The sequence below is a fragment of the Lactuca sativa genome, chromosome 9, assembly GCF_002870075.4.
Source record: "Lactuca sativa cultivar Salinas chromosome 9, Lsat_Salinas_v11, whole genome shotgun sequence".
Taxonomy (NCBI): Eukaryota; Viridiplantae; Streptophyta; class Magnoliopsida; order Asterales; family Asteraceae; genus Lactuca; species Lactuca sativa.
In genome coordinates, this window is record NC_056631.2 from 169,632,241 (window position 1) to 169,704,329 (window position 72,089).

The 72,089-nt window shown below is 35.2% G+C and overlaps 3 protein-coding genes and 1 pseudogene across 8 annotated transcripts; all 4 read right to left on the bottom strand.

Moving 5' to 3' along the window:
* Window positions 1-11,381: 11,381 nt before the first annotated feature.
* On the bottom strand, window positions 11,382-12,374 carry LOC111912699 (uncharacterized; annotated as a pseudogene).
* A 7,317-nt stretch (window positions 12,375-19,691) lies between these two features.
* On the bottom strand, window positions 19,692-23,044 carry LOC111912725 (putative anthocyanidin reductase). 4 transcript variants are annotated; one of them, XM_023908458.3, is made up of 6 exons: window positions 22,703-23,044; window positions 22,466-22,636; window positions 22,163-22,338; window positions 21,926-22,085; window positions 21,628-21,838; window positions 19,692-20,113 (listed from the first exon to the last, which is right to left on the bottom strand). In XM_023908458.3, the coding sequence occupies exons 1-6, from the start codon at window positions 22,854-22,856 to the stop codon at window positions 19,909-19,911; spliced, it is 1,077 nt and encodes a 358-aa protein (XP_023764226.1). In that variant the 5' UTR covers window positions 22,857-23,044; the 3' UTR covers window positions 19,692-19,908. The 4 variants fall into 4 exon arrangements, with proteins under 4 accessions (XP_023764226.1, XP_023764225.1, XP_023764224.1 ...); XM_023908457.3 differs by having other exon boundaries at window positions 22,163-22,380; window positions 22,466-22,630; window positions 22,703-23,035; XM_023908456.3 differs by having other exon boundaries at window positions 22,163-22,380; window positions 22,703-23,035.
* A 9,027-nt stretch (window positions 23,045-32,071) lies between these two features.
* Window positions 32,072-33,770, bottom strand: LOC111912724 (50S ribosomal protein L24, chloroplastic). Its single transcript, XM_023908455.2, has 4 exons — window positions 33,578-33,770; window positions 32,852-32,893; window positions 32,517-32,747; window positions 32,072-32,432 (listed from the first exon to the last, which is right to left on the bottom strand). The coding sequence occupies exons 1-4, from the start codon at window positions 33,677-33,679 to the stop codon at window positions 32,226-32,228; spliced, it is 582 nt and encodes a 193-aa protein (XP_023764223.1). The 5' UTR covers window positions 33,680-33,770; the 3' UTR covers window positions 32,072-32,225.
* A 966-nt stretch (window positions 33,771-34,736) lies between these two features.
* On the bottom strand, window positions 34,737-37,666 carry LOC111912723 (calcium/calmodulin-regulated receptor-like kinase 1). 3 transcript variants are annotated; one of them, XM_023908453.3, is made up of 8 exons: window positions 37,466-37,666; window positions 36,541-36,903; window positions 36,307-36,460; window positions 36,102-36,228; window positions 35,925-36,010; window positions 35,761-35,832; window positions 35,482-35,685; window positions 34,737-35,362 (listed from the first exon to the last, which is right to left on the bottom strand). In XM_023908453.3, the coding sequence occupies exons 2-8, from the start codon at window positions 36,852-36,854 to the stop codon at window positions 35,021-35,023; spliced, it is 1,299 nt and encodes a 432-aa protein (XP_023764221.1). In that variant the 5' UTR covers window positions 36,855-36,903; window positions 37,466-37,666; the 3' UTR covers window positions 34,737-35,020. The 3 variants fall into 3 exon arrangements, with proteins under 3 accessions (XP_023764221.1, XP_023764222.1, XP_042754155.1); XM_023908454.3 differs by lacking the exon at window positions 37,466-37,666 and adding an exon at window positions 37,166-37,309; XM_042898221.2 differs by lacking the exon at window positions 37,466-37,666 and adding an exon at window positions 37,058-37,133.
* Between the last annotated feature and the right edge of the window lie 34,423 nt (window positions 37,667-72,089).

The window sequence follows — 72,089 nt, forward strand, 5'->3', positions numbered from 1 at the left end:
AGATGGGAAAACTTACTTTAGCAATATATATATATATATATATATATATATATATATGTGTGTGTGTGTGTGTGTGTGTATGTGTGTGTGTGTGTGTTTTAATGCACTAAAGCATGGTTGGAAAAGTGGATGTAGAGGGATTATAAACTTGGATGAGTTTTTTTTAAGGAATGTGTACTGGTCAATTATTACGTGCTTTTGGGAGGGATGGAAACAATCATATCTACCTAATAGGTTTGGGATATGGTTTGTGTAGAAAATAAAGAGAATTAGAAATGTTTTCTAGAACATCTACAAGAAGATCTGCACCTTAACTCTAGGTATGGTAAGACATTGATGTCAGATCAACATAAGTTATGTTTGTGTTCATTATGTTATGCTTTAGGTGTTTCATTTATGATCTAGTTGTAAGTGTCCTTATGATGTAACTGCAGGAGTTAATTGAAGCAGTGGATGATTTATTCCCAGACATAGAACATAGGCAATGTGGAAAGCATGCCCTGTCCAACTTCAAGAAGAAATTTCCTGGAGCTAAATATGAAGCATTTTTTTGGAAGGCTTGTAAGGCATCAACTGAACCGCTTTTCAATACTGCAATGAAATAGATTCAAATGATTACCCCTGCTACATATGTGCATCTTATTGGAAGGAACCTACAGTCATGGTCCAAAACATTCTTTCAAACAGAAAGGGGTGTAATGTTGTTGAGAATGGGTTGTCTGAAAGCTTTAACAATGTTATCTTGGATGCTAAGAAGAAACCAATTATTACTATGTTGGAGGATATCAGCCTATATGTGATGCAGAGGATGTGTAGTTTGAGACAAAAAGGTAATGGATGGGGATGTTTTAATGTATGTCGAAACATAAGGCTTGCCATAAACGAATTAAAGATCCAACAAAGATTTGTTCTTCTTTGTCACTCTTTTTTAACCATAGTATCTCATAGCAACTGTGTTTATGTGTAGGTATTGACAAATTCTTCCTAATGGACTGAATACCTTTGAAACAAGAAACTTAGGAGAGTCATAAGGTGTTGATTTGGAAAAGAAAACATGCACTTATAGGGTATGGCAACTAAATGGGCATGATTGTGTTCATTTAGTGTCGTCCATTTCTTATGTAAACAGAAATGTTGAGGCATTTATTGATCCTTTATATTGTGTTGCAATCTATATATATATATATATATATATATATATATATATATATATATATATATATATATATATATATATATGAACACCTACAAGTACTCAATATGAAGTATGAATGAGAGTCCAATGTGACTCCCAACAGACTATATAGCATCATCGCTACCATTGAAAAGGAAGATGCCAGGGAGACCTACTAAAATGAGGAAGAGGGACAGTACATAAGTTAGTGGATCATGCATAATATCAAAGTCGGGAAAAAGGATTGTATGTGGCGTTTGTAAAAAGGCATGGCATAACAAGTCAACCTGTGATGCAGTGTCAAGGCCCCAAAATTGCTAGGTAAAAAAGAGGGAGGCTGAAGGTGAAGGTGAAAGTGGTTTGAAGAAGGGAAAAGGTCAATCTTAAGGGGGAAGTGGTGTGAAAAAGGGAAAGTGTGAAGGTGAAGGTGGAAGTGGAAATGGTGTCAAAAAGGGAAAATGTGAAGGTGGAGGTGTTGTGAATAAGAATAAGGGCCAACAACAAGGTATAGTCAAGTTAATGAAAAAGTCAGAGAGGATAATAAAGAAAAAGTTGGCAAAAAGGGTTAAGGGGAAAAACGGTGAAGGAGATACCTCATCCAAACCAATGGAATTAGATTAGAAGTTTTTTATTTATGGAGTATGTTTGTTAGGGTTAGATGTCTTTATTTCATGTTTGTTATGGTCTTATTAAGTTTGTTAGTGTGTCCTTAAAATACCAAGTAATGACATTTTCCCATATAACAATGTGTTATGTATGTTTTGCAGAATATGAATGAATGTTTGTATCTCGTAGTAAGAAAAATATAGCAACGCACTTTGACGTAACATGAATGTTTGTTTGTGATTGTAAAACAAATATAGCAAGGTACTTTGGCATAGCATGAATGTTTGTTTGTGGTTGTAAGATAAATATAGCAACATACTTTGACTGTACAAACAACAATACAAACCACATGACCAAATCAATCTAAACTTTAAAATATAGAAAGGTACAAATCATAGAAGCAAATCAATCAACAGTTAACAAAACAATTGGTCATACAACAACATTAGTAAATATTAACTGACATCATATGAAAACATTGGTTAATACAAACTAGATTTCATTTCCTTCATCAAAGTGACCTTACATACATTACCTATGAGGTTATCATGTTAACAACCGCCTCCCCCCCCCCCCCCCAAAAAAAAAATAAAGATGGTTCTAAAAACCCTAACACCGTCAAAAGTCGCCATTGATCCAAATAAACAACAAACATCTCCTACAACACATAACAACAAAACATATCCTAATACATACATATTATACTAGCAGATGGTGAAGTTAGACAAAAACAAACAATAACCTTCGACAACCCCAAAAAAGCTAAAATCGCCACCGTGTTACCTGCCTACATAACTAAACACACCAAAATCCCCACCTAGAGCATTTGACGCAACCATAAACCCCGATCATCGACACCACTACTACTCCAACAACAACCATCACAGTCACGATCTTATTCAAGTAACGTATTTCCTCCCTAAAGTCGCCTAGCTGATGTTGCATGTTATCTCTCATTTCCTCAATCTGCACTTGCGTTTCCATGGCATGAAGCTCGTTGTCAGTTGGTATGTCTAGGTCTGATATTGTAAAACCACCGTAGGATAATCTTTGTTATGAGGCTATCTTCTTAATTTATAGTAGCAAAAATGGGAAAAGATCAAAATCGGCTTAATACAGCAAATGATACGATTAGGGTAACAAAGTGGGTAGGGAAAACTCATTTAGGGTACCCTTCAATTTATAAGGGGGGAACACAGAGGATGACCTGAAAAACTTAGATTGGAATAATACTAGTTGATTCACGTTCCACTGTGGAGGCCATGTCACCAAAATATCCTTTAAACCATTTACAATCGGTAAAAGGACGTTATTAAGTGGTCATATGAGATTTAGTTCCCTTAATTTACAAAAAAAAAAAAGTTGGGTGACATATTAAAACAAACATGACAAGTTTGATGGGCTAATATGATATTTTCCAAATTCCCAAAGATATAGAGACCTAGCCTTCAACGTCCCTTGCACCGAAGCAATACTTAGACTTGTTTATTAGATAACATGTCTTGTGTTAGTATACGAATATGAACATAGTAAGGTCAATCCATACCTTTTAGCATGTTATTACTTTGTGCATAAGCATGTTTATCTACAAATAAGAGTATGGGGATATATATTAAAGAGTTCAGTTGTATAAAAGATTACGTGCTTATTGCAACTTGGTATTCAAGTTATAATCATCATCACTACTCTTTATAATCTTGATACTTTGTCCTCCAAGATAGCGACAGACCATTCTGAAGTGTATCAAAGCTTCATAATGCTATAGTAAATCTGAAACACTGCTTTTGCACTTCTATACCAAAACTTGGAGTCTCTATTTTTTATAAGAACATCTTTTAAAACTTGGCTCTCCTTTAATTTATTCCGAATCGTACCAAAACTTTGGATAGCTACATATAGTTCTAAAGCATATCTGTCACACCCCGAAACCGGAACGGTGGAATCATTCCGGGGTGGAGGATGTCATGCGTAGTATCACAACAATTGTATCATAGCAAGCATAGTAAACACAACCAGACATTGAATACATATATGAAAAAAATTTACATTGTCTTAATATATAGTTTTGTTCATTCTGAAGTGTATCAAAGCTTCATAATGCTATAGTAAATCTGAAACACTGCTTTTGCACTTCTATACCAAAACTTGGAGTCTCTATTTTTTATAAGAACATCTTTTAAAACTTGGCTCTCCTTTAATTTATTCCGAATCGTACCAAAACTTTGGATAGCTACATATAGTTCTAAAGCATATCTGTCACACCCCGAAACCGGAACGGTGGAATCATTCCGGGGTGGAGGATGTCATGCGTAGTATCACAACAATTGTATCATAGCAAGCATAGTAAACACAACCAGACATTGAATACATATATGAAAAAAATTTACATTGTCTTAATATATAGTTTTGTTCATATCAAATAGAAAGACGTGACTCTAATGCTCTGACTTCTCCAATCTCCTGAAAGTACTTGTCTACTAATTCCCTGAGAATACAAGCAGTTTTGAAAAGAGTATCAGCATAAAGCCGGTGAGTTCATAAGCATTTAGTTTTGGTGGAAAATGTTCTTTGATCCTTTTGAAAAGTGTTCCTCAAGAAAATACCATATTTTCTTATGAAAAGCATGTTTGAAAACCCATTCCTTCCATGACTTCCAGATTTATACAAGATATGTACAATCCGGGGTGTCATGGAATGAATATGAACATCCGTTAGTTACTTGTTAAACAATCCGTTTATGAAAGGCCGAGTTATCCTGGGAAAATCCTATATTTTCCATAAAAGTAGGTTGTTGGTTATCCGTTCTAAAATGAAGTGTACAGGTATCTACCATACTTATATCGTTAAACGTAGTTTCCTTGAAAAAACCCTGGTTACTCCCAGTGAGGTATATTAGCCTTATTACATAAATAAGACTAATAAGCGCTTGGTGAACTAAATCCTGCAGGTATTATTAATACCCTCTAGTAATCATATCGATTATTACTTTGAGGTTAGTTCACTTAATTCATTATTACAAAAGTAAATATCTGTTATCTAGGTTGTGAGTTTTATAACCATAACTGACTGGATATGGCCCGCAACAGCCGGTATCCTTAATGACTTTGTCACCCGTAGACCTGTCGGTCCGGCTATAGCTAGCAGCAAGGTGCGGGGTTGTTAGTCTCGTATAGATCTATACACAACAGTCACGCTCTCCCTACAAGAGATTCTGGTTACAAGTGCTAGTCCTACACTCTGATTCTGTGGGAGTGTTACCAAGGACGTGTCTTCAACTTATACTAATAAATTTACAAGTAATAATATTGAAAATCCTATTTATGATTTGCATGAATCCTTTATAAAATAATATATTTTACTTCATGATTCACAAGTTCATTACCCTAGTTTTGAAAATTGTTTCTACGAGTTGATTTCTTAATCGTTTGGTAAAAACTGTTTTCCATGTTAAAATCATACTAAAAATATTATTAACTTAAACAAAATAATATATTTTGAGCACAAGTTTCCTTGTACTTTTGCTTGTATTGCCCCCTGAAAACATGAAAACTCGGAAAAACGTAGGGGTATGAACTCATCATTTGACGTGTGATTCAAATGTAAGATCGTTAGGAATGTTGAGTGTCAAGTGCATCCTCGAGCACAAACGGACCCTAATTAACATATAACGATACATGTATGGACATAATTAGTGTATAATACAACTAATCATGATAAGTGACACCTACGGGACAAGGAAACACTTGGGACAAGTGTTACAATCACATATGATTGTATGAAGGGAGTGTAAGGCCACACAAAGGAGTGTGTGGTCAACTTTAAGGTGAATCAAGGCTCAAATCAATAAGTCTTTCAAGTATAGCAAGCTAAAAGGATGGAATACTTACACTTTTGAAGCCTTAGAAATGTTTGGGGGGGATAAAAGTAGAGAGAGAGAGAGGTGTGCAGTTGAGGAGAGGGGAAATGAAGTGAAAATGTGCCTCATCTATATATAGATAATGGGTGTGTGGCCACACACTCATGTGGGCGGCCATACACTCGGGTGTGCGGCCACACACTCATGTGTGCGGCCATACACTCGGGTGTAGGGCCAGACACTCATGTGTGCGGCCATACACCCGGGTGTGCGGCCACACACTCATGTATGCGGCCATACACTCGGGTGTATGGCCACACACTCATATGTGCGGCCATACACTCAGGTGTGCGGCCACACACTCATGTGTGTGGCCATACACTCGAGTGTGCGGCCACATACTCATGTGTCTGGCCACACACTCCTTTTGATGGAGTGTTTGCCTTTTTGCAACCCAAAATCTTAAACCAACGCATCCTTAAGTCAAACTTTGGTTGTACAAGGCTTTAGATCATCCAAACAGACTTAAAACAATGCTAAAAGATAGCTGCAACGAGTTTAACATTGATAGTATCGAATAGTTGAACAAGGTAGAAGTTTCGGGGTGTCACAATATCGAAGCTTCATAATGCTACAATAACCTTTTCCATTGTCATTTATATGCCATATCTCAACAATACCACACTTTGAGGATTACATGGTTAAACACTCTTCATCTACCACCCAGGAAATAATCCAAATCATATTTATCTTGCGTCTTTGACTCTAGTTATGAGGAAGACTATTTGAATCCATACAAAACTTTAACTTCTCTGTTGTTTTTTCCTTGATGAGCATATATGTGGGATTCTTCACACCAGTGATCTACTTTAAATTGAGCATACCTTTACTAGTCAGTTCTCTGAGAAAAATGGTATCTCATCTTGATGTGTTTCGTTCTTGAGTGAAACATTGGATTTCCCACAATGTGAATAGCACGTTGTTTATCACAATACAACATACAATCTTCTTGATCTAAGACCAATTCTGAAAGAAAGTTCCTCAACTAAATAAGCTTCTTACTAGATTTGGCTAAATTCATGTACTCTGCTTCTATAATTGAAAGAAAAACACTATCTTATAGTCTCGACATCCAACTAATTGCCATTTCTCTAACTTTAAATATGTAACTTATTGTGTTTTGACCTAAATCTACATAACCCCTCAAATCTGTTTCAACGAAACCTTCAATAGAAATATCATGCCTTTGGAAACATAAGGTAACCCCCTGAAATTCTCTTCAAATAGCAAAGTATCCATTTGACTGCTTCCTAATGCTCCTTCCATGGATTTGACATAAATTGATTGACCATTCCCACTGCATGAGTAATATCTGGTCTGGTACACACCATTGCGTACATCAAGATACCAACTTCCAAGATGTATGAGACTTTTACCATTTCTACTTTGTTAGCTTTGGTTGTTGGGGATTAACTCTTAAAGAGTTTCAAGTAAATCCCAAGGAACGTACTTTTGGATTTCACATTTTCCATGTTGAATTTCTCAAAAACCTTTTGAATGTATTTTTCTTCCGAAAATTTTACTATTCCCGAAGCTCTATCTCTTACTATCCTCATGACCAAGATCTATTTACAGCTTCTAAGCCCTTCATCTCGAACTCCTTGGATGACTATTTCTTCAACTTGCTTATTTCCTGAATGTCGGATCTAACTACACCATATCATTAACGTGAAGTAAGAGGATGATTAAGTTTCCACACCAAGGTTTCTTTGCGAGTCTTCAAAAAACCTTCTGGTTGTGTCATGTAAATGTCCTAATCAGGGTCACCATGTAGGAGCGTAGTATTCACATATAATTGTTCTAAGTGTAAGTCTTCTACATTAACAATTCTAAGAACATTTCGAATTGTTGTGATCTTTACATCTGGGGGGAAAAATCATGGTAGTCAACTCTTTTGTTATGTTGTTACCCTTTCACCACCAATATATCCTTGTATCATTTGATGCCATTGACTTTGTCATTGACTATGAATACCTATTTATTTTGTAATGCCTTTTTCTTTGATGGTAACTTTGACAAGAGTCCAAGTCTCGTTCTTGTCAAGTGAGCATATCTCATCTTCCATCACCTTCTTCCAATATAAGGATTCTTTTAGTTTTAAGGCTTCTGGATATAATTATGCTTCACCATTCTCAGTAAAAAATATGTAGCTTTCCAAAGGAACATATTGTACCGCATGGTGCCAAATTCAAGTGGCTCTCCAAAGAACATAAGGTGTTGGTTCGGTATTATCAGCTTCACAACTGTTATTTTTGGAATTATTGTTTGAGGCTTCACTACCATTGGATTCTCTCCCACCAACTACTTTAATTTCCCTCATATGTTTCAACATTTCTGGAAGACATCGCAAATTCTTTGTCTGGCATCCCTTCGAACACCACTTGTCTTCTAGTTTCAGACTAAGAATTTCCTATTCCCTTCGAAAATTACAAGGTTATCTTTATACAAAGCATTTTTGTTGAATGTTATACACAACTTTGAATGACCCTTCAACTATGGTTATTCCAAAAATGGTACCCTTTCTCATCCAACCCTTACACAATAAAGAAAAACTGCTTTGACGTTGCTTCAAGATTAATCTTTACTTTGATTTAAACATGATTTCATTCTTTTAAAATCTATTTGATCCAATAACAACATCGAATATAAGCACATATGACCTAAGTGATCATCACTAACAATGGTCCTAATCAGTATGGTTCTTTTCATTTCCCACAATTTAAGTCTAGGTGTGGACATCCTAAACCTAATTCGCTTAAATTATGACTCTAATACCAGTTGTAACAACCTGACTCTTCTCAATAAAATATTCTGGGAATTTATCAGAGTTTTACTATAAACATTCGAAAACCAGAGTTTTAAAAACAATTTACATCACATAATACATCTAGTTTAAAACATATCCTAACCGTAAATTAAAGCAATAAGGATATACCAAATAAAATCTACATCTAGTCCATGTCCTTTGTGCTACCATCTCCACTCGTACTATGGCTACAACCTGAACCTGCAACACATGACAAACAACAAACATCAGACAACAAGTCTGGCGAGTTATAAAACACTCTATTCTCGTATTCTCATACTCTTCCATTTTCTTTTCTCATTAAGAATCAAACGACCCAGTTACAAAAAACAACCACATCTATCATGTAGAGTGGCATCGTAGCTCTGACCTTACCGGTGTGCAATCATCCAGATTCATGCCCCCTTACTTAGATCCCTCATGGATCCTTTAGCAACATTTCTTTTATTTAATCCCTCACGGATTCCAATGATCCCTCATGGATCCACTACATATAATACCTCACAGATTATTATGATCCTTTTTGGCTCCACTACTCTTTTACTCGTTTTCTTCCTTACTCTCTCTCGCTCCCCCCCCCCCCATTCTCTCTTATATATATATATATATATATATATATATATATATATATATATATATATATATATATATATATAGAGAGAGAGAGAGAGAGAGAGATAGGTTCAAATGTTTTTGACAACTATTGTGTGACTGTGTGCACCAATAAGAATTCAGAAAATAATTAATTATTAAATAAATCATTTAAGGGTATTATAGTAATCTTGGCATATTTAAATATGGTAGATAATTAATATGTTCTTTATTATTCCTTTAAATATGGGATGTAGTCAAAATCTGTTGAAAAAACCCTAGCCGATCACGTCTACAGCGATTTATCCTCCCTCTCGTTTTCCCAGCATTGGTCCCTGCTATTCAGCGGGGTTTCGGAGGTTTTGGGCTACCGTAGAAGGGGAGATGTGCTAGAGGTTCGATCAGAGGGCAGGAGGGGTTCCGATGGGGCAAAGAAATCAACGATGAAGTCGAATCTTCATAGGCCTTGATCGATGGGAACAGAAGAAAAAGAAAGCGAGGGGAGGAGGTATCGATCTCCGATGAGTGACTAGACGAAGAACAAAGGGAAAAGCAGCGGGGTGGGGCTGTTGCTCCGATCAAAGTAGGTCAGGAGGTGGAGAGAATGTGGTGGTGGTCGCTGATTCTTCTTCTCTGGTGAAATCTAGGTATTTTTTTATTCATGTCTTATGATTATGGTTTTGGTTAATTATTTATATGTAAATTAGTTTATTTGTCAAGACAAGAAAAATAAAAAAACATTGCAAGATAGGATAAGTAAAATAACATGTTGTTAGAATATACTGATTTGAAGATTACATTCTGTTAGAATAGATTACATTTTTTTTAATGTTTACTACATTCTATCAAAATTTATACTTTGAAGATTACATTCTATTATAATAAGTTACAATTTTTTAATGTTTGCTATATTCTATCAGAATTACAACCCACATTGCCAATTTAAAATATTGTATGCATTCTGCCAAAATTTAAAATGACATATATATATTCTGTCAGAATAATGGTAGTGCAGTAATGGTAATTGCACTTTAGAGTTAATGATTCTTTTAGAGTTTGTGTTTGCCTTTTTTGTAATAGACTTGCTATGATATTTTTCCACAGAATGAACAGGTTCAGTAAAGTCATTCTTCAAGAATACGATATTTTTTTTAACCATTCTTAGTTTTTGTTGCATTTTTTTATAGGAATTGATTGAAGAATGGTTTGAAGACATGATAGGAAATGCTTGAAGAATGAATCAAAGATTGATCATACTCACATTTTAAGAATCTTGTTATGTTTTAAAGAATTACACTTGTTATTCTTTCAGAATTTTGTTATTTTTCAAGAATGTTCTTTGTATCACAATCATACAATGTAATTATTTGATATATTATTAGTGCAAGAAGACATGTATTATTTACAAAATGTTAGTGTTGATAATATGTTCTATAATTTTTTAAGCATGTTAATATATATAAATATTGAATATAATCATATTCTGCAAGAATAAAATCAAAAATATATTTACTAGTTTATGGCTGATTTTTATGTCATTCTAACAGAATGAAATCGGATATTATTAAAAATTATATTTGAATTAAATTTAAAAAATTCAGATTTTTAAAAATAAGGGTATTTAATTATCCCTTAAAATCTGGAAATTCCCTTTTTTAATATAGGTTAATTGACCAAAATACCCTTATGTTGAAATTTATGTGATTATATGATACATGTTACCCTATTTTAATATCAAAGACCCTCAGATCAAGATCATTGATTCTATTCCATCCGTTGGTCCAGATTTGTGCTTACAGGCACACAATAGATATCAAGAACATTTGAACCTAGCCCTATATATATATATATATATATATATATATATATATATATATATATATATATTAGTGCAATGAATTAATACCTATGCCATGATTTTTATAATTTTTTCAACTCATGCCTTTTGATCAATTAGTTTTTATTCATCTTTTTGCATCATACTTTATTCAAATCTTTAAATTCCTTAGGTAATTCGATTTACTTGTTGATCAAATGTGTAAATCTGATTTTATATGTTTTGATCTGTAAGCTTTTTAAAAAAAAAAAAATATTGTCTCGATCTTCATCATACTGTAAGATATCCGAATTCTATATTAAGAGTTTTCTTTCAGATATACATTGTTATAGACAACAACAGAAAAAGGGCTAAATGCTATTAATTTATTTGTTTATTATGACATCATACTTTCATTTCTTTATATTTATAGTATTTGGAAATATTGCTATAATTTGGTAGATTTTGCATATTATAAAGCCCGAATAGAACACAAAATTAAAGTTGGATACATTTGAATACCACTAATAATAGCACCAAATAACCCCAACATAGCCATGAGTTCAATTCTATCAACAATTTTCACAAAGAACTCATGCATAACTCAAAAGTGATCCATTAAGCAAAATCAAAAAATTGCCCTTTGACCAAAAAGGTTAATAGACAAGAAGATTACCTCACTAACATTGTTGACAGCATAAAGGGTAGCCCTTGCAACCACTAGAAAGTCGCCATTGATAAGGCTACTTCCGCTTTCTAAAATTAGACAAAAATACAAATTAGAAAAACACCAATTAATTATATAAATGTATTATTTGATAATTCTAATATACTCACGTGATCGATCCGCTGCATGAACATCTGAAAAGATAACAAGAGAAGACCATCAATACAAATGGAAACACCTGTAATTTTCTTGAATCTGTATTTTGTCTTTAGGAAAAGCCACGTCGACAAGATCACAGAAGCGATTGACCAACAATCGAGTAACATTATACTTGTTATAGATGTGTACTGATACGCCTTCACCACAATTTATGATAAAAAAAAGTCAACACTTTTTCGTTCTTTTTTGTATTAAGTCAAAAAGAAACATTATTCATAATCATATACTATAGCTTACCTAGATAATTTGCCTCTACATCCACAAATCCAAGAAGTAAATAGTAATACCATTTAGCCTGTAAAAGTATAAATAAAGGGGGATAAAAAGAATTATTACAACATATTTTGAAATAAACATGAATAAAGTCATAAACTATAAAATATAGATTGAAGATTAAAAAAAAAAAAAAAAAAAAAAAAAAAAAAAAAAAAAAAAAACCTTAAGCCCACTTTTCCTGTATATTAGTATTCCTCCATAAACAATTGCCAACATCACATAATTGGCTAAAGACTGTGAAGTAGGTGCGTTTATTCCTAAGTTACAAAAAAAACAGAGTAAAATTAGAAAATATATGAACTTTTACATGACAATATAGAGAAAGTAACATTAGAAATAGGTGGTTATTGCAAATTATATAGTGTACTTTTTGGTAATTTTAACAACATGGATGCTTAATTTTCAGTGAGAAGCGACTTATAAAAGAAATAAGAATGCCTTGGGTGAAACCTGGAGTATTACCGGACATATTATCTTTTTCTCTCTAAATCTTTTCTATAAATACACATTCTCTTTCTCGAAGGAATTACATATATTTATACTCGAAGGAATCACATATCACTATTCCCAAAGGAATCAAATATTTTTATTCCTGAAGGAATCACATATCTTTATTCCTGAAGGAATCATATATCTCTGTTCCCGAAGGAATCACATATTTATCTTCCAAAAGGAATTAGATATCTCTATTCTCGAAGGAATCACATATCTCTATTCTCTAAGGAATCACATATCTTTATTCCCGAAGGAATCACATATCTCTATTCTCGAAGGAATCTGTAACGCCCGTAGATCCGGGCTAGTCAATTTAGAGATAATAGGGGTCGAAAACAACTTTTCGGCAAAAGATTATTTAGAATAAATAATCTTAACCAATTTGTAGTATATGTTATAAGGTTTCCGTACATATAAAGAGCGCCGAATTCCGAGTTATAACGAAGAAGTTATGACCCGTCGAAGTTTTACGGCAAAACCGGCACGGCACTGGGAGACGTAAATAGTGAATTTACGATGGAGGATTTTTTAGCCTTAGTGATCTAAACTAAAGTTTTAGTATATGTTAAATCGAGAACATCCATAAAAAGAACGCCCAAATTCGACTTCGTATGAGGAAGTTATGATTTTTCTAAGATTCGGCTTAGCAGTGCACGGCCCGAAACTCGAATTTTAGTTCGAGCGATTTTTGACTTACGCGACCTAAATGAGAGTTGAAGATCTCATTAATAGAAACTCAACGGTAAAAAGACAGAAGAAAACAGAGACCGTATGTAGAAGTTATGAATTTTACGCGGACGTTTAACAGTATAATCTCCTTGTACTTTTAAATTTAAGATTGGTAGAGAATTAGCCGACGGAGTAAAAACGAAAGTTGTAGATATTATTTTTACCTATGCGTGGATATAAAGAACGTCAAAAACGGAGGTCGTATGTGAAAGTTACGGATTTTAGAAGTCGGAAGTGTGCTGTGCGAAAATGGGTGATGTGGCACAATCTTGGTCATTGCTTTCTCCCCAAGTCTTGCCACTAGATGGTGACATGTGGCACCAAGTTCAGCCAATTTTCACCCTATAAATAGAACCTCTCCCGCCCTCATTTTCTTCACACATTTCTCATTCTTTCTTCTCTTTACTCTCTCTCTAGAACCTCTCTCTAGCCCCGAAACCCCCCGAAAAGCCTGGGGAACCTCCCTAGCACGAGGCGGAAGCCCCCGAGTGCTCGAAGGCTCCGAGAAGAAGAGCTTTTCGGCTCGGGAACGCTGCTTCAAGCAAAGCCCGGTTTTCTATAAAACCCGCTGTAAGTGAGTTACGCCTACGCTATTTTTAATATATCGTTTATTTAATTATAGTAACGTTATTATGAACTTATAATAAGTACTTGGGCTATTATTATGGGCTATATAAGTATTATTTGACGCTTATATAATAGTAATAATAGCTAGACTATTAATTAGTCTCGGCGAATAATAGACTAAACTCTAGTGGTAATAATACTAGGTTTCGTCGAAGGAAATTATTTTTAAGAAGCAAAGCGCTGTCTAAGTTCGGATTCACCACCTTTTCAAGTGAGTGCATAGTTACTTTCAGCTTACACATAGATATCAAGTATTTTATATAAATTACGTGTTATGTGTGCAAATTACCTGAATACTTGCTATCTATGTTGGATGAACATTTTAATACATGTTTTCAATGATTTAAACTGTATATTTATTTTATATCTACGAAAATGTTGGGGTAAAACATGGGTAGATGTATTAGTTGTTATATGATAAAATGAAATAATGAGAGGCCTCGTTATAGATGTTATTGATGATCCAGTCATCTAGCGGAGTATAGATGACGACCACGGACTATTCTAGACAGTCCAGTGGAACACTAGCAGGCTCGCAGCCTGTAGGTGTTTATTTGAACTGTGTGTTTATTTGAATTGTGTGCTCACCAGATGTACTCCATCCCCCACATGGTTGCCTTAAGAACATTTATTGTTGAGGAATCCCCTTAGCAGTAGTGTCCGTCTCGATGATAATCCTTATGATAGATGCTTAGGGACGTAATGTGAGGATAAGGGGAACGGGTAATCGGGTTATTGTTGGTTGAGGAAATTAATAAAATTATTTATTGTGGGTTGAAAACCTTATGTGCTCACCAGGCTCCCAAGCCTGACCCACTCAGTTTCTTGTATTACAAGTAGTGGTGCATGAGCATAGATGTGATATCTTGGGATGAGAGATTAATGGATTTTAGGCCTGTAAATACGGAATAATGTAGTAAGGCCTATGTTGTATTGTTTATGCTTATGATCTGTATTGAACATGACATCCCGAGTCTTTTAAATGAAATACATTTCTACGGAAATGCTTTTGATAAATCTCTATCATATTTTGTTTTGGGACAAATTCCGCAACACTTTTATTTAAAATGTTACTTTGATTTTTAAACAAAGCATAAACAAAATCGGTCTTTTCTGGCCGTGATTTTTGGGGATGTCACAGAATCACATAGCTCTATTCCCGAAGAAATTAAATCTCTACATTCTTATAGTCTTCTATATCACTTGGCACATAAAATTTTTATCATATCATTTCATTAAGAAATCTTCTACTATTAAGCAAGCACTTAATTCATTAAGTACTTAAACTAAGCATTAACTTGTAGGTATTTAACATAAAACTACTAACATCTAACCATGCAGACATACTCATTTATAGGATTATAGCGCATATAATCATACTCTAATGAAAGTTATAACTCATCCTGTTAGTTAGTAAAAACTAACTACCGATTGTATTCAAGTTCTTATTTGATGAACTTGCTCCTTTCCTTGGCCAAAAACCTATTCACATAACATATGATGTTTCTCAGAACTCATCTTCATCCTTTAAGAGCTTATTAACATACAATTCACCAAAAATCATATTTTTGTTCGAAAATAAGAACTTGACAAATCGTTTTCAAGAAACTAATTAAGCTCCATGAATTAAGCATCCATACGAGTTAACTCATCAAGTTCTTAACTCAATTTCTCTATATAATAAATTTTACCATTTAAGGTTTCAAACCCTAATGATCAAGTGCATGGATTCAACCATGGAATCACCAGAACAAGCTTCTAATTAGCTTCTAAACACTTGTAATAACATCATAATCGAGTTAACAAGTAACTAATCCAAGCTTCCAACTTAATTCATAAATTTACCATTAAAGCTCACAAGCTTAAATCAAAGAGAAACTATTACATTTATGTGTTTTTAGAGCTTACAACTTATTTCCATTGGTACTATGCTTCTCTAGATTTACAGCCTCAAAATCGCTGTAAAGAGCTCTGGTTCGAATCTTCTAAAATGGGTTCATGAAAAGAGAATTAACAAATTAAATATATGCTAGAAACATCATCACAACGTGGCAATCTTCTTACAATTTTATCATACCGCGGTGACTGCATTTCACAGATTCCAGCTTTGGCCATTTTCCATTCCAACCCCAAAACTATCATAATTTCTTCGTTTCAAACCCCTTTTCAGTCATCTTTATATCCACGCGAAGGTATTAACAATCCATACAATTCTATCTAATTACTTTTGTCTTAATTCATATGGAACTTAATCCATTAAGTCATGCAAAAGCACAAAATACCAAATTTTCCCAATTTGTAATTCATCTTCAAAGATGTATATCTTATTCATCTTATCTCTGTTTTCTACACATGTTATATCCACACGAAGGTGGGGATGAGTTCTACGACTCCTTTAATTCATTTCAGACTGAGTGCCTACATGTCTTAATCCTTAAAGTCACAAACTTTCCACTAAAGTCATAAAATTCCCATTTTACCCTTTGTGATCTAATTGCAAAATCTCATGTCTTTCTTCTCTTGAACCAATTTATATCATCTCATAAGAACATATTAGACTCATCTTAGCTAACTTCACGAAGTTACATCTTCACAAATTTATGAAATCTATCTAAATTACCAAATTACCCTTTTACCCAACTATTCACTCAAGGTAAATTCTTTCGATATATCAGGTCTTACAACAATCATGAAAGCTAAATCGGTATTCTTATGTTTAACCTAGGGGTGTCTCCTCCAGTTACCACTACAGACCTTAATTAGTCAAGTTATGGTCTCATAATTGTCGAACATAATATGATACGAGAATCATAATCCAAAGTCAATCTATATTATGAGACTCAGTTACATAAACATAATGACACCAATATTTGATTCAAGTTTCATGCTTCCCACCACTCCTCGAGGCCAAGGACGGGGTCAAACCGTCATTCCAATATTATTACTCATGGATATTTAATCAAGAAAACATAATATATTAAAAAATTTATCAATATATAAGTATCAATCAATAATAGAATTAGGTTTGCATAAAGGGTATGATCCCAAATTTCAACAATAACATCTAAGAAATCAAAAAGTTGACTAATTATAGACAGAAAAATAAACAAATTGATAACCTAACGATTTTTCTCTTGATCTTTAGATATCTACTCCATATCAGACTTCCGATTAATATTGCCTAAGGACCCTCAAAACGGCCTTCCATGGTCGTGATCTTCTGATATTATTGATGGTTTTCCTTTCAATCCTTTGAATACTCGTTAGGTCGAAATTAGAACTCTATTTATAGCTTTTCTGACCGACTCGAAATTGTAGCCCGAAATGAAAATTATGGATACTTTATGCTCTTGTTTGATTAAAATTTGTATGGAACCAAAAGGAGGTGGAAATTAAATTCATGGTAGTAGTGTTTGGTCGAGAACTACACCTTCATTTCATAAGATGAATGGAAAAAGCTATTGTTTTTTCTAATCTTATAAACATGATTGGGATAGGTGATTCCACGAGGTATTTGCAGGAAGTTTGGCTTGGAAGTGTCCATTTAAAGATGAAATTTAAAGATTGTTTCACTTAGAGATCGGAAAATATTTTCTAATCAAAGACAAGTGGGTTAACAATGATTGGGCTTGAAGTTAGTGACATGGTATCCGATGAGGGGTGGATGTTGTGCTACTTGATGAATTGAGTTGTCTCCTTATTGATTTTCAACATACTGAGTGTCGAGATAAATGGATTTGGGGTTTAGACCATACGAAGGAGTTCACAAGTAATTATAGTCAACAGTTCATTGATGATCACTTGTTAGATGTTGCTAATATTGGTAGTCGATGGAAATGGTTTGTTCGTCAAAAAATGAACTTTTTAACGCAGAGGGTCCTCTTGAATCGCTTTTCAAATAGGCCTAATATGGTTTGTTGTGGAGTTAATGTTCCTTCCGTGTTGTGTTCATGATGTGAGAGTCATGAAGAAGATTTAGACCATTTGTTAATCAAACGTGAGGTGGCTGTTAGAACTTAGGATGTGATTTTCAAGTGGGTGGACATTGCTTTGCTGAATCTGAGTACTATTTTCGACACTAGTGCTTGGATTGATGTGTTACATATGTCTTCTACAAGAAAAGCGACTTTATAAGTTATTATTATGACTTTTATAAGCTATTGTTACGACGAGTTGGTAGGTTTATTGCAATTTAGAAAGGGAAAATGACTTAAAAGCCCAATTAAGTTTTCAAACCGTTCAAAAAACTCCAATTATGTTTTGTCTGTTCAAAAAAACCCAACAAACTTAATATTTTGTCTAAAAAGTCCAACTAAGTTACACTTTCCTGAAAGTCAAATAAGAGAAACATATGACATGGCTTATTACCGTATCGGAAAAATGACTTGTTAGACCAACGAAGTTTCCAAAACGTTTAAAAAACTTCAATCATGTTTTGACTGTTCAAAAAAACCCAATGAACTTAAGCAAAACAAAATTGAGATTTTCTGAACGGTTTGGAACTTTGTTGGACTTTTTAGATAAAATGTTAAGTTCGTTGGGTTTTTTTTGAACAAACAAAACTTGATTGGGGTTTTTTGAATGGTTTGGAAACTTCGTTGGGCTTTTAAGTCATTTTCCCATTTAGAAATTTCATTCTCTTTGAGAGTGATGAGTAACATAGGGATAGGGAGACAATTTAGAGTCTGTAGTTGATAATTATTTCAATTTGTATCTAAATAGGAACAGAAAAATTACTATTAACTAGGTTTCTTGGATTTAAAAGTCGGTCTTTTCTATTTCTATGCAATTGGTTGTTATAATATTAAGTTGTTAAAAATTAAAAATAAACAAAAAATAAAAGTAACAAACACTTGCAACCAAGCTTAATAAATTGTTTAAATTCATATTTACGACTCTGTTGCTTGCTATAAGGTTTTGTTTCATTTTTACTGAAGTTGATACTTATATATGTTTTATGTTGTACTATATTGTTTAAATTTATATTTTTAATTTGTCATCAATAATATATTTATGAAAAACAAAAGAAAATGGTCACAAAAGTATAAAAACAAAAAGTAAAAGTAACAAGCACTTGCAACCGTCCAAGTATGAAAAGACAACAAACGTACAATAATTGTGTTGCTTGTCATAAGTTTTAACCACTAAAAAAACTCTTTAAAACTCTACTGAAGATGCTTAAAGAAACATGTATTATATACATATTATCAGTACAGAAAAACAAGATAAAACCAAACAACTTGTTTATTGTCTTCATAGATATAACTACATTGCATAGAATAGTGTAAATAAACGAAAATCAATGTAACGTATATGGTCTCAAGGCTCCATGTTCCATGTGACTTGTATGCGTTTTATACCAACATTTTGTTTTTTATTGGACCTACGTACATGCACTTAAATGGGTGAAAAACAATCTAAAAGATGAGGATGTCGACTGAATTAAGTGAATTACTTAATGTTGAATGATTTTGATCTCTTAATAGTTTAAAAAAAAGATTTATTAACCTTAAAAATTATTAAGAGATATTAAGTTGACCTACAAAAGAAAAGTATCTAATTTGTATTTGTGTAACCATGCAATAAATATTGTATCTTATCTTGGATTCCAAATAATCCAACTAAATATTCTATATCCAATAGAGGACAAGTGGTCCTAGAGTACAAACAATAGTATCTCCAGTATCTGTTACCAAATTAGCAAACCTGGTACAGTAAATTTTTGTTTTTTTTTTACAGTAAATTTTTGTTTTTTTTCCTTTCTCCTCAAAACTCTAAAAGTGTAACGTTTTTATTACAATAAAAAACACGAAAACAACCATTTAGGAGAAGGTACAACTCATTAATGCATCTGCATGGCTTTAAATGCTCTGTGGTACATATATTTTAAATAGATTAAAACAGTTTCAAGATTGACAACACTAAAGATTTGCTGTGAATGGCAGTTGGCAATAACTCTTGGATGTCGACTTTTCAGTTTTCTTGTTTATGAGGCTTGTAATCGGGTTGTACTCATTGCATCATGACTTGTACTCTTGTTCTTATTTGGAGGTAGGAACCCAGCGTCAATAGAACAGTCAACTGTTTGATGTATCACTTCATGCAATCCATACTTGTACCTAAAACCCAAATCTTTCAACTTCTTTGAACTTATCTCACTAGGTGCTGATTCCATTTTTGCTCCTACAATTCTGCAATAAATTAAACAATCATATCTCTTATACCCTACAATAAAAGGTTAAATCTTTTCATACCCTTGAATACAAAGTTACAAAATATTTCGTTGCCTTCTAGAAATAACAAAGACAAATCTTTTGATACCATTTGCAAAAGAGATCAAATCATTTTAGGGTTTAAGTTGAAATCAGTGATCCAACTATTTGTGTCCATGTTTATTCACTATGGATTTTTTTTTTAAATTGTATCAAATACACTATAACAATGGGCCTATAACTTTCTGCTCATAATTGTATAAGTAGCAGAGTGGAAATCTTTTTGGACAAAAAATCTAAAGTGATCAAATAAAGACAACGGATAGAAAAAAGTTTGTGTGGTAATAATGGTAAAACATATCCGAAGCAATCAACAACTATTCGATGTCCACATTTGTTCAATCTTGATTTTTTTTTTTTGTTATTCAAAAGATGTAAAGTCTTTATTATGTAGTGAGTATGCCATTACAACCAAAAAGTTAAAGGTCATAATGGCTTATAAATCCTATATGTATGTAAATTTAGAGTCCGAACTATTTGTTCTTCACATTTGGTCACTTGATTTTTTTTGTTTATCAAAAGTTCATTGACTCTTTTTGTTAATACTTAGTATATCATTATTATCAAAAGTTCATTGACTCTTTTTGTTAATACTTAGTATATCATTATGACTGTAGACTGTAGAGTTACAGGTCAGTCATAATAATATATTTAATACTAATTATAGAAATTTACAAATATGTATGTAAATTTAAAGTGAGCAAGACCAACTATTCTTTGTCCACATTTAATCACTCTTAATTTTTTTTTTTTTGTATTGAAAGTCTCTAAATTTATTTTTTGTACTTATTATGTATGTAAATTCAGAATGACCAAAGTGACCAACTATTTTTGTCTATATTTGGTCTGGTCACTCTGGATTTCTTTATGGCATCAAAAATCCTTAAACTGTATTGTATTGATTATACCATTATGATTGCAAAGTTACAAGTTATAGCTAGTTATAATGACATATTCGATACGAATTATAAAAGTTTAAGAATCCTATATATTTATGTAAATGAAGAATGACCAAAGTGACTAACTATTTGTTGTCCACATTTGGCCACTATGGATTTTTTTTTTTTTTTTGTTCATAAAAGCTCCTTTAACTCTTTGTTTTATTTGTCATAACATTATGACCGGAAAACTATATATTAATGGTATATTTTATACTAATTATAAAAAATAAAAAAAATGTGACACATGTATGTATGTAAATTCAAAGTGATCAAATCTGGACATCAAATAGTTGGAAAGGGGATTTTAACCTCAACTCATCTTTGTATAACTTCAGAAAAACAAAGTCAAATCTTTAATGCCCTCCAAAGAAAAGGTCAAATCTGTTTTAAACCCTTTAAAGAAAGGTGAATCTTTTTTAACCCTTTGCAAAAAAGGTCAAGTCTTTTTGATACCCTTAGAAAAAAAGGTCAAATCTTTAATGGAGTTTTGACCTGTGTAAATTAGGAGAAGGATATATTTTTGCAAGATAATCAACCAATTGAGACAATGTACAACTATTAGTGCAGCAGATGTAAGATCCTTCTGCTTGATCATGTTCCATAAGGTACAAGTGGGCATTGCATATATCTTCAGTATGAACCAAACCAATCGAACCCATTCTTGAATTCACAGTTGATAATAATCGTAAAAGATCGGAGTCACCTATCAATAGTGAAATCAAAAGGTTATTAAACATAAAAAAAAAAAAAAAGGACAATCATTGATCCACAAAGTACAGCTGAAAGCAACCTGTTATAGGAGAGAGAAGAAAACGAATACTCAAGGGGACTGCCGGAGTTAGGAAAGGGCCGGCTACGGTGGTTGTGACGACGGAGATTAGATGAATGCCGTTTTCTTTTGCGAATTGAAATGATGCATCTTCAGTTAAACGCTTTGAGAGTACATAAACCTGCATAAAATCATAACTTTAAGAAATTTGGTTTCCATATGTAAAAAAGTTTGAAGATTATTGATTTGTTCATTTACCCAACCACTTGACTTTGTATTCCAGACAACATCGATGGGAATCCGACAAGATTCATCGACCACCGGCAGCCATTCTCCGTCGTTGTTTAGTGCAGTCATGGTACTGATAGAAGAAGTGAAAACAACCCGTTTGACAGATTTTGATCTCAAACAAGATTTGAGAATGTTTAATGCTCCTTTAATCAATGGGTCGATAATATTAGATTGAACAGAATCGTCTTCAAGATAGAAAAACATTTGATTTAGCTGATAATAATGATCTAGATATATAACAGATGTTACATGATCGAAAACTGGACTTACGATTGTTGGTAGGTGGAAGAACGATGTCCATGGAAGCAGCAACATGAAAGACGCCATGGCAGCCTTGTACAGCATCATCGAAGCTCCGTTCTTCATGTAAATCAGCTTTGAACAGTCTTAATCGATCACCACCACGCCATAACTTCAAAAAATGATCACAATTCGCTGAACCTTTCAAAAATCCAAGATTATTAACCTATAACAGTATTTGATTTTGAAGGAAAGGGGAATACGAACCGGGATTCCTGACAGTGGCATGAACGGAGTAGCCTTTTTCGAGGAGAGACTTCACAAGCCATGATCCGATGTAACCTGTTGCTCCGGTAACGCAGTATAACCGGCCACCGCCGTCTCCGCCACGGTGGTGATCAGGGTTTTGTTGCTGCTCCATAGCTCGGACAAAATCGTAGTGGAGTGGGACTGTGGGTCCTTGCTAATCAACGGACGCTTTTCAACGCAATTTCCGGTTTCCTGTATGTTAATATTGACCGATTGACTATGACCCTTTCTCACTGCTCATGTAACTATCACATATCCACATGCATAGTGCGGCTTTTTACACATGTTCTAGGGATATTAAAAAATGACCTCGCGTCATTTAAAAATTTTGTATATAGTAACCTACGCATTTGGTCCTTAGATTTTGTACAAATTCACATATTTGGTTCTAGTATTGGGATTTTGTCATGAATCATCATTATGGTTTACATTTGTTGGATTAATGGTCGATTAATGGTCACATAGCCTAATGTTAATGAGATGCATATAGCCTAATGTTAATGAGATGCATGTGGCCCTTAGGTAAGGGATAAACGAACATTTCCGATGAAGACTTATCAGCTATAATTTAAAGCACGGAAAATGTCATTTACAGCTGCTTCATGAAGGTATTTAAGGACCAATAGTTTTTACAAAATCCTGATCTTGTATCCATACCTTACAGGACTAGTATCAAACCGTATCGAATTTAAAAATACGGAACGATACTCGGTATTCTAAAATCACAAAATTTGGAATTCGATATCGTCGGTACCAGTACTAGTACTGAAATCGGTGCTATTCCCAATACCAGTACCGATAGTGTTAATTTGGTACGGTACTCGGGAATGACTTTCAATCAGATTTGGTATTTGGAAAATCGGGAATAGTATCGGTTGGTACCAGTTCCGTCCCACGCTCATCCCTAAAGATATTCCAGAAATAATGATATATTTATGTGGTACCTAGGCATTAATAGTGACCTAATAGACAATTCTCAATACATGTTGAAGGTTCTGGTGTTGTTCTCGAAGTGGAAACAGATGTGGTTTTGTAGGATAGTTGGATCCTCCATTGTGTTGAAGAGCATAGTAGAAGTTATTCATGGGTTCCCTATAAGAAAAACACGATTTTTCTAGGGAAAGATTCCATTGCAAAAAGCTGAGATTTCGTTGCAAAAGACGAATAGAGACAGAATTTGCGACGACCGATTTTCGTCCCAAAAAAACCCTGTAGCGAGGGTTTGCTAGGGAAACAATCATTTTGTCGCAAATGTGACAACGAAATAAAATTCGTTGTAGATGGTATTTCGTCGTGTATTCTGTAGTAGGATTTCATCACAAATTCTGTAGTAGTGAATCCCTAGCAAATTTTGTGGTGGTGAATCACTGAATCCCTAGCAAATTCTGTGGTGGTGTTTCTCTAGCAAATTATGTGGGGGTGAATCCCTAGCAAATTCCATGATAGTGAATCCTTAGCAACTTCTGTGGTGATGATTCTCTAATAAATTTTGTGGTCATGAATCCCTAGCAATATTGGTGGTGTATATTATATAACAGATTCCATAGCAAAGATTCCATAGGGACGGATGGATAATCGATTTATAAATTAAATCCAAATTATTTTGTAGTAATATATGAAAAACAAAAATAACAAAAAAAAAATAACATTATATCATAAAATAATACAATAATTATTTATTAAATGGAAAATCCCTACTAGTTTTATTGTTCTCTAATAATATTAATAAGATTCATTGCTGATTTAGGTTGTTTATCAAGTTGCTCGACTCTTATGTTGTATTGGTCTTCTTGGGCCTTCATTATTTGTTTAAGCTCTTCGTTTTGCTCTATTTGTTTAGCAACAAGCACCCTTAATTTTTTTCATTTCATCATATTTTTCCGGAATGTAAGATACATCCGTTTTACCATTAATCTTGGGAACCGCATTTGCAAAAGAGTCTAATCTTTAAAGTCTTCTTTTTTTTTATCATGTCCACCAACAACATCATAAAATATTTTGTCATCCTCAAATTCAGCACCTTCAGCTTCCAGTTCTTCCCGTTTTTATGTATAGGCCGCCTACAAAAAAATAATAACTTAAATTAAAAGATATCAAAGTTATGAATGACATTAAGGACTAGCTACAATATAAAAGTTTAATTGCACTGAAATGAATATTACATGAATTTGTCTATATTTTGCATTTGTAAATGTGACTCCATCGTGATTCTTCGTGTGTGTACACAAGAACAATTCACTATGGGGTAGATCACGTCCTAATTTACTCTTCTGCATAAATACCATAAAATATAAAACATACACATAAACATAAACATTGGGGTAGATCACGTCCTAATCTGTGTTATTCCATCAGCCACATTGTTATGCCTATTTTTCTTGTTATGCTCGGATTTCATCTTATATCTATCTGTATTCCATTTTGTTTGTTAGTAGTTCCATACTTCATGTAAAATATGAGTTGTTTTAAAGGAATGTGGGTTTCTTTATGGACTCCACATGTTTTAGAGATATTGGCTATAACTTTGTACCACTTTACATTCCTAAGCTTGTCTCATCAGCGAGTCTATTGTTTCACCCCAACAACATTTTTTCTATATATTAACAATATAAACATAAGTTTAAATGTAAATGTTTACCAACCAACAATTTATCACATATAGTTAACTACCTGGAATTCCTCCCAATATAATTGGTGCATTTATTTGCTTACTTTTCCCAAAGTGTAGCCTTCTGGATCTACTCTTTGTAACAAGGACCAACTAATAAGGCACAAGGTCCTGGTGGCATGAGCCTGTAAATAATCATGTGATCGTTTTATTTTTAAATTAATATGTACGTGTACACCAAAAGGTTATGCATAAAAAAAGTTGTAAGATATGATTAGTAACTCGTGTTTTTTGCCAAACAAGAACAATTAAACGTCCTTCTGTTCCACAATCTTTAGAGGAAATGTTTTCACCTTCTACATGTTCCACAACAGATCCATTCACAGTTGGTTGTGTTGGTAATGGGGTAGATTTTGGGTATGTGTTGGGATAGATGTATATGTTGAGGATGTGGTAGTTCCTTTAGGTAAGGAGGATGTGGTAGTTATTGTAGTTGTTGAGAATGGTAGTGTCAATGAAGGTGTTGAGGTTGTGGTAGTAGATATAGGTGTTGATGATGCGGTAGTTAATGTCAGTGTTGAGGATGGTTTCGATGATGTAGGTTCTAAAGTTTTGGTTGTAGTTGTAGGTGTTGAAGATGGTATTGGTTGTCCAGTTGCTAAAGTTTTATATGTATTTGCTGAGGATGGTGTGGATGTTGTAAGTAGTGTTGAGGAAGTGGTAGTGATCGTTGGTTTTAAAGATTTAGGTGTAGGGGTTTTGGTGCTAGATGCTATAGGTGCATTGGATGTGGTTGATGATTTTGAGAAGTCGACTTCTTCATCTTGTAATTGTCTGCTTAAGAATTTTGCAGTTGAAGTCCTGTTGCGGTTCAAAACCTAAGGTGCAATGAATTTAGTTGGCTTCGCACCTGATGCTCCTTTTTGTTTCAAGTTCGACATCTTTCTTGCTAAAAAATAAACAAAAAACTATAGTCAATACCAATTTATTAAAGATGATAAACTATTGATGAGCAGAGAATAATCATACAATAAAAATAAATTATAGATAAAGGCATTACTATGCATGCATGCTATTGAATACAACTTTTGAATAATATTGTCTACTTTGTTAACATGTAAATAAAGTGCGACAATCATAGATTATGAAAGCAAACTAATGTAGTTGTAATTTAAGATGATAATATATATGAAGATGATCAGAGAACAAGAAACGATGATCACGACAATAGTAAATTAAATAAAAATAAATTTTAGATGAATGAAAACCTATATCGCCAAAGTCAGTGCATAAACGTAATGAAGAAATGTAGATTTCGATCAATTAGCCGCGAAGATGATTACAGAAAATATAAACCCCTATTTCTAATAAGTTAACTTACCCTAATATGCAACCTTAACGTGTGCAGGTTAGAGGGAAAGGAATTGCGAATTTTTTTGAAGCTCTACTAATGAAAAATTCAAATTGTACAAATTAGCGCTAAATATTTAGTCATTCAAATCTTTTAAAGTAGTTCTAGTGAGATAGAAAGGGTATATAACATCAAGAAAGAACAAAAAGTAACGAGGTTTTCATACCATAATTTTAATTTAAAATTATAAATATGAAGTAAACAATAATAAAATATACATCTTTATGTTGATATGTTTGAAACAAAATTTATATATAAAAGGCGTATGGGCCATGGGTCAATGTGGTAGTTGGTTATAGTGTCATGGTAATACCCATGGATGACATATGGGTCATGGGTCAATGTGGTAGTTGGTTATAGTGTCATGGTAATATCCATGGATGACATATGGGTCATGGGTCAATGTGGTAGTTGGTTATAGTGTCATGGTAATATCCATGGATAACATATGGGTCATGGGTCAATGTGGTAGTTGGTTATAGTGTCATGGTAATACCCATGGACGACATATGGGTCATGGGTCAATGTGGTAGTTGGTTATAGTGTCATGGTAATACCCATGGACGACATATGGGTCATGGGTCAATGTGGTAGTTGGTTATAGTGTCATGGTAATACCCATGGATGACATATGGGTCATGGGTCAATGTGGTAGTTGCTTATAGTGTCATGGTAATACCCATGGATCACATATGATTCATGGGTCAATGTGGTAAGTGGTTATAGTGTCATGGCAATACATATGGATCACATATGGGTCATGGTTCATGTGGTCTTATAGTGTCATGGTAATACCCATGGATGACATATGGGTCATGGGTCAATGTGATAGTTGCTTATACTGTCATGGTAATACCCATGGATCATATATGGGTCATGGGTTGATGTGGTAGTTGCTTATAGTGTCATGGTAATACCTATGGATCATATATGGGTCATGGGTCGATGTGGTGGTTGCTTATAGTGTCATGGTAATACCCATGGATCACATATAGGTCATGGGTCGATGTGGTAGTTGCTTATAGTGTCATGGTAATACATATAGGTCATGGGTCGATGTGGTAGTTGTTTATAGTGTCATGGTAATACCTATGGATCACATATGGGTCATGGGTCAATGTGGTAGTTGCTTATAGTTTCGTGATAATACCTATGGATCACATATGGGTCTTGGGTCAATGTGGTAGTTGCTTATAGTGGCATGGTAATACCCATGGATCACATATGGGCCATGGGTTAATGTGGTAGTTGCTAGATTAAAAAGGCATATATCAATTGTGTTGGTTGTGTTTTAAAATAGGTTGATTTTTTTAATTCTGATTTTTTACAAAACTACCCTTACTAATCAAACTTGTAGTTCGTGGAAGAAAAAACTAAGGGCTTATTTGGAATAACCGTATAGGTGGTGTGTAGCATTGGTATTCTGGCAGTGAGAGCAGTAGCAGTTGAGAATTGACTGATAGGTGAGTCTTCTTACTGTACTTATGGGTCGAAGGCACCAATAACATCCCACTGGATTGTTTTGTGTAGGATATTAGATGTCTTTGTGACTCTTGCATATTTGTATGATTAAGTTTAAATAAACCCCAAGGTTGGGCCCATAATTGTAAGCTTAGGTTGGAATAAATCCTAAGGCTAGGCCCATGATTGTATGCTTGTGTTGAAATAAACCTTAAGTTTGGGCCCTATGGCTAGGCTCATTATTGTATGTTGGATTGGAACATACCCTAGGGTTGGGCCCACTGATTCATATGATATGTGGTACTTTGGGGAAATTCACTAAGCTTTGTGCTTATAGTTTATGTTTATGGTTTGAGGACTTCCGGTATGAAAGGGAAGGGTCCGACGTGATGGCACAACCTCCCCCTCATGTTTCCGCACTTATGATTATTTTTACTTTGATGATTTTGATATTTTGTATCGTGGTTGACTTTGATAAATCTGAAGTATGGAATTAACGATTTTTAAAACGAAAAATTTTATCACTGTTTGTGGGTTGTTACATTAATGGAGTTTTAGGGGATTTCTAACACTAACTCATTGGATTCCATTTTCAATGGTTTGATTTGAGATATTTGGCTTTCAATTGATATCAATCAATTTATCCTATCATTATTGAATACTCGTGTTGATTATTGTGGTGTTCCTTGAATTTTATAGAAATTCAAGCTTCCATTAAGTTGTTTTTAGATTTCCTAGCCCTAGCTTACACGGAATCCGAAATTTGTGTTTCTTAATGATTATGAGAATGTATCTAACTTAAATTATTATGAACTATCAATTATATTATTTCATTTTGTGAATCATGCTTACATTGGTGTCCATTGAGCTCTTGGTGGATTTTAACATGTTTATGTGTCACTGAATGTTTAGGACTTAATGGTGATCAAGGGTGTAAAAAATGTCTGACGTTAGCTAGTCGGTGGACTGAGATAAGAGATTAATCAGTTAGACGATGATTAATTGGGGATTGAATATTACCAATTTGTTGAATTTAAAAAAAAAAAAAAACTATATATAACTACTATCATAATTTCAAAGTTCGTGAATACCACTAATATCATAACACAATAGGTTAATATAACTAATACAACACTAATCATTCCTCAAATAGTTTCTATTGAGATATAATTTTTTCAAAGTGTTAAAATTTCATTGTTTGCTACTGCTTCGACCATTTTGTAAACAAAGGTTAATCGCTAGGCACCTTCTAGTCGGTAATGACTAAGGACTAATCGAAGATTAATCGGGACATACTCGAGATTTTTACAACACTAATGACAACTAATGATTAAGTCATCGGTCATCATAACATCTTAATATCATATTAAATAAGTTATATATAACGTTTTGGTTTCATTTGGTTGAGAATCATCGATCATATGTTGTAGAAATACCAATGTTGAGATTGGAATACTTTCCCCATTATATAAGTATTTTGATTTGTGTTCCCTTTTTGTGAAATACTAGATGTATATAAAATATTTGAATAATATATGTACAATGTATGCCTTCATTTGATTGAAGTCATAAGAACATGATTTTGTAAATGAGTTGGGTTTTACCTTTAGGAATACTTTCTCCATTATATAACCCATTATATAAGTATTTTGATTTGTGTTCCCTTCTTGTGAAATACTATATGTATATAAAATATTTGAATAATATATGTACAATGTGTGCCTTCGTTTGATTGAAGTAATAAGAACACGATTTTGTAAATGAGTTGGGTTTTACTTTTGCTTTTATATTATGGGTTTATATTTGACAATTACTGAAGTGTGAATATATCTAAAAAGAACATCGAAGTCTAGAATTCTTTTGTAATTATATATATATATATATATATATATATATATATATATATATATATATATATATATATATATATATATATATATATATATATATATATATATATATATATATAGGGTGAGGTTCAATAGAGAACCATAATTAACCAAGGAACCAATAAACCAATCTTTTTTTCAACTTTTAGAACTTATTTTTTATCAAAAAAAGAAAAAAAAAACTAAAAATACAGAAATACATAACCTTTTATCATTTTTCCAATGAATTTCGATTTTTTTTACGTCAAATTCACAATGTGAATCTTTGAAAATTCACAACGTGGATCCGGATTCACACGGTGAATCCGAAAAATATTTTTCACATTCACAATGTTAATATATGAATTTAGATATTTTTAGATTTTTTTTTTCGATAAAGAATAAGCTCTAGAAATTGAAAAAAAGATTTGGTTCCTTGAAGAACCAATAATTATGGTTCTCTATTGAACTTTACCATATATATATATATATATATATATATATATATATATATATATTGAGAGAGAGAGAGAGAGAATGATATTTGCATAGGCCAATGATATAAGACATATAACTTTTGTACACCGCACATGATTCTCATGAAATGTTAGGTAGAACTGATTTTACACGTTGAGTTTGGAGGAATAATCTTATCTCATGGTAAGGTCAACACACGAGAGGTGATCATGAGTACCCGACGATTATGCTTGAAGACATGGCATCACAAGATTTATGGATTTTACATGCATTATTTTGTGGTGTCGGTTCCAACAACAACCTTAACATTCTTTATAAACCTCATTATTCAACAAAGAGGTACACAGAAGTGCATGTAATTGTCTATTTCATGAACGTAAAAGGTGCAAGGCAACACAAGATTCAACAAAAAAGGATCTCGAATGAGCTTTTAGCATGGACAATGCTTCCAAGAAAAATTAAGAAAATAACAAACACTTAAATTATTTTGTACAATATGATTTTAAAAAGACAAATTATAAATATATATACAAAATGCAAAATCTCATATGTGAGTATAAAACATTATAGTTAAAAGTGCATATACCTATCCACAATGTATAAGTATTTTAATGCTGAAAGTTCAAGTTTAATTCATTAATTTTGTATAATATGTCACCTGCAACCTCTCTATTTTGTATAATGATATTTTTAATCACTTTACTGTTTAAAATATAACTTTCATCCCATCTCTTTAACTTTGTAAAATTTCACTTTTACCTATTTATTTTCTAAACTTTTGTGATTATCTTCTGTTTCTGTAGTGTGTGTGTGTCTATATATATATATATATATATATATATATATATATATATATATATATAAAATATGATTTTTCCTCGTATATGTTCCTAATAAGCAACAAAAACACAAAAACTCATGGCAAAGCACGAACTCAATTACTAGTTTATATATAATGGGTACTAAAGTAGTTTGCTTAGGTAAAAACAAAATTTCGAAACTGTTCAATTATTTTGACAACCAATTTTTTATGAGGGTGGTCAGAGACGCCAAAACCGTTACAATGAGTCTCAAATAACTCACGTCATGCATCCTAATTCATGAGGTCTAGATCATTCTAGAGAGGTATGTATGAGAGTATGTTTGTGATACCATTGAGGTTTTTGTGGTATTAGGAGCCTCACATAGCAAGAAAAGGATGGAGAAGTCAATAAATAAATAGATGACAAAAAGAGGAGGAAACCAAATAGTTGACTCGCCCTAATACCATGATACACAAAATTAATTCTATGTAATCTCTCTCTTCTCATTAAACGTTAACATATACAAAACACATCGAAATTTCGAACCAGACTCCTTGGATGGACCTTAGGCTATACAAAGACTTCTTTTTTCACATTTCCAAAATAGAGTAAATGACTTGATTCACAGAAAACCCATTACAAATTCACAACTTCAAGGACTTTAGAGTAGAAAACTAGATTCCAATTTGACATTTGAAAGAATTCAATATCGACTTTCTCTAATTTCTACTCAAAAACACCCCAAAAATCCAAATATATCATTACATCACAATTCACAAGCTACAAACATGAAGTTTTGATAATATAAGAAAACGCACATAATTTGCAATTACAATTTGTTGATTTTGTAAACTCATGAAGCAACAGTAATCGCTTCAGTTTTCTTCTCTCTTTCCTTGATATCTTTTTTCCATTTTTCTACACTGTCAATTATTTCCCCAGTTTTCACCAAAAATCTCACCCTTTTACCATCTTCCAAAATCTTATGGCCCACACGACTCGCAACATTTTGTTCTTTTGAGTACAACATCACATTTGAGCTATGAATTGGCGCTTCAATCTGTGCCCAAAACATAAAACTAAATTATTGATAATAAATTCAATAATCAATATCATGTTTATGTAGAGGATATGAAATTTGAACCTTGATTATCTGCCCTGATTCACCCTCTTCTTTGCTCTTCACATGTTTGGTTTTCAAATTAATTTCTTTGACAACTACAGTGCTGTTGTGCTTTGTAATTTTGGTAATTTCGCCTATTTTACCCTTGTCACGTCCTGCTATTACTTTAACAGTGTCCCCAAGCTTCACATGCATTTTGTGCACTATTGGAAGACTGTTTGGTTTGCATTTTATCCTCTCCCATCTCTTAAGCTGCAAAAATTAAATTTGAAATTACAAAAGAAGTATCTTAATGTCTTCTATGCAAAGTCAAAATTAGAAAAAAGAAGAAAAACTAATTGATAGTTAATACCAACCTTTGCTTGGATAGGAGGACATGGTGCTTTTGTAGACTTCACCTGCATATGAATTGTATGTAAGCTTCTTATACTAATCTTTTAGCATCCCGTTTGTGTAATACACGTAGGTGTAAGACCAATGTGTTTAATCAAATTCAAGATCAATAACTTTTGTTGATTTTACAAAAAGTATAGCTGTTTGAGCCCTAGAATTTGTGTCAACTCTGGAGAATTGAAGATAGTGGTGGGGAACTGGAGGTTAAAGATCCATGAAAGAGGACAAAATCTACAAATTGATTACAAATCTTGTGAAATCATGGAGATTGTGTAATTTGTGGTTTTGTATCAGAAAATTTCAAGCATGTATGATTATTTTGCTGAAACGAATTCATTTCGGAAATGTAACACTTAGATGTTGTTTTTCGTTTAATTCTAAAGGATAAAAGTGCTTCTAAATCGTCACTGTTTACAAACTTCACAAAGGGAAAATGACCACAATCTCGCAGCATTTCTCTATTACATTCCTCAAACCAAAACAACAAATCTAGTTGCGCACAAATGCCAACAAAGGATGATAATAATTCGACACCCAAAAAGTAATAATTGCATAATATATAGTTATATACACAATTATAACAGAAAACACAGTATGAAACGCTGGATTCACAGATTTTTACGAGGTACAGAGCCATTTCTGAAACGAATTCGCTAAGAAAGTAGAATTGAGGGGAAGAAAAGGTGTACCAGAGGTGAGGAAGGACACGGCGATAGACGTTGGCCGAGAAAGGATTTGGATGAGAGAGAAAGAGCGGTAAATGAGCTCTGTAGAGCAGCCATGGCCACCATTTTTACCAACGATTTGCTTCAACGAAGGTGCACCAGATTTCAGAGCAATTTTATCCTGATAGATGGTTGGAGAATGGAGACTGAAACTAGCAGGAGGACTCAAGAGAGGATAAAGTTTGATATCAGATAAGTGGGCCAGGCTCCTTAATGAGCCCAAAATACTTGAAAAACATATAAGGCCCAATATGATATTGTACAAGGATTTGTTCAAATGGGTCATATTTGAATTTCTTTATCTATATTTCCGCTTTAGGAGATCTTGGGCTTTTTATCGATCTTTTTTACCCTCTATATTGTGTATAAATAGGTATGGGTTTATTTAGGTTTTTACAAACAAAGAGAACATTTGGACCGGATCAGATTGAAAATCGGACTTGGATCTGGACTTGGTAAGCCTTAAGATGTCCAGTCCAAGGTCCGTCAATTTTTATAAAACAGGTCCGGGTCAAGAGTCAATCCGATCTATATGCTCCCTTTTATGTCCAAGAATCGGGAACCGGACATTGACCTAGACCTAGTAAGCTTTAACAGGTCTAGTTCAAGGTCCAATAATTTCTGTAAAACCCTTTGGTCCAAGGTCTAGTTCAAGGTCCAACATTTTTTAAGCTCATATTCTCAACAAATGTCACGTTTTCATATTTTTATATTTTGAAATCCTGGTTTTTCATATTCCTTGTTTATTACAAAAAGTCAAGCTTTATAAATTTTATAAACTTATATTTTATAATGGTTGAAACAATTTTATTCTAATTTAACTTGAACCCTGACGTTAGAAATTTTAATTTTATAAAAGTTCCATAGAGAGTGATATAATCAAGTTGTTTGTTACTTATATATATCATATATGTAAAATAATTATTAAAAAAAAAAAAAAAAAAAAAAAAAACTCTATTCATATTATTGTTAGCTTGTAAAGTTATCTATAAACTAAAACCTAAAAGCTCTAAAAAACGCTTTTGGATTCAGAATTTTTTTTTGTACCAAAGGTACTTTTTTTTTTCTTAAAAACTAAAAGGTTCAAAAACCCGTTACTAAACACACCCAAATTGCTCGTCAATTCCCAAACATCAAATATATTAACACGAAAATAGAAATTAAAACTAGCCTTTTTTTTTTCCCCTCCATTTCTGTTTTTCACTCTTGTATCCAATATTTTCTATTACTATACAAAATTGGACCACACCAATTACCAAGGATCAAACCCAAGAAGAAACATAAACTTTACAAAACGCAAAACAAACTTCCCCACTCAACACCCCCCACAACACACACCAAAACCTAAACTATAAAATATAATACAAAACCAAATTAAAAGAAAAAAAAAAGGATGATTTTGTCATTTTACACTTGCTCAAGGGAGTCGGCTGTGCTATCTACAGACTCCAACCGGCGATGTTCGCTGTTCATCGGACTCCGGCGACCTAACTCATCGACATTGAGAGCAATCTCATCTCCGGCGACAGAAGAATCACGTCTATGATGGGTTTTGTTATGTCTTGTTGTAAGAATACGTGATAATATTTGCACGATGTCCCTCATTGAAGGTCTTTTTTTCGGTGAACGATTGATGCATCTGTATGCAAGCGCTGCGACGTCGTTTACCTCCTGTTCATCGAAGTTTCCTTCCAGACGAGAATCCACTATCTCTTCCCATCCCACTTTCCCCTCCGTATTCATCGCCGCCTACACAACAGTTTCTATATATTATTATTTAAATTAAATTCATAAATCAATTCCATATCATATGAAACTATATTTCTATGTATTTAAATATTGCCACGTCATCATTGGTAATAGCTTACAAGCTCAACATACTCCATGAGACCCTGTTGAGGGTTTCTTCCAGCAATAAGCTCAAAAAGTAAAACCCCAAAGCTATAAACATCACTTTTTTTAGTAAAAGCTCTTGTTGATATATATTCAGGATCAAGATACCCAAAAGTCCCTTGTATATTTGAAGCATTTCTATTAATCATATCCTCCCTTGAAAGTCCAAAATCAGCAACCTATTTCACACAAACAACATAATTCATATCTTTGTAAATAAATTAAATTAAAATTAAAAAAAAAAAAAAACTAACCCTAGCTCCCATTGACTGATCCAACAAGATGTTAGAAGATTTGATGTCCCTGTGTATGACTGGAGGAGTAGCCTGGAGTTAAAAAATAAAATAAATCAATAAATTGGATGATATAATATAAGTTTAAAGAAAATGAAAATTAAAAAATTAAAATATGAGCTTACTCCATCATGGAGATATTCCAATCCCCTAGCTACATCCAAAGCTATTTGAACCCTCAAATCCCAGCTTAATAATTCATGGTTTTCACCTGAAAATAAAAGTAAAAAAATAAGTCATATATGGATTTGTGTAAAGTACATTGTATCTAATTATAAAAAAAAAGTTGGATGATGATTTACTGTATAAATGTGAAGCTAGACTCCCTTTGCTCATGTAGACATATATGAGCATATGTTGCCCCTTTTCTGCACAATATCCTACCAAATTCACAAGGTTCCTGTGATGTAATCTTCCCAATAACATAACCTATAAAGAATATACATGAGTAAGATTTAAGATGTAATTGATGTATGCTTCAATGGTGTTGGTGTTTGATAATGATACCTCTGTGTGAAACTCTTTCTCGCCTTGTTTTGAATCAGTTGCAAGAACTTTAACAGCAACTGCTTCACCAGCAGTCATTTGAGCTTTATAAACAGGGCCAAATGCCCCTTGGCCTATCAATGAAGTGAAATTGTAGGTTGCTTTTTGAAGATCTCTGTTTGATCAAGAAAAGAAAAAGATGATGAAAAGGAGAGAGAAGTAGAAATGAGATAATAGATGCTAGATTTAACTTACTTGTAGGAATATTCAAGAATTCCTGAAGCAGCAACTACATGACCCTTCTTTACTCCACTAAACCATACTGGGATGCCGGTTTGTACAGATGTTCTTGATGATTCTGTCCCCATTGATGAGTCTGATAAGATCGTACAAGTATCAGCACCATTTGTACGGATGGGGATTTTTGCTGCTCTCCTGGAACTGCTGTTGCCTATTTGAGGTCGTTTCCGGTGATATCTGAAGCAAAGTAGTCCGATTATGGCTAAAAGCGCTCCGATTACCACTCCTATTGAGATCCCGATGATCAAACCAGATGACCTCTCTCTCATCTCTTTTCTGGAGGTTTTATGTTTCGTATCCACGCAACCATCAACACACCTGCGGAAGTGGTAGAAAAAGCAATTTTAAAGCGGATCAAGGAGGAAGAAGGAAGAAACAGATTTGTGAATGGACGAATGCTTCAATTTCATTGACGCGACAAAATAGAAATGGAAAACATGTAAATCATGTTTCGGATGAAGGAAAATTCAACTGTTCAAATGCTGAATGATTCGTGAAGAAGTTTATAATTAGGAAAGTAAATCCTCCATTAAAGAGTACTAAAAAGAGCAATCGTTGAAAAAATTAATGCGATTCTTACTTTTCTCAATACGAAACATGATGAAAAGACCAAAATACAAACTCGTGGTTCATTATTTCCTATCATATAGATCTTCTTTTACTGTTCGAAAGCCAACAAAGGACTCTAACGTCATTATTCACAAGACAAATCAAACTCGTCAAAATCAAAGAAGAACAGTGAAGAAAAACAAAATCAAACTGAATGAGACCCCAATTATACATAAAACACGTGCAGAAGGTAAATCGAAACAGGAAAACCACTACAACATCATACGCATGGTAATGTGAATGATTAACGGGAGTTTAGTTGATGATTTACCTGATGTGATGATGTTCTCAATACCAGTTAACTTTACTGAAGAATCTGAAGGAAGAAGGTAAAGGAATCTGTGAGTTGAAGCAAATACAAGATCCGGTTTTAGACTCGCCAAAACAAATACTCCACAATGCTCGAGGAACAAAAATGGCGAATTTCAAAAGAAAGATAGAGTAAAGGAGTCGTATGTGGTTGATTTTTGTAAGAATTTTTTTATGTTAGTTTAAGAACAATTCTTTTTTCAAAATATAATTTTTTTTTCTATCTAAATACAACGAAGCCCCAAATTTTGTATAAAAACTATTTTTCATTCAAATTTTGTCTAAGTTTTATGGTTTTTTAATTTTTTAAAGCGGCAAGTTATTATAGCAATATATTTTCATTTTAAAATTCAATTAGAAATCGTACAATAATATCATACGGGTTGAGTAAATAAAACAAAATATAAAACAATCACAGGACATTAATATAAGATATCAATAACATAAAATATACGTAACTGATAACAAATATTATATAATAACTTTTTGAATAATAAAATATAATACGTTAAAATTTGACCGCTAATTTCTTTTCATATACATTAAAATAAAAAATGAAAAATAAATAAGTTCTTTAGATAACATGCTAAAATGGATGTCGATCAAATTGATTATTTTTTTATGTATCAAAAATAGAGTTATTCGACGTGACAACTATTTTAATTTTTAAATATTGATCAATTGAATATAATTTTCAAAACCTATTTTTTTTAACCGACAAATTTAATTTACTCATAAGCTAACATATATTCCACCTATATTTACGACGAAACTTGAACCATCGTCCTCAAAGAAGGAGGACATCACCTGATACCGCTGGACTACAATAATAATGCATTGTTGATAAACAAGTTTGTAAATATTTAATGTATTATTTGTATCGGTGATAAACAAGTTTTTTAGATTTAATGTATTCAAAAGAATTAATTTATATATTTCGTTTTTGATATATTTGGTTTTTTTGTACTAAATGCAGGGAATTTCAATAGAGTCTAATGGTTATCTATAGTAATATTATGATACCTAGATCTATGAATGATGTTTTTAAAAAATTTAGTTTCATCATCCAAAAAAACATTAACATCGCAATTTATTATCCGTTTACCCATTACGCCTATATCAAACTTTCATGTCGAATTGAATGAAATAATAAAATTCTGGTTGTTAAAAACATTGCATTTTTATACTTATTTAACTTCGTTTTAAATAATATAATATACACATATATACATATGACAACCATGGCCTTATCATAATTATGTGCATTTGTAAAATTTAAACCTTGCCCATAGTTAATTTTTAAAGGAAATTGCGTATAACGTGTTTGGCACAGATCTTTTGGAAGCGTTTGAGAGCTTCTAACTTTTAGTTTTTGACAAAACGTTCCAGTTTAAACAAAAAGTTTCGTTTGGCAGTACGAGCGTTTAACTTTTAATTTAAACAAAACGCTTCAATTCTAAAAGCTACTTTATGTAGCGTTTAACAAAACGCTACTGAGCTTTTGAAATTAATTACCATAATTATCTTTAAGAATATATTTATATATTTATTTCTTTTTAATCAATTATCCTTTTATGTAATTTTATATATTTCAAAAGCTTCCAGCTACTTTTGCCAAACATTCATATAACAAATAAAAGCTACATGTAACGCCGAAAATTTCAAAACAATTTTTCATTTAAAATAATCGTTTAATTCTTAAAAACACTTTGTTTAAAATCTCATTCATAATCGAATTACAAAACATAACTCCATTTCCACTTGTATGATAAACCAGGATCCTCAAAACATGACTCTTTCTCTGGTGTGTACAATCGAGCCGGTGCCTTCCCGTGATACTGTAATAACCTGAAACACACAACACAAAACACTATAAGCACGAAGCTTAGTGAGTTCCCCAAAATACCACATACAACACACATTAGCCACTCGAGGCTATAACTCTGTTTGACCCTCTGGTCAATGTGTCTCAGTGGGACCCTCCAGTCCCTCAACTCTGTGGACCCTCTGGTCCTAAGCTCATTGGACCCTCCGGTCCGGTCTGCTTGTGCCTTCCGGCTCATGAATCGTTGGACCCTCTGATCCGGTCTGTAAACTCCGCATAGCATAAATCACAAAGACATAATGCATAGCATGTCACATACAATAGGATAACATAATACTCAATGTAAGCACATACGACCTTCCGGTCACACATAACTACCACTCAAGGTAACGTATAGTGAGAAGACTCACCTCGCGTATCTCGATAACTCGCAAATCCCGGAAATCACTCGCGCTCGATCCTCCGAGTTATAATCCTCCTATAACACCATAGATCTCTAATTAACACTTTCTCAACTAAGGTTGACTACCCCTATCAAGTCAACACTGGTCAACGGTCAACGGTTGGCCCGACTCGCCGAGTCTGGCGTGGACTCGCCGAGTCCCTACGGGAACCCGATCCCTCTGAATCTCTTCCGACTCACCGAGTCACTCACCCGACTCGGTTACTCCACCCCTGGTTCGTAATCACTGAACAACCCGTACCAATTTGCCGAGTCTGGGAATGGACTCGGCGAGTGCATTCCATGCACAACCCCAAACGACCTTCTGAGGTCAGATCCGCTTCGCTAACTTATAGATCCAGTCTCCTTAAGCTTATTGACCACGTAAAGTTCAAGTCTTGATGCTCATCAAGCATTGAATAGCTCATGAATGGTGTTTTAGCCTCAAATACATTGATCCCAAGCCAATACCTCCATGGATGCATATAAAGCTTTGGTAAAGAGGTGCTCTGGACCTCTATGGGTCCAGATCCAGGACCTTAACTCGCTAAGGGACCATGAGGACACTAGATCTAGCCACAAATGGGTTCAAAAGCCCTAAATCTACATGAACATCACAATAACAGAGAATGATTCGAGATTGTACCTCATTTGTGATGTTCTGGACCTCAAATCTTCAAGAATCCACCCCTCTCTTGCTTCCTCTTGGCTAGATCTCCTCTTTCCTTGCTAGATAACAACTCCAAGATCAATAATGGCTCCTTTCCTCACTTGAATCACTCATTTGCTCTAGGGTTTCACTCTGGGGACTGATGAGTGCAAATGACGGCCATAAGGCCCTTTAAATATGCCTCAAACCCGAGAAATTAGGGTTTCATTAAACAGCATGGACTCGCCGAGTCCGGACGCGAACCCGTGCCCAAATCGCGATCATACTCGGCGAGTCTGAGCTCCAACTCGCCGAGTCCCCTCACAAATCACCAAAAATTATAAGAATAGCTAATACCTGGGAATCCGGGCTGTTATAATTCTCCCCCACTAGAACTAGACTTCGCCCTCGAAGTCTCGCTCTGCAAATAACTTCGGATGTTGCTCGCGCATCTCTCGCTCCGGCTCCTAAGTCATCTCGGACCCCTTACGATGCCGCTACTGAACCAAAACCCAGGGTATCTCCTTTTTCCTTAGAACCTTGATTTTCCGATCTCAGATTGCCACTGGTCTCTCAGCATAATTCAGGCTCGCATCCACCTGAATATCCTCTAATGGAACCACTTGCCGACTCATCGGCTATACATTTCCTCAGTTGCGACACATGAAAAGTGTCGTGAATCTGCCCCAACTCTGCTGGAAAATCCAAACAATAGGCCACCCGGCCTACCCTCGCGATCACTCGGAATGGACCAATATATCGGGGCCCCAACTTGCCCCTCCCTCTAACTCCTTACCAAAAATACTCTGATAGGCTCACGACCTCCCTCTCAAGGGACGCCTCTTCGAACTCAATCATGGCCCACAGGCCTAAAACCCATAGCGTCCAATCTCTACCTCATCAATCGTGACCAGATAACCGAAGAACCACAAGCATCATTCACTACAAACCATGGTACTCATCCCATGGCATCTCTTCTCAATATGCTCTGGTGTATGGTACCCGAACCATAGCATCACTCCTCCATCTGCTCCGATGTATGGTACTCGAACCATAACATCATTCCTCAATCTGCTCCGATGTATGGTACTTGAACCATCACTTCTCAATCCGCTCCGATGTATGGTACTCGAACCATAACATCACTCCTCAATCCGCTCCGATGTATGGTACTCGAACCATAACATCACTCCCCAATCTGCTCCGATGTATGGTACTCGAACCATAACATCACTTCTCAATCCGCTCATTAGAACCTTCAGAATATTCCCTGTATCAAGTATGGGTCCTCTGCTTTCAGTAGTACGGGCCCATACTACCTGCCACATCTACCCATACTTTCCACACGGACTATCCCGGAGCTCCTAAGTAGCTGCTCGACCTTCTCGTTCACCAATTCCGTCGCGCTCTCGCTCCCCAGCGAAATTCTCTACTCTGCCAGCGCACTCATCTGGCTAAGGTTACTCCCTAGGCTCTTCCTAGATTCCCACACTTCTCTGCCATCAGCTGCTGAAGAGCTCCTAATGATGCCAGCCATCTACCTCCTGAATATCGTCATATTCACTTGGTAGCTGACTCCCATCATCGAGAGTTCCACAAAGCACGAAGCAAGCAGCATTCGAGCATCGAAGAATATATATGACTTACTCTGGGTGATAACTCCGCTTGCTCTGCTCATCCTCGAAAGTACCACCGAACTCTGCAACTCTTCCCCTCGCGGGTTCTAACTATTATTTCTCTAAGTACCACGGTACTTATCTAGGTATCTCCCCTAGATTACTCCTCTACTCAAATCCCCTAAAGGATTCCAACTAAATATTCTCACTTATCACATACTCAAAAGCACATCGCATATAACAGCAATCCCTAGGCTAAGGCATCACAAATCAGGCCACTCTAGTCCTAAGATATGAAATACCTAGCCTGTCTCTAGCATGCAATAATATCTCATAAAGTGCATCATAAATATCTCATGACACAAAAGTAAGGGTATTTTGGGAAATCACCGTTCGGGCTCTGGCTGATTGTACACACTGCTCTTTCTCGCTTTCTCTTTGAACTCTTATTCGCTTTAGAAAATTATTTCTTTGAAAAATTTTCTTACTTCCTCAGTTTGAGTCCAGATTTACCCGAAGGCGCATCCGAATCCCTCAAACCAATGCTCTGATACCAACTTGTAACGCCGAAAATTTCAAAACAATTTTTCATTTGAAATAATCGTTTAATTCTTAAAAACACTTTGTTTAAAATCTCATTCATAATCGAATTACAAAACATAACTCCATTTCCACTTGTATGATAAACCGGGATCCTCAAAACATGACTCTTTCTCTGGTGTGTACAATCGAGCCGGTGCCTTCCCGTGATACTGTAATAACCTGAAACACACAACACAAAACACTGTAAGCACGAAGCTTAGTGAGTTCCCCAAAATACCACATACAACACACATTAGCCACTCGAGGCTATAACTCTGTTTGACCCTCTGGTCAATGTGTCTCAGTGGGACCCTCCAGTCCCTCAACTCTGTGGACCCTCTAGTCCTAAGCTCGTTGGACCCTCCGGTCCGGTCTGCTTGTGCCTTCCGGCTCATGAATCGTTGGACCCTCCGGTCCGGTCTGTAAACTCCGCATAGCATAAATCACAAAGACATAATGCATAGCATGTCACATACAATAGGATAACATAACACTCAATGTAAGCACATACAACCTTCCGGTCACACATAACTACCACTCAAGGTATCGTATAGTGAGAAGACTCACCTCGCGTATCTCGATAACTCTCAAATTCCGGAAATCACTCACGCTCGATCCTCCGAGCTATAATCCTCCTATAACACCATAGATCTCTAATTAACACTTTCTCAACTAAGGTTGACTACCCCTATCAAGTCAACACTGGTCAACGGTCAATGGTTGGCCCGACTCGCCGAGTCCCTACGGGAACCCAATCCCTCTGAATCTCTTCCGACTCACTGAGTCACTCACCCGACTCGGTCACTCCACCCCTGGTTCGTAATCACTGAACAACCCGCTACAACTCGCCGAGTCTGGGAATGGACTCGGCGAGTGCATTCCATGCACAACCCCAAACGACCTTCTGAGGTCAGATCCGCTTCACTAACTTATAGATCCAGTCTCCTTAAGCTTATTGACCACGTAAAGTTCAAGTCTTGATGCTCATCAAGCATTGAATATCTCATGAATGGTGTTTTAGCCTCAAATACATTGATCCCAAGCCAATACCTCCATGGATGCATATAAAGCTTTGGTAAAGAGGTGCTCTGGACCTCTATGGGTCCAGATCCAGGACCTTAACTCGCTAAGGGACCATGAGGACACTAGATCTAGCCACAAATGGGTTCAAAAGCCCTAAATCTACATGAACATCACAATAACAGAGAATGATTCGAGATTGTACCTCATTTGTGATGTTCTGGACCTCAAATCTTCAAGAATCCACCCCTCTATTGTTTCCTCTTGGCTAGATCTCCTCTTTCCTTGCTAGATAACAACTCCAAGATCAATAATGGCTCCTTCCCTCACTTGAATCACTCATTTGCTCTAGGGTTTCACTCTGGGGACTGATGACTGCAAATGACGGCCATAAGGCCCTTTAAATATGCCTCAAACCCGAGAAATTAGGGTTTCATTAAACAACGTGGACTTGCCGAGTCCGGACGCGAACCCGCGCCCAAATCGCGATCATACTCGGCGAGTCTGAGCTCCAACTCGCCGAGTCCCCTCACAAATCACCAAAAATTATAAGAATAGCTAATACCTGGGAATCCGGGCTGTTACACTACAACTTCCTGCTACCAGCTACCCGCTACCCGCTTCCAGCTTACAACTACTTTTGTTAAACACACCCGTAATCTAATAATTTTTTTTTTGTATAAGATTAGATTTTTATTATGGAAAATGACCATTCTTCAGACCCAAATTTCAAAATGAATAAGTGGTTAAAATGATTTGACCCGGAAATTTGGTTCCCCCATATATAGTTGTCGGATCTCATTTTCGAAATCCTTGTTTCAGATTTCATTTTGAACTCACTATTCAGGACCACATCAAATTCAAAAAATGTATTCTTCTAGCAGTGAAGAGATTCACTTGTTGTGGGTATGTGTTGATTCTTTTTATGATTAGACGTTTTTTTGTGAATATATGTTAAAAATAAGATATTCTCGTTTTTTGTAGCTATAAACCGTTTTCCTTTGAATTTTAATTGTTTTAAGGTTTTTATATGATTATATGTAGGTATATATGTGCACTAGAACAAATAAAAAAATTGAAAGAAAAAAATGAATGTGTCCGGAACAACTCACGAATATGAAGAACAAATTCGAAATGTGAAGAACATATCTGAAATGTGTAGAAGTGTTCCAGAATGGTGTTACAGAATGGTGTTACAGAATGTTGTTTGTCCTGAACATAGACATTTTTGTTGAGGTATGATGTCTTGTCCAACATTTGTAGCATTTTGAAGTCAATGGAGCACTTGGAGTTCAATAGAACATGTAACAAAGGAAAGGATCATAGTAAAAGGGAAAGGAATGGAACATCTTAGAATGTTGGATGGGTCATTTAGGAAGAGGGTGTGCTACCTATAGACAAGATGTGTCACTTTGGAATCAAGATATGTTGTTTTGATGAAGGATGTGCCTAATGGAGATTAGTGCTCATAACCGTAACAAGTTCGGTAATATTACTATAAATAATAGTGTCCTTTTGGATTACACACACAAAATAAGGCAAAACTAAAATATATATATTTATATGAGGGACTTGTTTTGTTAAATAATTAATAGTTTAATGAATTAATTAGAAAACAATGAAATATAGAATATTCCATAATGATTTTTATTCTATAAATAATTATTATTATATTTGGTAATTATCTTTTGTAACACCTCATTTTTGTCTTACAGTATACACGACCAGTTACGTAAATAAACATTTTTAATAGATGACTACTTAGGATAAATAGTCTTGATGAAAGTCATAGTAATCATAAAAAGCGAGAACGTGCATATAAAAAAAATGTCAAAATCTAACTTCGTAGCAAGAAATTATGATTTTTAGAAGTTTCGGTATAGCAGTGTGCGATATAGAAACCGAAAAATTAAGATCGGTTGATTGTTAGGAAAAATAATCTAAACGCGAGTTGAAGATCTCGTCAATACCTATCAATTGATATAAAGACGGTCGAGAACAAATATCGTACGAGAGATTTATAAATTTTATACGGATTTTAATAGTTTAAGCCTATAAAAATATAACTTTAAAAATAAATTGAGAATTAGTCGATCGAGTCTAAATGAAACTTGTTGATCTCGTCGATAGCTATACGTGAATATAAAGAACGTCGAAAACGGAGCTTATATGAAAAAGATACAGATTTTTGAAAAATATTAAATTTTCGCGCGCGCGGTCAAGGTGCGCGGTGCGCAAAGACAGCCCGACGCGGGCCACCAAGTTTTTGCCATATGTCAACATACGAGAGGAGCCACAACAACAGAACCAACAAGAAGCGCGACACTACTCTATAGTGTGCGGCGTGCCTCCCTAGTATAAATAAGGTGCTCCGGTTTCATTTGTTTCTCACCCCTTTTTCACTCCAAAAACTTTCTAGGAGCCCCAAGGAACTTTCGAGTCAAAGTTCTGTCCGCGACTTTTCTAGTTTTCGCTAGGATCCATCTAAGTTAAGCTATGCTTTGAGTGTAACTTAGATTTATATTCACAATCTTTGTTATGGATATATAAATAAGATTTATCAGTAATTCTAGTTATAATACCGATTGATCTACTTACATGAGAGTTATATAGAATGGTCACGTTGGCTTGGTTGTTGGATTTCAGAAAGCCTATATGCTGAGATAGTCTTGCCTCTCAACTGTCCAGCCTTATTGATCCTTATTTAATAGAACTCTCAGTATTCATTGGGATTAGTGAAAGATCTAGATTTCAGTTCCAGGTTGCCATATGATTTAATAAGTTATAGTATTATAGGTTGATACTTTTTAGGAGTGTTACCCGCTAGTTAGATCGCCAATAGAATCACCCAGATAGTTTTGAATTGTTTGAGTAATTTCGAAAAGTCTATATGCCGAAATTGTCATGTCTCCTAACTGTCTGACCTGGCTGATCCTTATTTGATAGAACTCTCAATATTCACTGGGATTAGTGAAAGATCAACTTTCAATACTAGATTGCCATAAGAATTAGTAAGTTATAGTATTATAGGTTAATACTTGTTAGGCGTGTTACCTACCAGTTGGATCACCAATAGAATCACCCATATAGTTGTCAATGGTTTGAGTAACTGTCCAGGTGAGTTACCTCACTATATTTTGTATTAGAATACATATTCATGTGTGTTAGGATATAAGAGCTGGTAGAGTAGAGCTAATAGTATAGTCTCTATGTGTTCAATGTTAGTGTACTCGAAGTTGATAGAGTAGAAAGTATAACCTCTATGTGACTATATTACAGAACCTAAAGTATATTATTTATGTGTGTATTGTGGTTATGTATATCGGGTGGGGCCTATTTATATATAGGTCGGACGAGGCCTATTAGGTAGTTTGGGCGGGGCTTGTTTATGTGTAGGTTGTGCGGGGCCCATTAGGTAGTTTAGGTGGGGACCATTTATGTAACGCCCCGACTTTCAAGTATTATTTTTATGGCTTTAATTTTCTTAATTTGCAAGGTCTACTCAATGATTTGGATGCCTTGACATGTTGAGTAGAAGCGGATTGGGCCACATGTTTACGTAACCTACTCGCCGAGTCCAAGAAAGGACTCGACGAGTAGGAGCTGGAGGATGAAACCCTAATTACCGGGGTTTTGCACCCTATTTAAAGGATCATTGGCCCCTTTAGCCTCCCTTGCAGCCTCTTGAGAGTCCAGAAAACCCTAATCCGTGTGTGTGCTCCAATTTTGTGTGATTTAAGCTTTGGGAGGTGGATCTTAGTGAGAGGAGCTTGAAGATCAAGTAGCTAAAGGCAAGGAACGTGTGTGGATCTGAAATCTACCTTAGTTTAGCGTCATTTGAAGGTATCAAGTCGTTACCTTGACCTTCTTTCCTTCTAGATCTCATTTTGTTGAAAATTAGGGTTTTTTCTAGCATATATGTATCCTTTCTTGAGTATGAGCTAGGATCTGAAGTTGCAACTCCAGATCTAAGCTCACCTTGGTCTTTAAGTCCATAAAGTCTCCAACTTTAGGAGTTTTTGGTAATAATAGGGTAGTTTTGAGAATGGTTTGTAGAAATAGGGCATTTTTTTTTTTTTTGTAGAAATGGGTCTTTTTTCTTAGGGCCCCACGGATTCACGCCGTTTCTTGATTTTAGAATTCAACAAATATTGAATGTTACATTTTTAGTCCTCTAACTTACATTATTAATTTCTTGTTAGCTTTTATTAACAAAAACTTTAGATTTTACTCCTATTATTAAAAATATATAATTAAATTCTAATTAATATTTTGAATAACTTATACCATTAATATAAAACTCATAAATATCTATGAATAAATTTCAATATTTAATATATTGCATTTATTTGATCGATTTGTATTATAATTAATAAATATATGAATATTATTGTTATTATATATTATACATCGATTACTTTATTTAAAGATATGTTCGTGTATTATTTTTAGGAAATTACATTTTTAAATAAATCTAATCAACACCTTCACATAAAACATCAATAGTGAATATTGTTACGAAATTACAAAAGCATTTAAATATGACATTACATTACTAAATAAGCATTAAACAACAATACTAATTAAGCATACATTTAAACATAAATTAATAAAAGTACATACTTCACATGACATTGTATCTTGGTTGAGAATTTGAACAATTTCTTCGATTATGACCAGGTTAGTGGCATAGTCCACATTTGCGAGGTTCGTTGGGGTGGCGAATGTCCATCTCATTACGAAAACGGTTTGAACGTCTCTGACCTTGATGAACAGAGAGTTTCGAGTAATCTGCTTGAATCTTCCGATCTGAATCTAACCAATAATCAACATGAGAAAGCGGTACAAAATCAGAATTATACTGATGTTTATATGTCGTTGTAGTGTACACATTATTCACAACAGAAAGAGGGTTATCCCCTCTATACCGACAAACTGAAAGAGCATGAGAACACGGGAATCTTTCCATATTCCATTTTCCACATGTGCATGTATGTTGAAAATAATGGACAATATGTGTATTTCCTCCGGTGCCATTTATTCATAACTTTGTAACAATTCTGTAGACGCCTTCATTGTAATCAAACTTGGTTAAATTATGGCTTTGTGCACAAGTGTCCAGGTTACAAAATAGGCACCACATACGTGATAGTAGAGGTGTATTGCAATTCATTGCAACATTACTATGCTTTCTACAAAAGTTGCACGGTTCTGTTAAATGCTAATGTTCTTGTACCTTTTCATGAAATTACTTCTAATGTGTCGAAGACAGAATCGATGGTATGCTAATGGCTCTTTCCATTCTTGTAGATTTTCCATTGCATGGATTATTCCTTGGTGCCTATCCGAAATCACACATAATTGTCTTGAGCAACAAAATGTCTGAGTTGGTAAAAGAATCAACACCAACTGTGTGATGACTCTTCATCGACAATAGCATATGCAACAGGTAATATGTCATTGTTAGCATCTTTTGTGACAACAACAAGCAATTTCCCCTTATATGAACCCTTCAAATAACAACCATCAACATAAATAACAGGCCGGCATAGACGGGATGCATCAATAGCAGGTCCAAAAGCCCAAAAAACATACTTGAATGTTGCAACATTTGAGGAGTCATTTGGCTTATGAAACCACTTCACAACTGTATCAGGATTCGAAGCTTGCAAAGCTGCAATGTACTTAGGCAACTCATCAAAATTACTCTCCAATGTTCCATAAATAGTCTCTATGGCTTTTCTCCTTCCATGCCATGCCTTCCAGTAAGAAACATCAATGTTCAGAAGGTTTTTAATATCTGATTGTATATGTTTCACTGGATAAGCAACATCTTTTTCAATTGAATGTAGGATGTATGAGGAAATAGTTAAAGAGTTTAAACTTCTATTATTATTTCCTATACATGATCCAGAGCAATTATGAGCGTCTACCCAACATGTAATTTTCCACGTTTGATGATTTTTCTTCTTAATTGCACGAACATACCATGCACAACGTGGTGTGTAGTTCATACTAATTAAGCTTTGTCCTTCATCTCCTAACGTCTTACACTTTGCTACCCATAAGTTACTTTTACTTTCGTACACTTTAAACTCTCTATTATAATTGATCGACCAAAGTGTTACCGCTTTCTTGACTTGTACCTTACTTTCAAATTGCATTCCTAACCTTATTTTGTTTTCTGATTCCTTCCAAACATCTATATGAATGTTGTCTTCTAAGCCGGTTATGTCATCGTCACCTACATCTCTAACATCGTTCATAAAGCTCATAACCTGAGTTTCACAAACATCATCATCAGAATCTCCCCCAACGTTACTGAATAACTCAGTACTAGTATCTTCACTATATTGTGAGTTGGCTTCATCAAATCCAAAGTCATTTTCTGCTTCAAATCTAACATCATTAGGTAAAGGAAATGCTACATCCGATGTATTAAGCTCTGAAACTTTGAAATTACGTAGAAGATCTACATAACTGGTTATAGTAGGAGGCATTACTTGTTCTTGAGCAATTTTTTCTACTACGATAATAACTTGGGCGTAGTAATTTTCATCATTCTTAGCCAAATAGTACATCACGTCTAGACTTGAGTCACTTATGATTCGTGAAATATAAGATTTTCCACTAAACTCATAACATAGTGAGATATTCAACTTATATATTGTTTTTTCGACTCCAACGTGTGCATAAACTAAATCCTTAAATTCTTCATACTGCAGTTTATGCCTAACAACATTTGAAGTGGTCAAAGTTGAATGATCTCCCTTTACGAAACCATTTTCATATAAAATGTTACCACCCCAGTACAAATTAATCATAAACGGACGATCTAGACTCATACCGATAAATACACCAGAATATAACAACACCAATAAATCATAAGATAAAAAACGTACCTCAAATAAAGGAAGGATAAAGAAATGAAGAAGAGAGGAATTCTATATGTTGAAATGGATGAAAAAAATACTGATGATAAAAAGAGGAATTTATTACAAAAAATGAATTGATTAGACAATTCAGTCATTTGCTTTCTTTGAGTTTTCATGAATAGTGACAACAATTTTTAACAGATTTTTGCAGGTATTCTATCAAGAATAGATATTTTGGAGTTTTCAAAAAATAACAAAAATATAAAATAACAACAATATTCATCTATTTATTAATTATAATACAAATCGGTCAAATAAATGCAATATATTAAATATTGAAATTTATTCATAGGTATTTATGAGTTTTATATTAATGGTATAAGTTATTCAAAATATTAATTAGAATTTAATTATATATTTTTAATACAAGGAGTAAAAACAAAAGTTTTTGTTAATAATAGATAACAAAAATTAATGATTTAAGTTAGAGGTCTAAAAATGTAACATTCAATGTTTATTGAATTCTAAAATAAAAAAAACGGACGTCAATCCGTGGGGCCACAAGAAAAAAGACCCATTTCTACAAAGAAAAAAAATTGCCCTATTTTTACCAATCATTCTCAAAACTACCCTATTATTACCAAAAACTCCCAACTTTAGCAAGTATGAGCCCTTCCTTATGAGTTTAACCCCATTTCAAGCTTGAATTTGATATTCTAAGTCTTTAGAGCCTTGCATGCACGTAAAGTTTGCAACTTTACGTGATAAACATGTCTTGGGAAGCTTGATCTGCAATATGGAGCCTTGGAATGGCTTGCAAAGCATATGAATGAAGAAAGGTCTGAAGGGACTCGACGATTTGCATGGGCAACTCGGCGAGTCCGATGAAGATTATCATGCAAGGACTTCTGCATGGACTCGGTGAGTCAGAGGGGTGACTCGGCGAGTCAGCCAGGGTTTCCCCGACTTTTGGACATGCATGAACTCGGCGAGTTACAGGGAAACTCGATGAGTCAATGGGGGATTTCGCGACTACTCGATTTCTAGAAGGACTCGACGAGTCAGTGAATTGCACTCGACGAGTCGGATTAACATGGACTGTTGACCTTGACTTTGACCTAGGGTTGACCAGTTGATTTACGAGGCATTTTGGGAGAATTGGAAATTTATGGATATGGTTATATGGTGGACATAGGTGGTGAAGTTTGTGACGGTGATTCGAGAGTTGAGCTTATTTCTTCAGCACACCAGTTGTAAGGTGAGTTATTCTCACTATATCAACAGGGTCTAAGGCACCAACTCCGGGTTTATTTCATGATATGCTTATTGATTTACATCCTGGTAGTTAGGATGGTGATATGCTATATTAGTGATCGGTTAGGTATGTATCATGGTAATAGGATGTTGCTATGACTAGTGATCGGTTAGATCAGTTTGACTATTATGTATGCTAGCGTATGATATGTACAATATGTATGATATGTGCACGTGTTTGTTGATTGGGGGTTGGGTTGAGGCGGTCCTGCTTTGTGCTGAAGGCCAACATACCCAGGGTGGTCCGAATATACTGGAGGTCCTACAAAAGGGTTCAGTTAGGCCGAAGGCCCAGCGAGCGGTCCGGATAGGCTGTAGGCCCTACGAGGCGGTCCAGAGGTGCCGAAGGCTCGGAGAGCGGTCCAGTCAGGATGAAGGCTCCTTATGCATGCATTTTGCCTATATATTTATATGATATGGTTATGATTGTATGACGTTGGTATTTTGGGTAACTCACTAAGCTCTTAGGCTTACATTTTCATTTTATTGTTTCAGGTACATTCGGGGACCGTGGCAAGGCAAAGGCGTGATTGTACCGCTCCTCACTTTTTATGACTTTGTTTCTGGGAGACTCTGATATATACTATTTTGAAAACAAATTTGTAATGAATGTTGGTTTTTAAATGTTATAAAAAGTTTAAATTTGGCATGATTTTTATGGGTGTTACAGTTTATATGTAGGTTGGGTGGGGCCTATTATGTAGTTTTGGTAGTGACTACTTATATGCTTACTGGGTGGGGCCTGATATATCTATTGTAGTATATGATATTTTGGGAAAATCACTAAGCTACATGCTTACCCAATTGAATATAAATATTTTTTAGGTACTTCGTCGATTCATGAGAAAGGAAAGGTTTGAATGTACACACGCCCATTCTCAATATGTTTCTGCATATGTAATTATACTATGATATATTTGAATAAATAAAATTAAAAACATTTGGGTTGAAAAAGGGGACATTACATTTTTAGGGTTTCAAATCATATCCCTATATAAAGAGGGCTCTAAATCCGGTTTTGACATAAGTGAAAAATACCTTTCAATTACCAAAATTTGGAACAAAACCCTTAAATCGCAGAAGTCTAATTCCCACAACATGGTCATTCGATTGCTATGGCATGGTGAAACAAAGTCTCGTATTTCTTGAATCTGCTTGCTGTTGGAGTTAGAGGATTTCTTAGATCTTCTTCTACTTTGTTTCTTGGGTGCGTTTACAAAAGAGAACTATACATTGGGTTCTCTAGTCTATTCAACTGGATTGTCAAACGAAGAAACCTACTAAGAAAGCAAAAGTATGATTCTATGTATTATGTCATATAAGTTGCATGGATTGTTGAGTTAGATTTATTGTTTTGGAGTCTATTAGATCAGAATTGTTATTTATGCTGCCATGTTTTTGGTCTTCGATTAGGCTCGAAACCCATCAGTAACATAGAGGAACATACACCAATTTAGTGTGCTATGGTGTACTTCGTAGTATTGATGTTATACTGATGTGTTGTTGAAGTATAAATGTGCCGCTAATGATCATGATGTGACACTTGAGCATCATGATGTGCCATTAGGTGGCTTGATGCACCGCATATGTTCCAGATGTGTCGTAGGTGTTCCTTATGTGTCATGATATTCCTTGATGTACCACATGTGTTCCAGATGTGCCACGAAATTCCTTGATGTGTCATCATGGCACCTCGACAAGGTTTCATTCACAGGAGATGCCACCAAGTGATAGGATGTACCACCAAGTGGCAAGAGATGCCACTAATTGGCAGTATGTGCCACCAAGTGACAGGAGGTGCCATCAAGTTCCTGGAGGTGCCACTAAGTAACAAGGGGTGTCATTTAATGAAACCTGATGTTACAGTGGTATGTTGATCATGCCAATACAATATCTCTAAAGTATGAAGGTTCTAGAAGCGTCTGCATAACATTCCATGATTGGTTGGAAATTAGGGCATCCCCTTTATGGACTAATTATTGATGGGACTGGCCCATCAGAATTAGGGTTTCCCATGCCTGACTATAAATATGCTCATATCCCCATTCATTATTCCTTGTGAGTGCTTGTACACAGTAATTTCAAGAGAGCAATCATTGTGAGGTTGAGTGCACATCCTTTGGAGCAGTTAGTAAGCATGTAACATCCTAATTTTCAGAATACCTTTTCATTTTTAAACTAGAATAAACGCATATTTTTATAAATATATATTCAATACAAGACCCTTTATTTGTAAACCGCAGTTCAAAATTACAGATATAACGAAAGTATTGTCGAATCTCCAATCATAAAACTATTGATGTGTGTGTACAATCACGCCTTCGAATCCCCACAAACTAATAAAGTACTTGAAAAAATTTAATCCACAACTATAAGCACAAAGCTTAGTGATTTCCCCAAAAAACCCCTACAAAAATACACATACAATACATGCACACAAGTCCTACAAAACACAGTTGTACTGCCACCTTTTCCTTCAGCACAAAGTTGGACCTACTTATAACGTCCATTTTATGCATATATTTATGATATTTTCTTATTATTTTATACTATGTTTTTATGTTATTTAGAACTAAAAGATACTTAATATGCTTTGAAATATTCAATTACAGTAAAAATGGGAGTTGGAATGCAAAAGGAAGAGAATGGAGCTGAAAAGATGCAAAAGGATATTGTTGGCAGATTGACCCCTCTTCAGTGTTTCGGGTATAGCTGATGACTCATAAGTCCAATTGGCGAGATTAAAAATGTTTTGAAAACTAGACAAAATTTCCTATGACTTATGTGAGAGGGACTTTTGGCTAATTCTGAAGAGAATTGTAATCGAGATTTAGAAAGCAATCATGATTGTATGAATGAAAAGTAAGAACACAGAAAGTAAATATTAATTAGATCTTATATTGATGAAGAACTGATTACAAACTAAGCAGAGAGAACTTGCGAATGATTAATGAATCACTCGTGCATTCGATATCTCTACTCCTATCCTCAGTCCCTATTTATAGGAAACCTGAGTGTACAAAAAATATACTAAGTCCTGAACTATACGCTTCGCCCAAATGAAGACTTAGTAAAATAACTAACATGCGAAATTAAAGAAACAAACACTTCGACTTTTACAACATCTAGTCTCTACATTCTCCCCCTTTGTAAACAGTCGAAACTATTCAGTTTGTGAGATTCTGAACAGCTGAGTGCATTGTTCTTCTGATTTCTGAATACCAAGAGATTATCTTTTTAAGCTCTTTCCTGTCTCCATCATTATTCTTCGTGCAATTATTCATACGAACAATGAAATTCGTATATTGCGAAGTGGTGTATCTTTCAATCTCTGAGACTTTAAACAAAAACTTCTTAGGCTTCCCCTTCGTATCTTTTCCTGCGAAAACCATGCCAAAAGGTTTAAGGCATATTTCTCCATCTGCATACTTCTTTAACTCCGTTTGAGGCAAGGTTGATTCCCAATAGACTGTAACTTTTCTTCCAAGTCGTGATGCAAGTTCTTCATCAGTCAATGCCAAATCTGAACACATCAGTATCATATCCTTTCAGCTTGTTTTCTTCCATGTCTTTGAGAATAAATTCCACTTGAATGAGATCATTTAGATTCATCAAGGGAAAATCATCAATGGTAAAATCAAATGCCATGTTGTCTGCACGAACCACAAAATATCGAAAGTTTTGAAGCATGTTCTCGAACATAACATCCTTCTTGATTGTTAAAACTTTCTTGATTTTCATTAAAGACCAAACTTCCTCTTGATCCTTCGGAAGTACAACATGAAATCTGATCTTCAAGTAAGTGTATTCATCAGCATTTTCAAAATTTTCACTTATCTTGTACTGCGCCGTAATAAACATCATTTCGTTTATTGGAAAATCAAGTTGGCTTCTGTCTGAGTTTGCAACACCATAACTCCTTCTAGGATTTTTCTCAAACTCATACAAGTGATTCCCAAAACTTTTGATTCAATAGTTTCAAACGAGTATAACTTTGCAGGATCACCCTTATTCATAGTTGGTGGGTCACTTGCTCTTTGCCTTAGTATGCTCTGAATTTGCCTTTGTTTTTCCATTTCAGCTTCAATCTCAGCTTTCTTTTCTTCTTTGGACTTTTCAACAACCACCTCTTTGCCTTTTCCAGTATCCTTTGTTTGAGATTTCGCACTCGAACTTCCTCCTTCAGTTGAACCAATTATAATTCCTTTAGTGATTGGCTTCGTTGTTACTATTGTTGAAGGAATTGGTTTCGTGATTATAGGCAAAGTTGTTTTAAGCTAGGTTGAATGAATCTTCCCAACCATTTTCGCATCCTCTCCTTTAGTTCCTTTTATTTCTCCCCCTTGCACCCCTGTGAAAGCAGGTGGGGCATTCTTTGGCAAAAGTGAAGTAAAATTGGTAATCGGGGCCAACGCCTTCTGGATAGCTTGCTCTAAAGTGTTGACTTTGAGGGTTAAAAATTCCGGAGTAAGAATCGATTGTTGTGAAGGCTGCGAAACACAACTTTTTAATTCAGTGGCCAACTGAATTAATTTTGAAAACTGCTCCTTATTCTCTTGATGCTTGGCTTCGATCATTTGAGCAGACGGTTGATAATCAGTAGCAAGCTTGGTCAGTGCTTTAGCAATAATATCAACACGTTTTTGTACTTCCAAATTTTTCGAATGAAGGTCTTGAAGCTCCTTTGCCATTTCTTTCTTTAACTCCTCAATTTTGAAGTTAACATCTTCCCTAACCTTCTTCACATCTTGTAGAAAAAGAACATGACGTTCTTTTGTAACAATTCCCAAATCTTTTATAACGCCATCAAAATATTTTCCTTGAGCTTGAATGCGAAGCTCATTATTCTTATCAGAATCACCAACTTTAGCAATGATACGCTTCTCTGCAGCTTTGATCATAGACTCAACCTCCAATCCCGATATAGATGACTTTGTACCAACATCAACTTGTGATTGAATAATGGCATTCAACTTCATAAGCATATGATCATGTATTTTCCTCCTCCTCTGAATCAAAGTGTATGGCTTCAAACATTCCTCAAAACCTCCTCCTTCGGTTTCTTCATCAGACTGAGCTTGCGAAGCTATAGGTTGTGGTGTTTCAGGTGATTGAGATGGGAACAACGTAGTAAAGGGATGTTTTAAAGGATGATCAAATATGGATGATGTGGTTGTGCTTGTATTCGGAAGAGAAAATGGTGGTAATGAAGTAGATAAGTTGATTGGATCTGTAAGTTCAATATTCGTGATAGGTGTCCCCGTATCAGATACGTTAACAACCTTATCAAAAAGAATTTCCTCCTCTTGAACTGATTTGTTTCGAACAACTTCAAGTGGAATGGATGTGGTAATGGAAATTTGCAAAGTAAGCGGAAGAGAAACATTTACCATTGTGGAAATGGAAACAAGTGGAGTCTCTGGAACCACTTCATCTTCTGATGATTCATTGCGAATAATCATCTTCCATTTCTTGTAGAGCTTTTGAGTAATATGCTTTGCAACCTCTTGAGCTCTTCTTCTCTTTGAACCAGGAGAAACAGGAGCTGGAACATCTCTAAACACATCCCCCTTACTACTCACCTCAGTTTTGTGAATAGTAGGAGAAGTAGTCGTCATATGTGATGACTTGCGAAGCTTCTTTAATACCCCCGACTTTGTTGGTATAATCTGTTGGAATAGTGTCTAAGGCTGCAACTATATTAGGCAAGTATTTGACCCGATTGTGCATGGTCCTTTTGGGTTGCCTTCACCATAGCAACTTGCCAGGATGATTTACTATGAGAGAATAGATATTATTAATATATTATGAGAATAATATAAGGAATAATAATATTGTTATTTGATTAATATAATTCATAGATTAATTAGTATTAATTTGGTGACTTAAAGAGATTAATTAAATAAGAGGGTATAAACTGTCAACTGTTTGATAGTTACACTTTGGGCTGTAAATCCTCCATGGATAGAGGTTGGATGAATTCTAGGGCTTGGGATAGCCTCAAATTCGTCCAAGGCATTATCTTGGAAAGGATTTGGATTGCTTTAAGGAAAGATTATCCAACTAGGGTTTAAGGGTGAAACCCTAGGAGCCTTACAAGTATAAATAGACCCCTAGGGCAAGGGAAATCGGTACCTCTGCTAAAGCAAAGAAACCCTGGCCGATTTCTAATCCCTCTCCTCTCTCTCAAAGCATCCTCCTTGCTAGTTGGTGTTTGTAATCCATTAGAGGAGTGACAATTGTGACTCTAGAGCTCCAAGATAACAAGATCAAACAAGAGATTCAAAGGTAAACTTCTAGATCTGATTTTGTATTGTTCTTATACCTAATTAGTCATTAGAAGTCTTGGATTCAAAGCATGTTTAATTAGAGAAACCTAGATCCAAGCATTAGGGTTTGCATGTGCACATAGGAATGTTCATATGGCCAAAACCCATCAGTGGTATCAGAGCCTAGATTGGTTTCTATTAAATTGTTGCTTGTTTGTTTGAATCTTGCTTGAAAAATTCGAATTTTATGTTTCTGATTCATGGACTCGGCGAGTTGGCCTGACTCGGCGAGTCCGAGCGTTAGGAAGGGCCAGATTCTGGATTTTTTGATATTTATCGTATGGAAACTTGGCTTTATCATATTAGATCAACCCTAATCCGATTTTTTGATATATATGACTATAATCTTGATCTAATTAAAGATATTTATCAATTAATAAAATATTTAATTTCCTTATGTGATAATTAATTAATTATTTTGATTAAATTGGTAAATTATTATGCAAGAAATCTTAAATAAATCAAATATGGGTAATTATGCAATTAATTGTTAATTAAGATTATTTGTTATTTGATCCTCTATGTTTTAAATGTTTAAAACTTGCCCTCAAGTTTTGAAATTTATGTTTTGTGATTAAAAGTTTAATTTAAATTTCAAACCCTAGAATTTTACAAGTTTAAAATACAACCCTATACTAATATAATATTAGAAGATTAATATATATATATATATATATATATATATATATATATAATATATATATATATATATTTGTATAACTAAAATGCTAGTCTTACCGTTAGTAGGCCTCATTCACGAAGCCGATCTATAAGGTGGGTATAAGGTTGCGGCCTATAAAATGACGCTTAATGGGTGTACACTCACACCCACCGCTTGCTTGATCGGTGGAGGGTCGTTAGCCGAACGGGTAGGATAGGGCAACCTCATCCTCTCATTAAAAGTATAATATGAAATACAAAGTAACTACATGTTTTTTTAAAATTTCCCAATCTTAGTTACTTTAGGAAAAGTGAGTTGATGCAATCCCATGAAATTACACTTTGCACCTTGCTAGGAAGTTAGTGGAGCGTGTGTGGTTTACCGGCACACTAATTGGTTCTAAGCGAAGGTGGCAAAGGGTGATTCATTGTTTATCATAGTTCGATGGAGCGTGTGTGGTTTACCGGTACATCGAATAGGTGATCGTTACAATGAAGACTCCATGTGAATTTGCATGGTAATTCACACCCGCTTTGTGATCCTCGGTATCCCAGTCACAAACAAGAGGGGCATATCGAGATTTAAACATGCCATTGAAATGTTTCAATGAATCTCATCTAAACCTAGGAATTCTCAAATACATTTAGAATTTAAAGTTAGGTTTTCATGGTGGAGAATTAGTGAATCGTCATTCACTTACCTTCAAATTGTTTGCATGTTAGATTACGACATCCCTTTTCTAATATGTAAACATTGTTGTTGGATCCTAGCCCTAATTTTTCTTATTGGGTGATAATTAGGGATTCATATTCTAATCTATCTTTGTCCTTTGTATTTGTAGATGTCGAACACAAACAACGTTGCTGCTAGTTCTTTCACATTGACGAGCCTTTGTCAAAAGGTCACTTTCGATGGGACAAACTTTAGCGAATGGATAAGATACATTTGCACTATTGCTCGCTATGAGGATAAAGAGTATGTCCTCGATGAGAAGCTTGAAAAGATCAACCCTGAAATCGCTACTCCGGCTGAAATGACCGCTTTTGAAACTCATGAGCGTGATGCAACGAAGGTACATTGCATCATGATAGCCACTATGAACTCTGAATTCCAAAAGTCCTATGAGGACATGTACCCGTACGAGATGCATCAAGAATTATTGGAGAGATACCACCAAAACGCTAGACAAGAGCGTTATGAGATTTTCACTAACATGATTTCCGCTAAGATGGGTCATGGAGAGTCTCTTACCGTGCACCTACAAAAGATGCAAAGGTATGTCGACCGTCTTCGCAAGTTGAATGTTGACTTTGGGGAAGACTTGGCGATCAACATGGTGCATCACTCTTTGCCTCCAAGCTACAATCAATTTAGGATGACCTACCACATGAACAAAGAGGAGGTCACCCTAAGCAAACTCCAAGGTCTCTTGAGGGTCGCTGAGAGCAACTTCAAGGACAAGTCTGTTGCACCAACTCCCAATCCACCCGCTGCTCTTGTTTTGGCTATTGGACAAGGAAAGGGAAAGAAGAGGAAGGCTTCGTCTAAGAACTATCGCAAGGTTAAAGCCCGAGATGGTGCCTCTTCTAGTGGGACCAAAGTTGATCCTGCTAAGCCCTGCCCTAACCCAAAGGAGGCAGAGTGCCACCACTGCCACAAGATAGGACATTGGAAGAGAAGCTGCCCAAAGTACCTGCAAGCCATCAAGGAAGGAAAGATCAAGCCGTCTTTCGCAGGTATATACACAATTAAATCTAACGATTCATCTCATGCTATTTCTTGGGTTCTTGATACCGGTTGTGGTTACCACATTTGTTCTAATGTGCAAGGACTAAGAAGAAATAGGGATGTGGAGCATGGAAGGATTAATCTAATCATGGGGAACAGAAGATCGTCGCCTGTGACCAAGATTGGAGTGCATTCTTTAGTGCTTAGGAATGGGTAAAGTTTAGATTTGAACAACTGTTGCTATTTGCCAGAAATGGCTAGAAACATCATTTCATTTCATGGTTTGTTTTGACAAGGTTTTAGATTTTCTTTTAATAATGAGAATGGTTCTATTTTGGCTTATCTAAATGGTGTCTTTTATTTTGAAGCAATACCGTGTAATGGAATTTATGAAACTGTTATGATTGTTGATAACTTAGGAAATGATGTTTTGAACATAGATTCTTCCAATAGTATGGATAAAGCATCCTTGTGGCATTGTCGTCTCGGACATGTCAACAAGAAATGCATAGCCAAACTCCAAAAGGATGGAGTATTGGAGTCATTCGACCTTAGGGAAGATGACACATGCGAGTCTTGTTTGCTTGGAAAGATGACTAAGTCACCCTTTGCTGGTTCTTGCGAAAGGGGTGAGGGTCTATTGGACCTAATACATACCGATGTATGTGGACCGTTTAGATCAACCACTAAGGATGGGAACCGCTTCTACGTGACTTTTACCGATGACTATAGTAGATATGGGTATATCTACTTAATTAAGCAAAAGTCAGAAACTTTTGAAAAGTTCAAAGAGTTCAAGAATGAAGTGGAGAATCAATTGGACAGGAAAATCAAGATGCTTCGATCCGATCGAGGAGGAGAGTACCTAAGTCTTGAATTCCACGATTATCTCAAGGAGTGTGGAATAGTTTCACAATTGACGCCTCCTAGGACACCGCAGTTGAATGGTGTGGCAGAAAGGCGTAATCGAACCTTGTTAGACATGGTTCACTCTATGATGAGTCGTGCTTCACTACCTATCTCTTTTTAAGGGTATGCCTTAGAGACTGCCGCCCATATCCTTAACCGAATCCCTACTAAGAAGGTTGCCAAAACACCTTACGAGATGTGGACAGGGAAAGCTCCCTCGTTGGCACATATCAAGGTTTGGGGTTGCGAGGCTTTCGTAAGACGAGACACTCATGACAAGCTCGAACCTCGTAGTGAGCGATGTATTTTCATCGGCTACCCACATAAATCATTTGGATATCTCTTCTATAGACCGAAGGACAATGTTGTCTTTGTTGCGAGGAGAGGAGTTTTCCGAGAGCGAGAACTCATAGGCCAAGGAGACAGTGGGAGGGAAATCGAGCTTGAATAGATTCAAGAGTCGATAGATGAAGGAACCTCTACCGCTGGCACTCAACCCGAGGAGGAAACTCCGGTTGAACCGATTGACGAGTCCTTACCTCTTAGACGTTCCGAAAGAGTTAGAGTTCAACCCCAGTTTTATGGTTTTCATATTACTACTGAAGGGGACACGTATATTAGTGATGGTACACTAATAAACCTTGAAGAACCTTAATAGCTATAAGGAAGCCATGGCAGGCCCGGAGTCTGTGAAATGGCAAGAGGCAATGGATAGCGAGATCCAATCCATGTATGATAACCAAGTTTGGAATTTGGTTGATAATGTGCCCGGACGTAAGACCGTTGGGTGCAAATGGATCTTCAAGAAGAAGACCGACGTGGATGGAAAAGTACACACGTATAAGGCGCGATTGGTCACGAAGGGATTTACTCAAACTCCCGGAGTTGACTATGAAGATACCTTCTCACCAGTTGCGAAGATAAAATCTATTAGAGTGATGCTAGCTATTGCCGCATTTCATGATTATGAGATTTGGAAAATGGATGTCAAGACCGCTTTCCTTAACGAGAAGTTGGCTGAGGATGTTTACATGGCTCAGCCAGAGGGGTTTGTGGATCCGAAGCATCCGAATAGAGTGTGTAAGCTTGAGAAGTCCATTTATGGACTTAAGCAAGCATCTCGCAGAAGGGATCTTTGCTTCGATGAGAAAGTCAAAGAGTTTGGATTTGTATGAAGCGAAGATGAATCGTGTGTATATGTCAAAGCCAGTGGGAGTATAGTAAGCTTCCTCGTTCTATATGTCGATGACATATTACTCATAGGAAACGACATCCCGACTCTGCAGGAGGTTAAGTCCTGGCTCGGGAAGTGCTTCGCTATGAAGGACCTCGGAGAGGCTTCCTATATTTTGGGAATAAGGATAGTGAGATAAAGAAGTAAGAGACTAATAGGACTTAGTCAGAACACTTACTTAGAGAAGGTACTAAAACGTTTTAGTATGGAAAACTCGAAGAAGGGAGAATTACCGATACAAAGTAATGCCAAGTTGAGTAAGACTCAAAGTCCGAGTACCGAAGCTGAAATAGCAAAAATGAGTCGAGTACCATGCGCTTCCGCAGTTGGCTCAATCATGTACGCTATGACTTATACTCGCCCTAATGTAGCCTTTGCTTTGAGCATGGTTAGTAGATATCAAGGGAACCCTGGAAAAGCACATTGGATTGCGGTCAAGAATATCCTTAAGTACCTTTGGAGGATGAAGGAATGGTTTTTAGTCCTCGGAGGGAGTGATGACTTGAAGGTGCGAGGGTATAGTGACGCCAGTTTTCAGACCGACAGGGACAACTACCGTTCGCAGTCGGGCTGGGTCTTTACCCTGAATGGAAGAGCAGTGACTTGGAAAAGTTCCAAGCAGGAAACCGTAGCTGATTCAACGTGCGAATCAGAGTACATTGTAGCGAGCGAAGCGTCGAAAGAGGCAATATGGTTGAAGAACTTCATCGGTGATCTTGGAGTTGTACCTGCCATAAAGGAGCCTATGGAGATTTTCTGTGATAATGAAGGAGCGGTTGCCTTGACCACGGAATCGAGGGATCATGGTAGATCTCGACATATCGACAGAAAATATCACTTCATTAGACATCGTGTAGAAGAAGGACAACTCGTAGTGAAGAGGATATCATCGGACGATAACCCAACAGATCCGCTTACGAAGGGACTGAGTAGGGTTAAGCACTTGCAACATGCTAGGAGTATTGGGTTGAAGGATGATATTAGCATAGATTAGATAGTAGTAGAAACGTGTAATAGATAAATGTGATTGACATTTGATGATTAAATAAAAGAGTATTATTTATGAGTAATGTTACTATCTTATGTTAATTATTTAACTATTGTTTCATTTTTGCATGTTTTGACTTCCAGAATAATTGAGTTTATTAAGAATAATCGAATTATTCAAATTGTCCACAATCGTTCATATGTTGGAAGTAGATATGAATGAAGATTGTCATGAATTGGTGTGTAGATTGTCTAAATGGTATTAGACATAGCAAAGGGTTGCTGCAACATTCATGAGTGCTTATGAACTGGTTTTGAGCATTGGAACAAACCCGCGCTTGCTGGAATCACCTTATGGAATATGATATAAAAGGGTGATCGCAAGACGATAATATCATATAGTCTTAAAACCTAGATATATGGTTTGTTATTTGTTAATTGATTGTACATTGATAATGCGAAAACGCATTGGTAACTCGATGTTATAAAACACATTGTTGTGTATAGTTGATTAATGAATAAGTAAATGCATATAAGTCGAAGTTTATCTGTAACTTTTATCCTAAGAGGGTGAAAGCGATATCTCGGCCGCTCGATGATTTGATTTGACTTATGTGTCGGGCCCGGTCAGAACTGAATTGATGTGTTCGATCAAGTTCTATGTCAAATAAATCAGAGATCGAGAAACCTAAATGCTTTACTAATCATTCCATAGAATTGTCAGCATGATATCTAACAGAGGACTGTACGATCCCTTATCTAAAGGACAAGATTGATTAGATCAGAGTTTGACAGCGTCTTTGAGAGCTACAATTGCGAATCAGATTGTACTTATGCATATAGTTACTAGACTTATCCAAGTGGGAGACTGTTGGAATAGTGTCTAAGGCTGCAACTATATTAGGCAAGTATTTGACCCGATTGTGCATGGTCCTTTTGGGTTGTCTTCACCATAGCAACTTGACAGGATGATTTATTATGAGAGAATAGATATTATTAATATATTATGAGAATAATATAAGGAATAATAATATTGTTATTTGATTAATATAAGTCATAGATTAATTAGTATTAATTTGGTGACTTAAAGAGATTAATTAAATAAGAGGGTATAAACTGTCAACTGTTTGATAGTTACACTTTGGGCTGTAAATCCTCCATGGATAGAGGTTGGACGAATTCTAGGGCTTGGGATAGCCTCAAATTCGTCCAAGGCATTATCTTGGAAAGGATTTGGATTGCTTTAAGGAAAGATTATCCAACTAGGGTTTCAGGGTGAAACCCTAGGAGCCTTACAAGTATAAATAGACCCCTAGGGCAAGGGAAATCGGTACCTCTGCTAAAGCAAAGAAACCCTGGCCGATTTCTAATCCCTCTCCTCTCTCTTAAATCATCCTCCTTGCTAGTTGGTGTTTGTAAGCCATTAGAGGAGTGACAATTGTGACTCTAGAGCTCCAAGACAACAAGATCAAACAAGAGATTCAAAGGTAAACTTCTAGATCTGATTTTGTATTGTTCTTATACCTAATTAGTCATTAGAAGTCTTGGATTCAAAGCATGTTTAATTAGAGAAACCTAGATCCAAGCATTAGGGTTTGCATGTGCACATAGGAATGTTCATATGGCCAAAACCCATCATAATCTACTTCTTAGTTTTGGGAGAAGGCTCATCTTTCGCAACCCCTTCAGCCTTTGGCACTTTTGAAGATTCATGTTTTTCTTCCTTTTGAGTCTTCTTCTTCTTCTTTGATGACTCAACACCGACTTCAAGTAACACTCCAGTTCGCACATTAGGATTGAAAGTCTTCATGTATCGAACTAACACCTTGTGAGTAGAGGAAACTTTGCGAAGAATTGCATCAGGAATTCTTGCAACACTTGTGAAAATATTTTCATCATCTTCAACAACTTTTGGAAACTGGTACAAAGAAAATTCTGCAACTTCTCCTTCTTCAGGAACTTGAATTCCTTCTTTTGCGTATAGTTTTTCTAAGATCAAACTCCAGTACCTTGCACAAGAAATCCCCTTATCAACACTTGTATTTTCTAGGCTTTTGTTGAACTCCTTCCAAAGCTGAGTTCCATAATCAATACTCAAATCATAGTACAGACCCATAATCATGGCATAAACCTCCATTCGTCCCCTGTCTAGACCGACACTCCTGATGGGTTTTGGTCCTAAGAACATCCTATGTGCTCATACAAACCCTAATGCTTGGATCTAGGTTTCTCTATTGTACATGCAAGTTATCCAAGACTATAAACCCTAATTCTAGCATACAAGTAATCATGTTAACATGAGAATAGGTTTATAATATTACCTTGATTGTTATGTAGCAATAACAATCCCAAATCTCTTTGTATTGACTTTGGAAGGCTTAGAGTCACAAGTGTCACTCCTCTAATGGTTCACAAACACCATAAGCAAGAGGATGAAGAGGAGAGAGGTTAGAGGCTGCCCAAAAACGTGTGAAACCCTAGAAGGTTGCTTGTCCACGTTTTTGGTCCTTAAGGGGTCTATATATAGTGATGCAATTAGGGTTATCTAACAAGGAAACCCTAATTTGGTTGCTTAAGCCCTAAGCAACCCATGGAGCCCTTTCCTTAAGGCCTTGGACGATTTCATATGGTCTTCCCCCATAGAATTCGTCCACCTTATAATAAAAGGCAATCCATGGCCCAAATTGCAATTATCTTATAATTACAATTCTAGTCCCTTAAGTTTAATTAATCTCTTTTAGTCACAAACTAATTACCAATTAATTATTGACTAATATTAATTAAAACAATATGATTTCTCCTTTAATATATTATTCTCGTAATATATTAATAAATCATATTTAATCCTTTCTCTCCATAATTCATCCTATCAAGTTGCTTTGGTGAAGGCAACCCAAAAGGACGATGCACCATCAAGTCATGTACATACCAAAATAGTTATGGACTTAGACACTAATCCAATAGTATCCCACTTGGATAAGTATAATAACTATTCTGCGTATGACTTCAGATCCTGATCTGCAATCGTAGCCTTCCAAAGCCGCTGTCAACTCTGATCATATCAGATACGCATGTCCTTAGATAAGGGATCATATATTCCTCCATTCTAGATATCATATGAGATATGATTTCAAATCATTCTCTTTGTACTATATCTCGATTTCCGATTTATGACGACTGACTAATTAAACAAATCAAATTAGCCCTAGTCCGGCCGAGCATTTACGTTTGTCATCACTAAATCATCTAGGGGCCCAAAGATATCGCTTTTATCCTATCTTGGATAAAAGGAGCGGATAAACTTTGATACAATGCTTGCTTGCACTCACTTACCGAATCACACACAACAATATGTTTTATAACACCAAGTTACTAGTGTGTTTACATATTATCAATGTGCAACCGATTTGCAAGATACAACTCACACATCTCGGTTTCAAGAATATAAGATGTTATCGTCTCACCAATCACTCGTGATACAATTCATGGAGTGATCCAAGTGAGCGTGGGTTTAATCCAATGCTCAAATCATATTCATAAGCACTCATGAACGTTGCATCAAACATTTGCTTATGTCTAATACTCTTTTAGACAATCCACACACCAATTCACGACAATCTTCATTCATATCTACTTCCAACATATGAACGACTGTGGCCCGTTCGAATAATCCGATTATTCTTAATAAATTCAATTATTCTGGAAGTCAAAACATGCAAATGTGAAACACAAGAATAATACTAATCCCATATGGCCTCAAACCTTTGAGTATAAATAAAACTGCTTTTATTTATCACCATATTGATTATTCATTATTTGTCGTTTCGGGTAATCAACTTCTTACTTGAATTACTACACTTGTCCCATGCTCTTAGCATGCACACAATGTTTACCTATGGTTCTTACTTTTGTGAAATAGATCAAATTGAACACATTTCCAATCATTCTCATTTCACAACTCCAAATCCTTTTTCATAAGTGTGAGAATATCAAATTCTTGTTACTTATAAAATATGCTAGATTCTAACATTCTATGCAATGATCCTTTCGTAATGTCACTGCACCAAAGTTACAAAGACTATTGCCAATGATATTACAAAGTCCTCTATCGGACATTGTTACAAGACAATTCCTTAGATATGATGTCTCTCACTCAAAGTACATTCCTTTGAACATCCTTTTGCATAAAAGTTTCTAATCTAGACATAGATTTTCAATATTCAATTCCCAATATGGACACGCTTCCATATTTTCCATATGACAACTCATTCTTAATAGAATCTTATCTATTCGTAATGATGTCGATATGGTCCATCCAATATGGAAACATTTCCATAATTTCCATATGACAACTCATTCTTAATAGAATCTTTTCTATAATAATGTCGATATGGTCCATTCAATACCATGCTTCCAACTACTCACAAGCAACCAATCATCGTCAAACTTTGGATTGTCCTTTGATAGTTGTTTAATTATTTTAGTCAAAACCAATTCTAGTCCCTTTTCCCTCTAAATGCGCTCGACATTTGGAAAATTTTAGAATGGTCAAACATTAAAGCATTTGCAATCGATCCTATACCCGAAGCGTATGGGACACGACGCATAATGTTTTATTTGCTATGTTCTCAAAATTCGAATTGTGAAGAGGAATGCCGTAATCATAATTGAAATTTTAAGAACACACTATGTACCTTTGACTAAATTTTATTAACATTCCACAACCTAAGCCTTTAGATTTGAAATGAAGCATAATATTCTCTCCCTTAATTATAGCAAAACAACTTTACAACCTTTATGACTTTGCAAGGTATAACTCTTGTTTTCTATAATTAATATTGCCAACTTGCAATACGTTCCATAATAATCATACAATCATAAATTTTATGCTCCTACTATCATGATGATTACTATAAAACATAACACTTATGCTCCCACTAGCTTTGACGTGTATTCAGAAACAACTTAACTTTCAGAAAAACAATGCTTATTGAATTTCTTAAGTTTATGTTTCTAATACTTAGTGCTTTGATAATCTTTTATCAAGGCTTCTTGAACTTATACACCTTTGCCTTAGATAGTTCATATGTGTGTGTAAACAATTGCCAGACCTCACAATTCAAATTATGGAAAGGGATACCGTAACCATAATCGAATTCGAGAATGCAATTTTACAATCACTATCTTCTTAAAATCTTTCTTAGTGAAAGCATTTCCTCACAATCATTTTCGTGAAGGAGGAAATCTTATGACACTTAGATTTAACGGTGTATTTGTTCCTATCCATGTGAATTTGTCAAAACCAAAGTTTACGACAAATTCAAACTCATATGGATCGAACTTTCTTGATCTCGATTTCTTGCCTTTATGGTAGCACAGCTGCCCACCATGTCTTCTAAGTAGTTAAGCAGCTCACCTTTTCTTATCAATGTACTTTCCATTGATCAAGGTCCTTGCCTTTTATGCATTCAAATGAGAACTCATATAACTCATATGCATAATTAACTCAATTGGAATGGCATAGAAACAAAATGATGTCAACACGATAGGTTGTAAACCTCAACTCGTGTGCTAGTGATGATTGATAAGGTCTATTTGATTTGTTCTTGAAACTTTTCAAGACCATTAAGACTCCCACTGAATCCTTGACATATAGGATCCTTTTGTCAATAAACATTTCTTGATAAACAAATATTCAAGAGTTAGTGTAGCTTTTATAAAGACTCTTCATAAATTGGTTCTAGTTGGTCTTTGTCTTATCCAAGACATCACAACTTTCCACATTTGATGAATGTTATAAACCTTTAATACTTTTCACTCATTGTCACAATCTTAACTTTAAGACTTGTCATTGGAACGAAGTATGATAGACTTCTTGATTTAACCATTTCTTCAATCCTTGATTCCTCTTCTTAAACATACAATTGTGCTAAGATTTACTTAGAGGATCATTTGAGATATGGTTCTTAATCATTAAGACCTATCATAAATCATAAAAGGTACTCTCCCTTCTTCTTAGAATGGAGAAACTTTTATCTTTCTGCCTACTTGATTCTTCTTATTCATTCTGCTATTGTTTTAAACTTTTTCAATCAATTCAGAATTACACTTAATCTTGTAAGTATAATCATATTTACTAAACCTTTAGTAAATCATGAAAAATATCTTTGTTACTCTTATGGTGGACTTGATCAACACGCAACTTTGTGTATTCGATCTCCAAGTCCTTCACTTGACACTTTGTCAATGAATTTGTCTAATTTTCAAATATGAAATTTCTCATTCATCGTGCAACCAAGTTGCATGATTCCAAGTTTCTGTCCAATTGAAACTTGGGCGATGACAAACTCTCCCTATTTGGTAAATTCTCGACTTTCCATAAATAACATAATAAGAACCAAATCCATTATTGCTAATAATAGAAACATCCAAACATCAATTTTTCATATACGCCATTGCAAGGATAAATAAATAATATAAAATCAAAATTTATTTTATTGCAGAAATATTTTGTCCTTACAATGCAATTCATTGAAAAACTATGCTAATACATCTTTCTTAGCAATCTAATTCTAACTCTAAGTAGTATCTCAAGAATCTAATCTTTGAGAAATGCGATCGAAATCCATTCCTTCACGGTTAGATTTTGCTCACTTCTTCCTTTAAGCTTCCTTTCTTTTCTTCGATCTTACAAAACATCAATTGTAATCTTATCACATTATGTATTAAGAATCTAGAATAGAAGCTTAAAAGAGTTAGTTAATGGATTTTACCTATATTAGAGCCATACGTTTCGACTCTCCCATCTCTTAGATCTCTTAGGTAAATAGGGCAGCTTCATCTCCAATGCCCTTTCTCTTGGCAATAAAAGCAAATTGACTCTTTTGGAACATGACATGGAACTACTTTAGACATTGCCTTTCTCTTATGATCAAACCTTTCGATCATAGCATGTCTTTTGTTTCCATCGTCTATATCCATTGAGGTCTTGAAGGCAGATTCACCAATCAACTTTGCTTTTCTATTGCGCCAAACCATTGCTGATTCAGCAGCAATAAGCATATAGGTGAGATCTATAAGGGTCACGTCGCGGTTCATCATATAGTACTCTCTTACGAACTCACTATATGAGTTAGGAAGTGACTGAAGAACCCAATCAACAACCATTTCCTCACAGACAACGGATCCCAACATTCTTAACCTATCAATGTGTGACTTCATCCCTAGGACGTGTGCACACACCGACTTTCTTTCTTTATGTTTACTTGCCAAAAGGGCTTGAGTGATCTTGAACTTTTCAAGCCTTTGAACTTGTGGGTTAGGGAGAATAATTTGAGGAGGAGGAGGAAGTGAAGTATGACCTCTTGTTCCTCGATCGAATCGTGGAATATCATCTTCATGTGGAATGCTTGTTCCACGGGATTTGGGAAAACCATAGTTGTCGAACTTTGACATCTACAATACGGGAGAAAACGAATTCAAGTTAGTTGATTGAATGAGTCCTTAGCAAATCACCCAAATGAGATACTAAGGCTAGGACCCAACACAATATTCTACAACTCGGGAGAGGGATGCCGTAACCCTAATTGCAGAATATTTGAAGGTAAGTGAATGACGATTCACTAATTTCCACCACGAAAAACCAAAAAGAATTTAAGTTTTAAATCTATGAAAACTCCTAGATCCTTTGAGATTCATTGAACTTTCAATGACATGTTTAAATCTCGATATGCCCCTCTTGTTTGTGACTGGGATGCCGAGGATCACAAAGCGGGTGTGAATAACCATGCAAACTTACATGGTGCCCTCACATGTTACAGTCACCTATTCGATGTGCCGGTAAACCATACATGCTCCACCGAACTATGAAAAACATTGAGTCACCCTTTTCTACCTTTGCTTAGAACCATTTAGTGTGCCGGTAAACCACACACGCTCCACTAACGTCTTTGCAAGGGCACAAAGTGTAATTTCATGGAATTGCATCAATTCACTTTTGCCTAAATAACTAAGATTGGGAATTTTATGAAAACATTTCGTTACTTTAATAATTCATTATACTTATAATGGAAGGTTTCGTCCTATCCTACCCGTTCGGCTAACGACCCTCCACTAGTCAAGAGTGCGGTGGGTAAGAGTGGATACCCATTCAATCGCCATTTTATAGGCAATTTCCTTAAACACCCCTTATAGACCAGCTTCGTGAATGAGGCCTACTAACGGTAAGACTGACTTTTACTCATACATATATATAATGTTAGACTTTTAATGTTATATATATAGTATAGGGTGTATTTTACACTTTTAAAATATTAGGTGGTCAAATTTAACAATTATACTTTTAATTCAATTAAATTTTAAACCTAAACTTTTATGGATTTATTAAACCTCTTTTAATTATACTCCTTAATTAAT

What these genes read in the sequence shown, in the direction of transcription:
- LOC111912724 (XM_023908455.2), bottom strand. Translation starts at nt 33,679, where the DNA reads ATGGTGGCCATGGCTGCTCTACAGAGCTCATTTACCGCTCTTTCTCTC. An exon ending in CGTGTCCTTCCTCACCTCTG is followed by an intron (nt 32,894 to 33,577) that starts GTACACCTTTTC and finishes ATTCATATGCAG; the next exon opens with GTGAAGTCTACAAAAGCACC. An exon ending in AATCAGGGCAGATAATCAAG is followed by an intron (nt 32,433 to 32,516) that starts GTTCAAATTTCA and finishes TTTTGGGCACAG; the next exon opens with ATTGAAGCGCCAATTCATAG.
- LOC111912723 (XM_023908453.3), bottom strand. Translation starts at nt 36,854, where the DNA reads ATGAGAGAGAGGTCATCTGGTTTGATCATCGGGATCTCAATAGGAGTG. An exon ending in AGAAAGAGTTTCACACAGAG is followed by an intron (nt 36,229 to 36,306) that starts GTATCATTATCA and finishes TATTCTTTATAG; the next exon opens with GTTATGTTATTGGGAAGATT. An exon ending in TCTAGCTTCACATTTATACA is followed by an intron (nt 36,011 to 36,101) that starts GTAAATCATCAT and finishes TTTTATTTTCAG; the next exon opens with GTGAAAACCATGAATTATTA.
- LOC111912725 (XM_023908456.3), bottom strand. Translation starts at nt 22,856, where the DNA reads ATGGAGCAGCAACAAAACCCTGATCACCACCGTGGCGGAGACGGCGGT. An exon ending in TCTTCCACCTACCAACAATC is followed by an intron (nt 22,381 to 22,465) that starts GTAAGTCCAGTT and finishes TCTATCTTGAAG; the next exon opens with ACGATTCTGTTCAATCTAAT. An exon ending in CCTTCTCCTAATTTACACAG is followed by an intron (nt 20,114 to 21,627) that starts GTCAAAACTCCA and finishes AATTTATTGCAG; the next exon opens with AATTGTAGGAGCAAAAATGG.